The sequence below is a fragment of the Benincasa hispida genome, chromosome 9, assembly GCF_027475165.1.
Source record: "Benincasa hispida cultivar pf3 chromosome 9, pf3_genome.v1.1, whole genome shotgun sequence".
NCBI lineage: Eukaryota > Viridiplantae > Streptophyta > Magnoliopsida > Cucurbitales > Cucurbitaceae > Benincasa > Benincasa hispida.
In genome coordinates this window covers 1,175,301-1,247,389 of record NC_143486.1, presented here as the reverse complement: position 1 = coordinate 1,247,389, position 72,089 = coordinate 1,175,301, and the positions used below count along the sequence as shown (strand labels likewise).

At 35.9% G+C, this 72,089-nt stretch overlaps 3 protein-coding genes and 2 non-coding genes across 16 annotated transcripts; 4 read left to right on the top strand and 1 right to left on the bottom strand.

Moving 5' to 3' along the window:
- Nucleotides 1-18,877: 18,877 nt before the first annotated feature.
- Nucleotides 18,878-18,949, top strand: TRNAE-UUC (transfer RNA glutamic acid (anticodon UUC)). The gene has a single exon. It is a non-coding gene; the product is annotated as a tRNA-Glu (tRNA).
- Nucleotides 18,950-21,467: 2,518 nt separating this feature from the next.
- On the top strand, nt 21,468-27,718 carry LOC120084466 (putative leucine-rich repeat receptor-like serine/threonine-protein kinase At2g19230). 7 transcript variants are annotated; one of them, XM_090317809.1, is made up of 15 exons: nt 21,468-21,623; nt 21,950-21,998; nt 22,196-22,249; nt 22,993-23,506; nt 23,637-24,115; nt 24,403-24,535; nt 24,779-24,850; nt 24,987-25,058; nt 25,136-25,216; nt 25,596-25,747; nt 25,934-26,151; nt 26,235-26,361; nt 26,464-26,526; nt 26,614-26,803; nt 27,106-27,718. In XM_090317809.1, the coding sequence occupies exons 4-15, from the start codon at nt 23,031-23,033 to the stop codon at nt 27,509-27,511; spliced, it is 2,469 nt and encodes an 822-aa protein (XP_090173935.1). In that variant the 5' UTR covers nt 21,468-21,623; nt 21,950-21,998; nt 22,196-22,249; nt 22,993-23,030; the 3' UTR covers nt 27,512-27,718. The 7 variants fall into 7 exon arrangements, with proteins under 7 accessions (XP_090173935.1, XP_090173937.1, XP_090173934.1 ...); XM_090317811.1 differs by having other exon boundaries at nt 21,556-21,623; nt 22,212-22,249; XM_090317813.1 differs by lacking the exon at nt 21,468-21,623 and adding an exon at nt 22,462-22,575 and having other exon boundaries at nt 21,917-21,998; nt 22,212-22,249.
- A 1,348-nt stretch (nt 27,719-29,066) lies between these two features.
- LOC120084467 (putative LRR receptor-like serine/threonine-protein kinase At1g05700) lies at nt 29,067-34,839 on the top strand. The gene is made up of 13 exons (XM_039040252.2): nt 29,067-29,307; nt 29,609-30,155; nt 30,258-30,715; nt 30,793-30,925; nt 31,009-31,080; nt 31,357-31,428; nt 31,518-31,598; nt 31,961-32,112; nt 32,271-32,488; nt 32,808-32,934; nt 33,172-33,234; nt 33,312-33,501; nt 34,228-34,839. The coding sequence occupies exons 1-13, from the start codon at nt 29,202-29,204 to the stop codon at nt 34,631-34,633; spliced, it is 2,625 nt and encodes an 874-aa protein (XP_038896180.1). The 5' UTR covers nt 29,067-29,201; the 3' UTR covers nt 34,634-34,839.
- Nucleotides 34,840-37,818: 2,979 nt separating this feature from the next.
- LOC120087461 (small nucleolar RNA R71) lies at nt 37,819-37,925 on the bottom strand. The gene has a single exon (XR_005484602.2). It is a non-coding gene; the product is annotated as a small nucleolar RNA R71 (small nucleolar RNA).
- Nucleotides 37,926-51,767: 13,842 nt separating this feature from the next.
- LOC120084465 (LRR receptor-like serine/threonine-protein kinase IOS1) lies at nt 51,768-57,404 on the top strand. Of its 6 annotated transcripts, none has more exons than XM_039040247.2 (15): nt 51,800-52,000; nt 52,441-52,625; nt 52,728-53,271; nt 53,430-53,905; nt 53,989-54,121; nt 54,208-54,279; nt 54,396-54,476; nt 54,588-54,656; nt 54,749-54,829; nt 55,010-55,176; nt 55,353-55,570; nt 55,647-55,743; nt 55,876-55,938; nt 56,030-56,219; nt 56,934-57,404. In XM_039040247.2, the coding sequence occupies exons 1-15, from the start codon at nt 51,900-51,902 to the stop codon at nt 57,337-57,339; spliced, it is 2,883 nt and encodes a 960-aa protein (XP_038896175.1). In that variant the 5' UTR covers nt 51,800-51,899; the 3' UTR covers nt 57,340-57,404. The 6 variants fall into 6 exon arrangements, with proteins under 6 accessions (XP_038896176.1, XP_090173420.1, XP_038896175.1 ...); XM_039040246.2 differs by having other exon boundaries at nt 55,647-55,773; XM_039040250.2 differs by having other exon boundaries at nt 51,808-52,026; nt 55,647-55,773.
- The last annotated feature ends 14,685 nt before the right edge of the window (nt 57,405-72,089 follow it).

The following is a 72,089-nucleotide window of genomic DNA, read 5'->3' as shown; positions in this document are numbered from 1 at the left end:
AATATAAGATAATCAAATAGAATAAGGATCCCCAGTTAAGCTAGCTAAGTGCTTCTCAACCCATTCAAAAGATTTAGCTACTCATGCGTAAATAATAGAGAGTAAACAGATATAGAGAAGTAAATTCCATTTCTATAAATGAGTTGATTACAAAACAGTAGTGGAAGACAAAGGTAGAGAGCCTGGTAGCAATTCCTTGCTGACCAAAGCTTTTACATTGTCAATCTCTATTCCGTTCAGAAGATATTCCTGCTTCCACACGAGTTGCCCCTCTCTCTGATCTTGAAGCTTCTGGTGCTCTCCCAAGCTTACCGGAATGATTTGTCGGCACAACCTCTTTCTCTCGCGTCCACCTTAAAGCAAAAGAAAATCTAAGAACAAGGCTAAACTATGAACATAACTTATGAACTCCTGAGATGGTGAACTCATGAAGCCCTTTTCTGAAGGACGCCTTTGGAATTTATAGAACTTCCAAGGTGAAAGGCGGCTTCTCTCTTATGAATGCACAGATGGGACGGCTTTAATTCCTTGATTGATGTACCGAATATTTGTCACCGAAAAGCTGAATGTACTTGTTATCGTTAGCAGTTGTCAACTTATTTCGGATTTGACCGTCATCAGTTTTCTATCCCATCACGATTAATTATGCCTTTCACCTAGATGCGCCCACCAAGTTATGTCGACCAAGTTGCGGCAATCCTTCTTGAGAAAATATTTATGAACACAATCATCACAAAGCCTTGCGGTAATGCTACGCTCGACCAATGATTTCCTATGATCGCAATTTCCGCCTTGCGTCAACGCATATTCTGCACAAAAATACAAAAATCAACTGTTCCTATGTGATGAACATATGCGACCGCAATGTAATAAACTTAATATTTTTTGGACATAATCTAACACATTTTATCAACGCAAGCTAGCATTGTTTAAGAATTTAGCACTATGATAACATGCATTTCTGCCCGTTATCACCCACTAAAAGAGGCGACTTATGCATGTAAATCCTACTACTGGGACGAGCCGAACCTTTACGAGAGGGGGTCAGACCAGATCTTGCGTTTATGTGTACTAGAGACTGCTTATCAGCGCATACTATCCCAATGCCATGACTCACCATATGGTGGACACTTTGGAGGTCAACGCACAGCAGCAAAAGTGTTACAAAGCGGGTATTTTTGGCCGACTTTATTCAAGGATGCGTGAGACTATTCTATGAAATGTCACAAGTGCCAACTGTAACGCAGACTTTATGAATGTTTCTAAATATAAGCATAGGTGGATAGTGATGAATGATGGATCATACAAATTCATGTTGCGATAAACTTGTTGACTTGGAAGATGGAAATGAAATATGGATGATGTGTTATGCTTATTCATACTTTATGCGATACTACTTCTAGATATGCGTTATTAATGAAAATATTGTAGTATGTTATGCATTGTCACAAGTTTCCTTGCACTGAAACCAAGTATAATTCCACCGCAAGTTTCTCAGAGTGATCCGAGGTCGAACACAGGGATTGTTTTAGTTAATTTGTTACGTTCGTGATATATGCGACCGGTTTTTACAATTAATGAAAGATTTGTTTGTACATGAAATTAAAGTGCGGTAAAGTAAAATTGTGCGGTAAAATAAAGTTCTGATAATAAAATAAAGGTGCAATAAAAGTAAATCTAAGCTATTATGATACAAGATATAGGATACATGACACATGATACTGAGTTTGAGACTGACTGTGAAGATTATACAAAGGATTGTGTTATGCAGTGGCAAGTATTTATGTATGAATCAGAAATAGAAAGGATAATTAGTACAAACATCGCAAGTTATTAATTGCATTAAAGATATTACTAAGGTTCCGTTTTCCCTTGGCGTACACCTCTCGGTGATCAGCTGCGTTTCCACATCTCTGTGGTGAAACAGGGATTAACATATGAACGCAAGGTTGCTTCCATCTCTAGAAGTACTTCTCACTTTAGTTAACGCATTCTTCCAACCTTCTCTCGACAGGAGGAATGGCATCTTCACTTCTGCTCTCACAGGTGATGATGTCGTCTAGCATGCTTTAGCTAAACATATTCATTTCCTTAGCACAGATTAATTTACTTGCTTAATTCTTACTAATTACCAAGGGATTAAGAAAACATCATGGAGAAAGCGATTCGTGGATGAACAAAAATAGACAGAAAGATGGAGATGAAAATGATCATGACATTCAATACTAAGATTTAGCGTCTGATACATGGTGTGAATATAGAAATTAAGAAGATGAATACAATTGATGATAAAGAGGTAGAAACAATACAGAAGAGTAACAACGTCTTGACACAGATCTGGACGGTGGATTTGCTTACCAGCATATGGAATGAATGGAAAGAAGAGCTTCCCTCTCAGGCTTGCTCCTCCGGTTGAAGTGACCTTAGTACAGAGCTCCAACGGTGGGGATAGAAAGGATTTGTCCTGAGACTCACCTCTCGGCCTTGTCTCTTAATTCTTCCCAAATCTTCTCCGATCAGCAGTCATACCAGTCTCTCTCTCAATATACAAGTCTCAAAATATGCTCGTATCAAGTATATCTTGCAATGGAATTGTAGAGGCTTTTTATAGGCTCAGCTTTGACTCTTTGCAGTTTAGACCCCATATTATTGTTAAGGCAGCTCCAGAAATGGTAGAGTGAATATTCCTTCTGTTATGCAATCAATTCCGTTAGAAATGCACAACGGTCAGCTGTACACGCTTCAAAATCTTCCGCAATTGCGTTGCTCTTTTGCATCTTCGATCACGTGCCTGCATGTGGTGTTTTTATTTATTACCGCATGCGGTTGAAGTTAAGCTCTGGATCGACTGTCGCATGCACCGTCATTGCATTGATCGTCTCTTCATTATTGATTGACGGGTGCAATGCAACGGAGATGTGTTGTTCAGTTTCTCTTGAGCCATGGACGCAAGCGGTGACTTGATTTCCTGAAAAACTGAATGGAAACATCCTTTTCTACCATCGCATTGGTGTTAGTGGGCGTATTGACGACAATTTATAATTCCTGCATTTCTTAGCCAATTTTCATACATTCGACACAACTTTTCTCTCTTTTAGCCGCAATATCTAAATAAAGCAGCATAAATAACTTGTATTTCTACAAGTTATCACCAACGCACGGGAAACATTTCATGGAAGAATGCGATGCCAATGAATATTATATTAGAATTAGAACTCTTCGACGTGTGGGGCATAGACTTCATGGGACCATTTCACCATCAAATGGTCACAAGTACATTCTGTTGGCCGTCGATTATGTCTCCAAGTGGGTTGAAGTGGTATTATGCGTCGCAAGTGATGCGAAGATAGTCTCCAGATTCTTGCGAAGAAACATCTTTACTCGTTTTGGCACCCCACGTGCCATAATAAGTGATGAAGACTCCCTCTTTGTCAATGGCGTCATCAACAAACTGCTACTCAAATACAATATCCACCATAAGGTCGCCACCGCATACCATCCACATACAAACGGCCAAGCCGAGGTGTCTAATAGGGAAATCAAATTGATCCTAGAGAAGGTGGTGAATCCTTCACGCAAAGATTGGGCCATGAAGCTGGACGATGCCTTGTGGGCATATAGGACTGCCTATAAAACACCTATAAGAATGTCCCCGTATGTGCTGGTTTTGGGAAGGCCTGTCACTTACCACTGGAATTGGAGCACAAAGCACTGTGGGTAGTGAAGAAGCTCATTTTGATTTGGAGACTGCAGGGGAGGCGAGAAAACTTCAGTTGCTTAAGCTAGACGATTGGAGAATTCAAGCATATGAAAATGCCAAGATCTACAAGGAACGCACAAAACGTTGGCATGACAAACTACTATGTGAAAAGAATCTCTAGGTTAGACAGAAGGTCTTGTTATACAATTCTAGGCTACGACTTTTTCCCAGAAAATTAAAGTCACGCTGATCCAGACCATTTATAATCAAAGAAGTATTCCCGCACGGTGCGGTCAAATTAACCAATGAAAAAGGGACCTATGTATTCAAGGTCAACGGGCAAAGAGTCAAGATGTATCACGGAGGAGACTTGCATTGCGAGAAAACCTTCGTGGACCTGAGGAATTCTTGATTGAAGAAGAAATGAGTAGTGCCTATGCTAATATGCGATATAAACTCATCAAGGACGCATTTTTTGAAGTATCCTTTTGATATCTTTATTTCAAGTTTACTTTACCTTTTTGTACAAACACTACTCTTTAAAATTATCAACTTGGTCTTTCATACTTTTTTACCCTCTTAATATTCAGCAACGATCGTAGTAAGCAATTGCGGTGAAGCTACGCGATAAACTAAAAACACGCGCCCAGTTCGTTTAGCCCATCGCAATCGAGGAATCAACCCGCCACAAAGAAGGATGCAATCACAGATGATGCGAGCAACATAGCAAATTTAGGGGTTGTATCTTTCTTTGACTTTTTTTATTCCAAATTTTGCACTTTTGCATCTCATTTTAACATTGCTAATTTTATCATCGCATCCTCTTTAGTTTGGTGCAATCATTGAATGTTGATTACTTTTTTAGTCACTGCATTTTTTTCCGTACCAATTATGATTTCAATGATGAAACTCATGCCTTTATTTCTCATCGCATGTACTAGAATCAACTTAATTTCAGGACGGTCAATTCATGAAACATTTATAGAAGTTAGTGGTCCACCAACTTTCTTTCAAAACGATTTTTACGAAACTTCCTAAGAGCATCGCATGAGTCATTTCAATCTGTCAGCAATGAGGACATTGCTGCGTATAAGTTTGGGGGTGCCAGTATTTATTATCAACCTTGCTACTTTTAGACATTTGAAAAAAAAAAATCATGATAACGTTGAGATCGGATCCTACTCGTAGTTGGATGTTTGCATGACACCCATGGGGGCAAGCCAAAACGAAGGTGGGAATCGTGATCAATGCATAAATCAAGTGATCACAACTCCACTGTCAAATAAAATGGGCATGAATTTAGAATGAGAAAAAGCGCCTTGCTCGTAGTTGGATGCTCGCATGACAGTTGTGAGGGCAACCCAAAACGAAGGCTAGGCACTTGGATCAGCACAAGGTCACAAAAAGAATATCTAAACCACGCAAGGATAGAAATCATTTGGAAACACCCTGGTTGGAAAAAGTTTTGAAATAAATCATGCGATGTCTTGGAAACAAGTAAAGTCTTTTTTAAGGTTAAACTTGCAGTCCCTAAGTATTAGAAATATTTTAAGAAGAGACTGGGATGGAAATTAAGAAAATTTGGGTTCATAAGATTTGAATAAGGCACCTCGAGAAATCTATGTAGGGAAAAGGTGGTTGACTCTTTAAAGAAAATCTTTAGTTTATGCTTGAGGACAAGCATTGTTTTAAATTTGGGGGTGTGATAACGGGTAGAAATGCACGTTATTACAGCTCAAATAAGTAAAACAATGAGGGAATGCGACGGTAAAAATATACAAAATCATGTCCAAAAGCACTAAACTGAGAAAATTGTGATCGCATGCGCCCATCGCATAAAAACAGCTAATTTACTTATTTTATGCAGGAAAAATGCATTGGCGCAAGTAAAATTGCGATCCAAGAAATTAGGCATCCACACGCATTGAAAGATTGCGATCGCAAAGTCATGCGATTGTATGCGATCGCGAGAAGTTGCTCAAGAAGGTGGCCACATGAAGATGGCGTATCAAGGTTACAACATAATAAATCATGATGGGACGGAAAGCTGATGACGATCGAATCTGAATTTAGTTGGCAAGTCGTTAAAGCCACACTATAGCAAGTATACTCAACTTTTGGTGACCTTTAATCGGCGCATCAGAGCAGAAGATTTAATGACATCCCATCATTGCAATCATTAGAGATAAAGGCTACTTTACCTTGAGTTCTATAAATACCAGAGGTCACCATTGTAAAAGGAGTTAACAAGTTAGATCTTATACAAGATAGAGAGTCGTTAGTCTGATCATAGTCATATTTATACTTAGAAGACGGAGACGAGCCAAGAGAAAAAGTTGTCGAGAGATCATTCCTGGACAGTTCGAAAGACTACCAAGAAGCGCTACAAAAGGAGAGAGGGCCAACAGTTGCAAAAGCAAGGATATTCATCTAGGCAGAGTTGGAGTGAAAAGACAGTGTAAAAGGCCACGAAAAGCAAGACATTGCTACCGGGCTTCTTATCTCAACATTTTATTGCTATTCTGTATTTTGCATTTAATTTATAGACAATGGAAATCTCATTTCAACTTATGTTCAATCTCTCCATACTTTGCATGAGTAGCTAAATTTCTGAATGGATTGAAAAGTACTTAGCTAGCATGACCTAAGATTTACACTTTATGCGATCATCTTATCTTATGTATGCGTCATTCACCCTTTAGAGATACTTGAGAGAGTAGTCTAAAGAAATAATCTAGAATTGAGAGAGTCATATTAGAATCTAGGCTTAAGAGAGTCAGATTAGAACCGCATAAATAAGAGATAGAAGCTTAAACATAAGTTCTGTTTGCTATTACGCATCGCATGCACCCTAGAAATATGATATGATAGTATGCGGTCATCTTGTGTATGTGTGCATCATTCATCATCGCATAGACAAGAATAGAGGCTTAGACATAAGTCCTATCGACATCTTTGTATACATCGCACGTGTCCTAGAAATAGGATTTATGGTATTTGCATTGAGAGATGACATGCTATTGTTTGTGTGTAGCATGATCGTATAACTTGAACACAATCTTAGGAAATGTTAGCTAAACCCCTTCTCAACCCGTTCATCGCATACTCATTGTAATTCTTGATTTCATCAACTCTTCACTCGAACTCCGTCGCATAGGAAATATACTTAATCAAAACACCATCCAACTTATTTGTTTTCGCCACCACAAGGGAATCAAAATTACTGTCGCGCATATTAACTCAGTAGTCCCTGTGTTTGACCCTGGACTTACCAGGAAACCTAGTGAGATTTATACTTGGGTCTTATTAGGAAACTTGCATGTGCAACGCATAACCCATCATAATCGCATCACATTTACAACGCATCAAGTGTTTCGGTGGGTTCTCAACCCTCCCACTACGTCGAAGCAGTCTCAACTCTTGAGATGGTTGATTAGATGAATCGACATCAATAACTCTTGTCGATCTATCAGTCTGTTCAACAACTCTTGTTGAACTCTTAGTAATCTCACTAGAAATCTCATGTAAAACAAGCTTGCTTTGTGGTTTATGATCCTTAATGTGGTCTTCTTCCAAGAAGATAGCATTTATCGACATAAACACCTTATTCTCACTTGAATCATAGAAGTATCCACCCCTCGTTTCCTTAGGGTATCCTACAAAGAGGCAAACTTTCGAACGCGGTTCCAACTTTCTAGGGTTAGCCACAAGTATGTGGGTCGGACATCCCCAAAACCCAAAGTGGCATAAACTACCTTTACGGCCTCTCAATAGCTCAAAAAGTGTTTCAGAAATTTTTTTGAGGGAATGTTGTTCAAAATATAACATGCAGTCTCCACTAAAAATCCCAAAATGAGTCTTGAAGACAAGTATAACTCATCATAGATCGAATCATGTCCAACAGGGTTTTGTTTCTCCTTTCTGATACATCGGGGTCGAGAGTTGGGACGTGATTCCATGTTCTATCACATAGTTCTGGAATACTAAGTCCATATACTCTCCAGCACGATCAGATCATAGTGTTTTTATCTTCTTACATAACAAGTTTTCAACTTCAGCCTTATACTCCTTGAACTTTTCAAGAGCATCAGACTTATGTTGCATTAGGTATAGATACCCATATCTTGAATAATCATCTATGAAAGAGATGAAATATTCATACCCACCTCGAGCTCTTACACTCATCGCACTACAGAGGTCTAAATGTATAAGCTCCAAGGTTTCCTTGGCTCTATAAACTTTTTCAGTAAAGGTAAAGATCGTTTGGTCATTTTGCCTTCAAGGCATAATTCACATACCGACAATGAGTTTTCTTCTAAACATTTTAGAAGTCCATATTTCACCAACTTCTCAATTCCAATGAGGTTAATGTGACCTAACCTTAGATGCCAAAGATGGGCATTTTTTTTAGGAGAAACCTTTGTTCTTTTTGTAGTTATCCCTGTTTTGAACATTTCAGTATTAAGCAAGACTTTTATGACTAATGACCTTAGTCCATATAAGTTATTTTCCATTGAACTAAAACCAATCTCTATACCATTCTTGAAAAAAGCACTTTATTCTCAGAAAAGGAGACAGTATAACCTTGTTCAATTAGACAAGAAACTAAAATTAAGTTCCTCTTGATATGAGAAACTACGTAAATATTATCTAGTAACAGATAACATTTCTTGTCCAAAAATAACTTCAGCCTGCCTACAGCAACAGCTGAAATAACCTAACCAGTACTGACTCGAAGAGTCAAATCTCTATCTTCCAATGTTTTCCAGGAACTAAATCCTTGGTAGGAAGAACTTACGTGATTAGTAGCACATGAATCAAGTATCCAGACAGAATCATCATTCTCTACCAAACACGTCTCCAAGATAAATAAATCACATTTACTGTCTTTAGACTTCTTCCTCTTCTGGAGAGTAGTGGGATCAATATCAAAACCTAAATAAGCTCCACGTTCCATTTCAGAGAAAAATTCTTGTCGATGAACTTTTCCAGAGTCAGCAACAATTGCTTTCTCTTTTAGTCCCTTGACATTCAAGAAAGACTGGAGATTATCTTTGGAACTGACACTACTGGTTTCTTTTTCATCCATTCCTTTTTGCTCAAAAAGTGAGAACTGACGTTCAAACAATTCTTGCAACGAGTCCATGATCTGACGTGCAATGACCATGTTCTCCACCCTTTTGGCTAATGTATCAGGTATGCTAGCCAAAATATGAAGTCGAGCCATTGAATTAGCCTTCATCCACACCTTCATATGCATTACGAACATTTCACGATGCATTAAGGGTCGGGACTTGAGGACACTTCTCAACCATGACAAACTCGAGGTCGTTTACTACGAAATATGTGTTAAGAGACTCTTTCCAATGTATGTAATCGGTCAAAATAAAATAGGCAACTAACGAAATATCATATATGTTGCTGAAAAAACAAACACATTGATCTACATTAGATTTTAGCAAATACTCTTGAAAAACAAAATCCAATTTGGTTTAGCAAAATCTAAATGAACCCCATGTGACATCTAGTTTTGCAATGACACTTCAGTGGTTTAGAACAAAAGCCAACGAAGGGTAGTCAATTTATCCCTTCTCTGAATTGAGACACTCTCAACCAGTCATTAATACCATAACAACTTTTATTCTTTTAACGACTAGCCATCATTGATTTGGTCAAGAAATCATTAACTTGCTTAACAATTTTCCGTAAGTGTGACCCTTCATTTTATATCCTAGAGTTCCACCCTAGGCATCCAATCCTAAGGGAAAAAAATCCGATTGGGGCAAAAACTAAAGCGACCCTATCCATTTCTGGAGTTCACCTTGATATTGACCAACCACACAAACCATCCAAAGAAGGACGCTCTCAGGGCGCCAGAGTCCATGCAAGAAGATCTCACGGTTCAAACCAATGAAGGAAACCGCAGGACATGTTGACACACATTCTTCACCCACTTACTATAAGTACTCTCTCCGTCCACTTTGATATTGACTCATGCAAACACCATCCAAATGGGGATGCTCCCAAGGCACCACGAGGCCAAGCATGAATCTCACGGTGTGAACATTTAGGGAGAAACGTGAGTGGAATTGACATATCATATATATCTTTTCCTCCCACTGAGTATTTTATAACCTAGGGTTTAATTTACTTACAAAAAACACGACTAATGATTTTAACTAAGTGACTTTTTAGGTTTGCCCAAAAGTAACGCTTACTTGGGAAAGTTGAATAACTTTTGATCATCATTCATTAAACTCTTTAACGAACTTTTTGATCAACTGTTGCATGCTTGTAGCAAATTTATCTAATTCACCTTTCCAGATAGGTTCCTAGGAAAGGGTGTTCTGTTTCCGTCAGCTTAAATACCTCAGCCTAGACAGAACCAGCCTTAGACAAAAGGTCCCTTATAGATAGATTTAATACAAATTTAATCTTTTATTCAAATCAATTTAATCTTATTAAACCGATTAAAAAGATTAAACTTAGGTATCTAATATCATTAGAACCAGGAACTTAGGTCTATCTCAATCAAATTTTAAAACCCTTTTAAAACATGAATTCACCTAAGTTTGCATGCAACTCTTTCTTATTGATTTTAGTTCTAATTTCCATTATAACGCTTATGAAAGGAAACAACTAAAACCATCCATAATGTGAAGCAACACATATAAGGCATTCATAACTCTTATAAATAAGCCTAAGTGTCATGCTCCATGCATTGTTCATTCATTACTACTTTTATATAACTTATATAACAAAGTAATGAAACAAGCATACATGCTCTCATACACCCTTATACTGAAACACTTATAATGTAAAGATAATGCATGGATATGCTTAATGCATGCATAAACATAACTCTTATATTTTATGATGCATGAGCATGCTTTCTTGTAATTTCATCATGTCATTTACTATATTATAACACTTATGATATATGATGCATGAATAAAATGCATAACCTAAGGTAGGTTTTAAATCTATATATCATACTTTATGGCATATAAAAAAACATACATCTCATGAATATTAAGTAAAGGTTGATGGACTGGGATAATTAGCCTCAAATCCTCAAGAAAAAGCTAACTATTACAAAGAACAATGAGTCCACCGGTTCAAACAGACGAACTGGGTCTTAAACCGTCCGAGCGAAGATCGCGTCTCCTTGATCGTGTAACAACTCCTTGTGATCGTCTAGCAACGCTGTAAGAGCATAAACGTTCGTTTAACAACAATCGGGTACCTTTGACTATACAATGAAGCATGAAGGTCTCACGATCATGCAATGCACATTGTGTAATGCATGCCTTAAATGATCAAGTAGATGACAATGATGCGGTGAAGCATGATCGTTTAAATGATCGCTGAGCAAGCGTAAGGTATCTTATACCGAGTGATCGTGTAGTCAGCGACTATGCGATGAAGCATGCTGAACTACACGATCGTTTAGTGCACATGCCTTCTAAACAATGAGTGTCAAAAAATCTATGTGATCGTTTACCTCAAGCGACCACGCGATTGAGCAACCAACACTACACGATAGAGTAAACTCTTTACTTTATCGTTTAGCATCAGCTGTACGATCGTTTAGTAAATACTTGGGCTACACGATGCGACCAATCTTTGGTCTTCTTCCTCGATGAGAACTGTATCTCCATGCTTTGAAACTTCATCACGAACGACTCAAAAAACTTCAAACACTTTGAATACAGACTCGATTGTAGTTAATTATACCAAAAAACGTAAGGACCCTTACAAATTAACACTTTGTAAACTTAAAGAAAGCTTTAAATAGAGGCAACCATCCCGTAAACATCCATCAACACATCCACAAACACATTTAACTCTTAAATGCATTGTAGAATAAACTTAAAACCCACCACGACTGTAAAAAAAGTTCAATACAGCAATGAAATTTGGAATATTAGAATAACCGGGCTCTGATACCAATTGAAGGAAATCTAAACAGAGATCTCCATGAACACAAAAATGGATCGTTCCAAATCCCATTCAGAATGAACAAAAACATTTTACAGACTTAAACCGAAACAAACAGATTATGCATAAACCGAAATTACAGCATGCTACAAGAAGATACAAGGGATAAAGTATGCATACCTTTGAAGAACTCTTCTTCAAGTATCCCTCGATCAATGTCCAATGCGTCCAACGATGCACTCGAACGCAACGAATGGGACAGCCAACAACACGAACAATTGGATGCTTCTCGAACCCAATCGAGTCCAACTCGATCCACGAATGAATTTAGAATACCACCACAATGGTAACCTTGGTATTATCAGTGTGAGAATCCAGGAGTTGTGGGCTCTGTATGATCTTGGATTGAGGAAGATAGGAGGTATACGATCGAGTAAGTGGGAGATATGAAGACTGTCTATCGTGTAGACGATGTACTCGATCGTCTAGAAGATGAAGCCTATCGTAGACTTTGCTACTTGATCATGTAGCAATGATCAACGAGTAACTATCATATAGTCAACTTGTAGCTCGATCATGTAGACTCTCAATGCTATCGCTTAGTAAAAACTCTTTTTACTTGATAGCTTTTCCTGTGAGTTTTTCCCAAATGAATTAACTACTAATTTTAGAAAATAATTTTCTTTTTCATCTCACGATCACCATAAAACTTCCAATAGCCTTTCATCAATTCGGTTATTAGAGAAAAAAAATTAATTATCATATAATTAATATATTATAAATAAATATAATAACTAATTTATCATATTATATTTATAACCTATAATTTTAATATTTCATCATATGAAACATGTAAACCATAGTTCTTATTCTATTTTATGGTACTTAATATAAATCATATTTATACTAATTCCTCTAATTAATGTATCTAATACATCACATCAATTATATCACATATAATTGAATTTCCTCTTATTAATTTGAACACTTCAAACTAACCCAAAATCTAATTCTCAACTTGAGCCCATTAAGCTACCAAGGGGACCTCATGAACCTATAGCTTGAAGCTTCAACGATATGTGAATAACTAACTAAACTCTTTAGTCACGAGATTCACCATCCGTTAATTGTTGTCACTCCACTAAAGATCGACAGCTTCAACGATATATTTTTGTGTCCATATAACTAATCAACAGTGCAATGACCCTTTATAAATCGCTCATAAGTACAGTTAAGCCAATTTACCGTTTTGCCCCTATAGTTACATTTTACTCCTTAAGTACCACTGATTCCTCTAATGAACAATAAGTCATAGTCCTATTATGACTGAGTCCTCTCTTTCAAAGAGAGGGTGTGGCCACTATGTTCAAGACTCGAAATCAGCTCTTAAGGGAGCAATTTATCTGTTTACCCCTTCTTCAGGTAAGGAGTGAATTTTGTCTTGTGTAGCTAAGTTCCCAGCTCCCTAATCAGACGAATCCCTAAAAAGGTAGGCTTATTGAGTTGGCAATTTGGCCATTCTCATCCATACTAATCAAAGGACTGTCCTTATAGGCAGGAGTTTCCAACTCACTTAGGATTAAGGTCATGTCACCTATGGTCATTTTAGTGAAATGTAAGTCTCAATTATTAACGGCATTATATAAAGAGACTAATCATCTCGTGGTCCGGTCTTATAAAAACTCTTTGTATAGGATACCCTCGCTCGCATGTCTCCACATGAATGGTTAGGATCAGACCATTTGTAGTACTTTACAACACTTGTAACATCTACAAAGCGGGTCGTATTCATAGTGTCACCAGGATAAGGTATCCCTCCTTTATCCTTATACTACAGACCATTTAGGTTATTACTTAAGGCATGATCCACTTGTATGTCTCATATACATGCTTAAGTTACATGAAATAACCACGGATCTTAGTTTATTGGATTTGAGTAAATGTATATAAAATAACATTTATTTTATTAATAGCAATGTGTGTACAAAATGTTTACAAAACTATGAGACCACCGGGAGAATTAGGACACCAATCCTAACACCATGACTATTATATCTATGAGTACTTGGAATTTATGTGGAGACATAAGAGTGAATCAGGTTCAAATAAATAGTCAAAATGATTTATAGAAAACGAATAAGGTTGGGTGGCTTATTGTGGTAACACTATAGGATGCAGCCCACTCTATAGTTGTTACAATTTGTTGTAAAGTGTTACAAACGAGGTGATCCCAAGTCATTTATGTATTGACATGAGGAGTAGGGGCGTCGTATGCAATGAGTTTGTATAAGATTGGATCAAGAATTAAGTCACTCTTACTTTATAACGATGTTTACTGTTTAAGACCAACTATTTCAAAGTAATGACCTAAGTAACTTGACCTTAATCCTAAGCTAACTATGTACTCCTGTTTATTCGGGATTATCCTTAGATTTTCATGGGTGAGAGTTGGCTCAACAGTGCCGGCTCATTAAGCCTCCCATTTCAGAGGTAAGACTGGGTAGATAGCTGGGGACATAGGGTGCAAGATGGAATTTGACCAAGTAAGTGGAAAGATCCAACATTTGTGAGTGGAAATTTCCAATTATTAAATTGCTAAGTGTTGTCTTCATTTGAAGACACTTACCCCACAAAATCCCATTTTGAGTTAGTAGATTTTTAGTGTCAAATTCTTATCAAACTCAAAGTTGCATGTTTTGCATGTAATGGTATTTAAAAGGAAGTATTTATTGAATTTCAAAAACTCTTGGCTATAGTGGAATTGGATGAGATTATGTGGTAATCTCATTGCAATTTTCTCTTAAAGTCTTAACCTTTTCCTCTCCAAATTAGTCACTCACCGGATCCCACCATCTCGTTCTAAGGTCGAAGAATAGTCGGGATCAAGACTCTTGTGGTGGTCTACGAACCATTCTAAGGAGATTGGAGTTAATTTGGAGGAGATTCAAAGTCTATAAAGGATGTATTCTTTTCCCCTTTTACTTGTTATATTAATGCATGTTTATCTTTGTAATTAACCTAATTAGAGTACTTTAGATCCGTTATTCTTCCACTGCGCACGTGTTCGTTCTATCATTAACAAACTCAAGTTGATTCCTACTTTACCATCTTGAATTTGAGGGAGGGTATAATGTATATTTAGTCTAGGTGGTTAGAGAGTCTTTAGGTTGTGGTTGAGCCCTTTTCTGGACTATTTTTAGTTCCTTTATATTGTATATATATACCCTCTACTTCTCTGTAAAATATATCTCAGTAGAATATACTAATATTTCCAACTATATATATATAATTTTAATTATTAAATATTTATTATATATATGCAGGCACAACTTCTTATGATTCTTCATCTTTGTAACTTGGTTTCTCTTCTTGGATACTATGATAAGGTGATCACAAAGCACTTATTTATGAATAATACATGGCTAATGGCAATTTACAACAATATTTATCAAGTAACTTCACATACTCTTCATTATACTAATGTGACCCGATACACACACATATATCAGTAACTTAGGCTTAATTAATAATATATAATATGTTTTCCATACAGACAAAAATACAAACTTAAATACAAATACTCTTATCTGGGTTGGAAGACTTCAAATTGCAGTGGATGCAGCTCAGGGTTAGTACTAAACAAAATAAACAACTACCATTTATTTATATCTTCTAATCTCTCCTCAATTTGTTGAAGCATGAAATTAAAGAGTAATTTACTTGTTTGTTAACTGGGTAGTGAAACCATTATTATTGTTCTTTATTTTTTAAAAATATTTTTACAGTTTTTTTTATATTTTTCGTACGGATGAAGGTCCTAATATATGAATCCAACACAGTTTTTTTTTTTTTTTTTTTTTAAATGTTGTGTTTGATCTTTTGCTTACCTCATGTTAGCATGAAATTACCAAAATAGAACATTATGCATGTGGGTCGGGGACCTTGCTCTCTCACCCCTTACTCCCTCTATTTTCTCTCACTTTTTGTATCAAAAGTAAGGAATTAGGGGTGTTCAAAAAACCCGATGATCAGAAAAAACTGATCAACCCAACCCAACCCGTTCGGTTTGGGTTGGGTTATGAATTCTTTTTGGTTGGGTTGGATTCAAATAAATGAAAATTTTATGGGTTGGGTTGGGTTGGTTCATGGGTCACCTAAAATAACCCGAACCTTTAAAATGTATTTTTTTTTTTTTTTGCTTATGTACAATTAGATATTTTTTTTTTAGTTTTTTTTATTGTATTAGTTTTTTAGATAATTTATTTTTCAACATTAAAAATAGTTTTTTTTTTTTTTTTTGCCATTTGAAAAAAGATTATAAATTATATAAATTGAAATTGAGTTGTTAATCTTAATTTATATATGAAAATAGTTGAATCGAATTTTTACATATTAACATTTTACTTACTTTTATAAAAAAAAAAAAAAAAAAAAATTAATAAATGACCCGAGTAACCCGAATCAACCCAACCCAAATATTTCATGGTTGGGTTGGGTTGGGTTCATTTTTTAATGAGGGTTATTTAGGTTGAAAAAATTTACCACTCGAACAATTGGGTTGGATCTAAAAAGTCATTCAACCCAACCCACGAACACCCCTATAAGGAATATAAAAAATGAGAATGTATAGTAACAAGAGCAAAGCGTTGGACACACATGCACAATGAGGTGGTTTTGATAATTTTACTCATCTGTTGATGCAAGCAAACGTCCAAAAAAAAAAAAGGTTTTAAAAGATAGGACAGGTTTCATATTGGACTGGACCCAAAATTTGAGTCAACCTGTATAATCAATAATTTTTTTTTTCTTTATCTTTGATGTTGTAGTTTGGGCTGCAACAAATGAGTTGTGCAGTCCACAGGTTTCATATTGGACTGGACCCAAAATTTGAGTCTGTAGATGTTGTAGTTTGGGCTGCAACAAATAGTTGTGCAGTACCCCAAACTAGCAGACAATTTACACAATGGTTGCAAGCCCCCAACTATTTATAGAGATTTGAAACCTGCCAACGTATTATTAAACGAGACATTAGATGCGAAAATAGCTGATTTTGGATTATCCAGAATTTTTTCAACTGAAAATCAATTTCAACTTCTAACTTGTCTTGCTGGAACACTTGGATATCTTGATCTAGGTAAATAAGTAAAATTTTATTAATTAATTGAAGTTTTAAATAAATTAATATTTACACTTTGCTAATCAATTAATGATGAATGTTTGCATGACATAATAACTTAAACTAAGGGTGTTCAAAAAACCCGATGATCCGAAAAAACCCATCAACCCAACCTAATCCGTGAGTTTTGGATTGGATTGGATTCAAATAAATGAAAATCTTATGGGTTGGGTTGGTTCATGGATTCACCTAATATAACCCAACCAACTGAAACTCATTATTAACTTTTTTTTTTTTTTTGCTACTTATAACATAATTATTTATACATATATTGATTTTGATTTTATTTAATTTTAATATTTTTTTGAATAATTTATTCTTCAACAACTCTTAAAAATAGTTTCTTTGTGTTTTAGAAAGAAAATTTTCATTATATAAATTGAAATTGAGTTGTTAACCTAAATTTAATATATGAAAATAATTAAATTAGCTTTTTACGTATTTATATTTTACTTCTTTTTAGAATTTTAAACAAATGACCTGACTAACTCGAACCAACCGAACCCAAATGTTTCATGGTTAGGTTGGGTTGGATTCATTTTTTAATAAGGGTTATTTGGGTTGAAGAGATTTATAACCGAACAATTGGATTAGGTCTAAAAAGTCATTCAACCCAATTCAGCCCAACCCATGAATACTCCTAACTCAAACACATGGAAATGTGAATAACTCAAATGCACTCCATAGGCCACACATGAGTCTTGTTTTGGAGGACCTCAAGGATTGTTTGACTATCGGCCTTCATAATAGTTCAAGAAAAACTCGGATCACATCTACAAGAATTCTCTCCATCAGAATTAGCCTCTTCTCCAAGGTAGTTGTTCCCCATAGGGTGAGCATTAGTTAGTCTAAATTGAATTTACATAAGGTTAAACTGACGTCAACAGGAGAGAAACGAGGAATTGACTGACTAACTTCAATTGGGTCGATCGGTTAAGTTTTTCGGTCTGCAATGGTCAGCCCCTTACAAACACCTTACAAAGTAGCCTAGGTGCATGCATTCATCAGTTATATATGTAAGAACCAAAATGTTGAATTTCGTTGTTGTATCTTGTAATCCACTACTTTAAAAGAAAATTTTGGCGCGATCTCAGTGCTAAATCGCATATGCCATTGCTCCCCAAATTTACACAACTCCCTTATTTAAGTGTGTACGCTGGAAGAACACAAAACGAAAATAAATAACTTCAATGTGTTTTGAATTGGCTATGGCACAAACATGTTGGGAAAGACTCTAATTTCCACCCCTTCCACAATCTGGAAGTTCCTAATTTATATTGTCGAAATTTCCAATGTGGGACAAGAGCTTCCAAATCCTTTTACATTTACTATGGGCCGGGCCACTAGTCATTCCCAAACAATATAATGTCACTGTGGTCTGCAGTGGAATAATGTGTGTATTGTTACTGTTTTAGAAGTTATTAATCTGTTGAGTTTGTTGTAAAGCTATTTGAATACCCATTATGAGTTATGTTATTAATTAATGAAAAGAGATGTTTGATACTCTGTATCAGATTCAAATGTTACCACAACCAAAATATAATGCTACATTTTTCTGTACCTTGTTCATAGTACATGTTATTAATGGTTAGAATCACTTAAATTATAATATTAAAGGAAAATATTCTCTTATAACTCAATTAACATAAATATAAATTTTTATCAAAAGATCAGAAGTTCGAATTTATGCCTTGCATACCATAGAATTTTTGTCTTGCATATTAATTTTTATCATTGAACTTTTACAAAATAACAATTTAATCTTTGAATTTTAGTTGGTTACAATTTCGTCCTTGAATATATACATAAGAATTTAGTCCTATACTTTATCAATTTTAACAATTTAATCCTTATTATGAAAAATAATATTAAAAATTTAATATAATTTCTTACACATGGATTGATAAACTGATCAAGAATCAATTTTAACGAAATAAAAATTAAATTTTAAATTATAATATTAAATACTAAATTAAATTTTAAGTAATTAAAGGTATATTTCTAAGTGACTTGGCTATGAGGGTGATTAAATAAGTTAAATTAGCCAACCCTGCCATAAATCCGTTGTCGTCCAGCGGTTAGGATATCTGGCTTTCACCCAGGAGACCCGGGTTCGATTCCCGGCAACGGAATTTTTGTTTATTTTAATCTTTGGTTTATTTAATATGCTTCATCAAGTTATTTTTTCCCTCTCCGGTTAGAAAAGATGAAAGTACGAAAGTGTCCACTAATCGCATCAATATTTTTTAGGGAAATTGCCAAAAATCCAATTTTAGTTTCACGAGTGTAAAGAATTTTGGGATGAGTTTTTTTTTTAAGTTTGAGTCCATTTTTCAAATCAGGAAACTTTTCTAACTCATTTTTAGAACAGCTCAAAAATTGATTATTTGACATTATCTAATCTATGAAAAATTTGTCCGAAACAACCTCTAAATTTTTTTATCTTTTACAACTAGTATCTTTTTTTTGATAATTCATTAAAATAAATTTTCTCGATCTTTCTTGATTGAGATGACGTTGAGATTCGAATAAAAATTTGATTTTCTTTCCCAATCTTTTGAAAATCACAGGCCAATTTTGGATGGTAAAAGACTAAGAAAAACTATTTCAATGAATTACCAAAAATAGTAGTAATTATGAAAGATGAAAAATATTTTATGGTTATTTTGACAATGTCCCAATGTCTTAAATATCATTATGATTATTATGGCTCCATTTGATTTTTTGGTTTTTTTATTTTTTAAAATTAAGCTTATTTTTTCTCAATTTCTTACCATGTAACTATTTTATGTAAAAGAGTTGAATTCTAAGCCGTTTTCTAAAAATAAGTTTTTAAAAACTATTTCTTTTTTCTTTTTTCTTTTTTAATTTTTTAAAACTATTTAAAGGTGAAATTAGTATCTATAGGATTACTTCTCAAACACAAAAAACTAAAAACCAAATACTTATCAAAGGGACCTAAACTTTTAAGTTTGTTATATTTTAGTCTTTACATTTTTTAAACCTATTCAATTCTTAAATATTTAAAGGATCATTGTTTTAAATGGTAAAACTACTGAAAATATTTTCAAGTATAGCAAAATATTACTGTCTAACCATGATAAACCGTGATAAACCTCTATCACTAAGCGATAAAAGTCTATCGTGGTCTATTACGGATTGACAATGACATTTTGCTATATTAATAAATTGTCACATTCTTATTTATTTAAAAACAACCCACATTCAAATTTATTATATTTTAGTCCCTATTCAAAACTTTTATTAACTATCATCATTCTTTGTCTATAATATAATCAAAATTATTATTTAAACCATGAACTTAAAAAACTTAATCATTTATCAATATGCAACTAGATAACTTTTAATCTCCGTGCCCTTGACCATTAACTTCCGAGTTGATTCTAAAATTGCTTAAATTACTTTTTGTCATTTTCAAATTTTTTTTTTTTTTTGAAAAGAATGTTAAAAAGAACTATGAACTATGTTTCTTTTAATCATTTCAAACTATATTTGTTAATATAAAAATTGTATTGAAAAATATAAAATTAACTTAATTAAAAGTATGATTTTAACTTAAATCATCAGAATTAAATTTTGATGAAGTGAAATTGAAATTAAACACAACTAATTATGAGTAATAAATGTTAACCTCTCCGGTCTCTACTAACTCTTCTTCAAGCTCTCTCGACATTGATGTCTAAATATTCGATCAAAACAGCTGTCGCCACGAAGAAATGAAAGGGAAACACAAAGTAGAAGGGAAATCAATGGTAGGCCTATCAGAAATGTTGAATTTTCCAAACCCTAAAAGCAAATTGATGTGGACCTTTACGGCCAATTTTCTCAAGCTGCTAAAATTATTTAGTTAATCGACGAACTCCTAAGACTTTTTGACGCCAAAACTGACCTTTCGATCTTTAATTGAAGTTTTCAACAATGTCGAACAGGTGTGTTTGACCGTGAGTGAGTCTTCTTCTTCGCTGGACCCCATCGTTGCCTTCAATTTATTACGCCATTGCTGCCGGTGACATTTCTTGACCTATTTACTATTATTTATTTATTTTTTTGAATAAATAATAATTATAATTTTCATGCATCAAAATACAATAAATGAATGCATTATCAAAATTTTAAAGCAAAAGGATCAAAATAATATTTTAACCTTAGAATTATTTCTGTGAATTTTTTATGCAAGGTTAAATTATTGGTTTATTTCTTAAAAGTTGAAGTTTGTGTCTATTTTGTTTTTAACTTTTAAAAACGTTAATTTAATATCTAAATCTTGTGTTTAATAGGTCTCTAAAATTTCAGTTTTGTGTGTTATAAGTTCATGACAAATTCATAAGAAATTATAAGGTTAAATTACAAGTTTAGTCCCTAAACTTTGAATTTTGTGTCTATTTTTGGTCCTTAACTTTAAAACATTTTTATTAGGTCCTAAAGTTATTAATTTTGTGTGTAATAGGTCTTTAAAATTTGAAATATGTATCTTATAGGTCCTTAAGAATTAAAAAAAAAATAGAAATGACAACTTTTATTGAGACAATAAATGAAAGAATGCAAAGACATACAGAAAAATAAGCCTACAAAAGAGAGAAGAATCCCTCTTATAAAATAAAACCTATAGAATAGTTACAAAAATTCTTCAAACAAAAACCGAAAAAGAAGCATGATAGGTAACAAATGACCAAACCTTAAAAGAGTCCTTCTCCAATCCCCAAAATCCTATTATTTCATTTTCCCACAAAACCCAAAGAAGAACACACACTCCAACCATTAAAAGTCCCCTTCCTCCCAAATTCTGTATGAACTTCAAATGTTCAATAAGTAAATTTATGATTTTGAAAGTCAACTAACACAAATCAATTGTTTGGACAATAAATTTATAATGAACTTTCTTTTTTTCTTTTTGTGCATGTGTGCACGTGTCAGTTTTTAAGTCGTATCCATCTTTTTGAAAAAATAATGTATGAATTATTCTGCTAGAAGACTATTCTTTTTACTCTAATTGAAAGTAATCATATATCCTTTCATATTTGAGGCGGTCTTCCTCTCTTTTATTATTATTATTATTACTATTATTTGTTTCTGTTTTCTTCTTCTTGACCCTAACGTTGATGGCCACACAGAATTTTTGTAAGCGGAGCAGCTGCTTGGGGACCCAAAAAGAACACAGAAGTATCCTTCTGTTTCCTTTCATTAGGCTAAGTTCATAGTCTTTAGGATTTTTTGGTTGCCCAATGTCCTGCTTTAGTTAGTAAGTATGGATTACGTTGGAAATGGCCCGCAAGTTTCAAGCATCAAATTCTGTCTTTTATTCAAATCTTGGTTCATCTTCTTCTTATTGTTGACTATTCTCTGCAACTCTAAACTAGCTGCTGGATTCAACAGATATGGTGGTCGGAATCTTGCTTCAGATGGCCCCTCAGGTAATTTGGTCGACTGGCTAGCATACCAAGTTCTTTTCACGGATTCTAAAGTTTACTTTCATTGTTTATAAGGATTTGGGTTTTGTTTCTAGAGATTTTTGCACAGATGACCAAATTTCACGATTGAAATGTCATTTGACCCATATTTTGAAAATAATGAAAGAATAACTTTTATTGATGTCACAAACCACTTGCCAACGTTTTATTCTCAGAGCGGCAAGCGCGAGTGAGAGATTGAGAAAGAGCCCTAGCGTGGGAGACATCCATCCAAAACCTTGTGAATGCAAGGAATGGAGGAGGATCTAGAGCGTGAGGAAGTGACACAAGTAAAAAGCTATACATCCGTACTTTCAAATTTTGGGTCAAGTGACATATCGGCCGTGAAGTTTTTGTCATCCATATTCCATACGAAAATCTCTTGTTCTTGCTGTAAAGATTTGACCGGTTCATGCCATATACACGCATTCCACTCGTTTGGAGAGGGGGAAAAAAGTTACATGGAACACTGCACAAGGTGTCATGAGCCCAGGCAGAGTTGTTTATAGATTTTGGATTGCACAAACTGAGCGATGGAATTATTAATATGAAAATTTCCATCTTAACATTATTTATAAGAAAATTTGTACCTTAGACCTAATTAATAATTTAGTTAACTTTGGATCTGATTTTGCCTTTTTGACCTTTGTTTGTGAATTGGAAAATGTATATCTTATTGGTTTCCTTCTCCCAAACACTTGTACTAGGTTTCATTAGCATCGACTGTGGAGCAGATAAAGATTATATGGATAATGGCATCTTGTATCAATCAGATAAAGACTTTGTAGATACAGGGGTCAGCCAGCCAGTTTCCCCTAACATCTCTAGAAATCTTCGGCCGCAGCTAAAAAATGTGAGAAGTTTTCCTGAAGGGAGAAGGAATTGTTATGTCCTAAAACCTGAAAATGGAAAGGAAAACACTTACTTGATTCGAGCTTCGTTTCTGTATGGGAATTATGATAGAAAGAACACTACCCCTACTTTTGATTTATACCTTGGGGCTAATCTGTGGTGGACAGTGGACTGGGATAATGGATATGTAGAGACCCTCTATACCCCTTCCACAGATTACATTAGTGTCTGTCTTTTCAACACTAGCAAAGGGGTGCCTTACATTTCAACGTTGGAGTTGCGACATCTAGATAATACCATTTATCGAACCCCGGCCAAGGCACTCGTAACGATGCAACGTTATGACATTGGCGGCAGATCGAATTTAAGGTAACTTGAATTGTTGATTTAGTTCAGCTATCCTTGTTCTATGTAATACACTGAGTACTAGTCGATTAATGTTACAGGACCAATGTAATTGATATTGAAGTTGTTGACATTTTGCAATTTTGTAAACTAGATACCCGGCTGATGTTTATGATCGAATTTGGAACCCCTTGAACATTGACACACTGAATTCCAGTGCTACAAACTCTAGCATAAGCCAGGGAAACAATGATGCATACAAAATACCGGATATATTGCTGAGAACTGCTGCAAAGGAACAAAATGCCACTTGCTCCTTGAGCTATTTCTGGGAAACCCAATCTTCGAATACACAGTTTTATGTTTACTTCCACTTTGCTGAGATTGAGAAGCTTGTAGGGAAACAGAGGAGATTGAAGGTTGATTTGACTGGCCAACAAAATGCAACAAAAAATGCTACGCTTGATTACTTGAAGCCTCTATCTCTCAATCTAAGTGGCATGCCAGATAGCGCAGGCCAGCTGCAGTTTTCAATTTCTGCTGCCGAGGGATCAGACCTCCCTCCGCTACTGAATGGTTTTGAGATATATGCTGCTAAAGATATGCAAAATGCATCAACTGTTCCTGTACAGGGTACATATCTTCTTTTCTTGTCTGTGTTTCCTAAATTCCTAATATTATTTTGTGTGGAGTATTTGTTGTTATTTAGAATGCTGGAATCACATTGACTGCTTGTTTCTAATAAAGGATAGTACCAGATTAGCTGTTAGATTAGAATCACCTTTCTTGACCTGTGATAATTTCACAGGACTAAACTTAGGAAGAGTCATCTCAAAATTATGAATATGGCATCATCTTGTTTTTCTTCTTGCTCTCGACTTATTGTCATTTGATCTTCTGTTTGCCACCGTAAACAATAGCTGATGCTATGATGGGTGTCAAGCAAGCATTCAAATTGATCAGAAACTGGGAAGGTGATCCATGTTTTCCAATTGAATTATCATGGTCTGGTTTAACCTGCACCAACAGCAGCGCATCACAAATCCTCTCAATGTGAGTGCACTCTTAGACCATCAAAACCTGCTACAGAGCGTGAATTTGAACTGTACATGACTTGTTGCATTGTAATTAAAAAATGCTCAAACTTAGAGCTCATTTCACAGTCCTGGACTCTTGGGGCACATTTCATTTTTTTTTTTTTTTGGTAGTTTACGAGAATGTTCAAGTTGGTCAACTCTTGCTCATGTGATTGCATCTAAATAAATGCTTCGTTTCCCTCTTTTTTCTTGCAAGCAGAAGCCTGAGCTCAAGCAACTTGACAGGAGAAATTCCTGCTTCAATTGCGAATCTCCAAGAAATAACATCACTGTAAGCATCCATCTAGAGTTATTCTTTTATGTAATAGTATTATCAAATGGAATTTAGGACCAAGAAGGGCTTTAAATAACTAGAGAAGTTAATGGATTCCCAATTTATGCCAACTTAATATTCTGTTCTCTATCAGGGATTTGTCCAACAATGAGTTGACAGGAGACGTGCCAGAATTTTTAGTAAATTTGCCAAATTTAAGAAACCTGTAAGTTTCTTAGCTTTAATCCGGACATCCAGAAAATGAAATTCTGAGAGGAAATTAAAGATTGTCTATGTTTGCAGTAATTTAACCAGGAACAAATTCACAGGCACAGTTCCCAAAGTTCTACTGCAAAGGGCTGAAGCTGGATCGCTTACATTAAGGTTGGCTACCAAATTAAGTTTATTTCCCCTTGCTTTATTCTAGGATATCTCTCACTTTCTCGGTTTTCTTTAGTCCAATTTGGGCTTGTTTGATAACGATTTCATTTTTCATGTTCTGTTTCTCATTTCCGTGGCTCCCCCAAATTTATTTACTATCATTTTCACATTTCTTATGGTAGTCAAAAAGAAAAGGGAAGAAAGTAGTTAAAGTTGGCGAAACAAAGAAACTTATAGTTTATAAGTTTAGTTTTCAAAGAAAAAAACATTAAAAGAAAGAAGGTTATCAAACAAGCTTAATGTTTTGACACTAAATGATTAATAGAAAAGACAAATGAAAATTAATTTGCTTAAGCCTGACATTTTCTTCTGCTTATACTAGTGTGGGTGAAAATCCACATCTTTGTGCATCACTTAAATGCTACAACAAGTGGAAGAAGTACTTGGCCCTTATAGTAACCGCCTGTGTGATTGCTGTGCTCCTACCTATCGTAGTGGTTGCTTTGGTAATATACAAAAGGAGACAACAAAGAGGTAATTCTCTCATTTCTTCAGCTTGTATAATTTATATATGCTTTTAACACAAATCTTTAGATTACTAATTGCGTCATATTTTAAGTAAATACAATGTAATGAGGCAAACAGGGAAAAGAGTTCCTAAGTGATGATTGACATCGAAGATGTAAATGTACCAAAATCTGTTTATTTTCCTTGGTGCAGAGAATCTCAAGAGAGAAATCGAAGAGAGGTTACTTAAATCAAAGAACCGCCAAGTTAGGTACTCAGAGATACTTGTTATCTCAGATAACTTGAAGACAACTATTGGGGAAGGAGGATTTGGAAAAGTGTACTACGGTGCTCTGAGTGATAAAACCCAAGTTGCAATCAAGCTTCTGTCTGCATCTTCACGACAAGGCTCCAATGAATTCAAAGCAGAGGTTCGGTTTTTTAATACTTCAAATTTTTGCTTGTAACGTTTTACTAAGTGAACTAGTGTCTCTGATATATTATACAAATGCAGGCTCAAATATTAACCATTGTTCATCATAGAAATTTAGTTTCACTCATTGGTTACTGTGATGATGCCGAGAATAAAGCACTAATTTACGAATTCATGCCTAATGGAAATCTACGCAAGCATCTATCCGGTAATTGTCTTACAAAGGATATTGCTCTAAGATATATGTATGTATGTATCCTGATGGTTGGTTTACTATATAAGACGATTTCTCCCCCTTTTCCTGAGACAGATCCAAACACAAAGGCCTTGAGTTGGATGGAAAGGCTCCAAATTGCAGTTGATGCAGCACAAGGTATATGTTTTAGTTAACACAGGAGCTTATTAGTCCATACTTTTTCTTTACCCTTCTAGTTTGTGACATCTAGTAAACAAATTGCAGGGTTAGAATATTTACACAATGGTTGCAAGCCACCTATAATTCATAGAGATATGAAAACTTCAAATATCTTGTTGAATGAAAGAATGCAAGCAAAAATATCAGATTTTGGACTGTCCAGGGTATTTGCAAATGAAAGTGATACTCATTTGTCCACATGTCCTGCTGGCACTTTTGGATATGTCGACCCTACGTAAGTATCAACAATCATTGCATTGCTTCATGTTCCTTCACTAACATGCATTATTAAATAGACACTACCAGGACCTTACTTGAATAGCATATGTTCTATAAGGTATACAAATATGTCCTTGAGTTCAAAATCGACCCAACCATGAAATGTTAATGTTACATTTACACGTTAACCTGCTATTTCTTACTATTCAAACAAATTTCAATGTCGAAGCTGTCAGGTTCTCTATTGCCTGTTTGAGAATAAGAAAAACGTCTTGTTTACGCAAACTAAAGAATTTGAAACATATAAATCTACTGCAGGATTCATTTATCTGGGAACTTCACCAAGAAAAGTGACGTTTATAGCTTTGGTATTGTGTTGTTTGAGCTTGTAACTGGGCAACCTGCCATAATCAAGGGGTCTGAGTACAACATACACATTGTGGAGTGGGCTAAGCCTTTCATTGAAGAAGGCAATATCCAAGACATTGTTGATCCAAGGTTAGAAGGTATTACAGAAAGTTGTTCTGTTGGTAAATTTGTGGAGTTGGCTGTGTCTTGTACATTGCATAGTACAGCTGAAAGGCCTGACATGAGTGATGTGGTGTCACAACTCATTGAATGTTTGAAGATGGTTCAGGACAAAATGCCACAGATGCCATCAGACAAAACTGAGGACTTTTCTTATAATTCAATTGGTTCCGAATCACTGTTCAGTCCTAGATAAAAATTATAAACAATTCATTTTTTTTAGATTTATCTATTTGCTCCTTAAACTTTCACCTCTTTCTAATAGGTTCTTGAGCTTTCAATTTTATGTCTAGTAGGTTTTTGACAAATTTGAAATTTGTAAAAATTAATTGATCTATTTGATGTAATTTGTAACTTCAATTTCATGTGTGAATTTTAAAAGAGATCAAGTTCATTGACCAAATTTGTAATTTTTAAAATTTGAAGATGAAATAGACAAAAAAATTCAAAATTCATGGATTAAATTTATAATTTAACCATTCATTAATCATTCTCTAATAGTAGTATATAGTAACGAAGATGAGGGTATTTTTAAAGAGTTTGAACTTAAATTATATTTAGATTTGAAAGCTTAGACCCCATTTAATAATAATTTTATTTTTAAAAAAATTATGTTTGTTTCCTTCCATTTTTTCTATTATGATTTTTACCTTTCTTAAATAAACACTTATAAATTTTTAAAACAAAAATAAGTTTTTGAAGATTCTATTTTTAAGTATTTATAACTTGACTTAATTTTTGAAAGCATTAACTAAAATATAGAAGTTCTCGACTATAAAAAAAGTTGTAGAAATAGTATTTAAAGTTTAGTTTTTTTAAAAAAAGAAAAAATAAATGGTTATCAAACTTCCTTTTATTTTCCCATCTATCTGTTTACCTTTTTGTTTTTCATTTTCTAAAAATTGGTAAAATAAACACTATTTTTTTTCAAACAAGTTTTCAACAAGAGGATAGTAAAACTCCAACATGGAGAAGAAATGTTATTCCCGACGTGTTAGTTCAAAACATTGATGATATTTTGACAACTGAAAATCTAATATAAAATCAACATAAACTAGCTGATAAATTTACAATTTATATTAAATGAATCAATAAATAAAACATATCAAAGTATCATTATTTTACAACTAATATGAGAATCATACGTAATCATAACATAATCTCATATATGTACTCTTCTTTCTCTCTCTTTTCCCCAAAAAAAAAAAAAAAATTCATAGATGTAATCTAAATGGGAAAGAAAAAGAAAAACTCTCGATTAGAGTAAAATTTTAAAATTATAAATTTAGTTCATGGACTTTTAAATTTTTTAAAATTCACACACTTGCTAGATACAAAAATTGAAAGTTTATGAATTTGTTAGATATAAAATTTAAATTTATATCTAATAAATCAATTGATTTTTTCTAAAAAGAAATTGATGTTACCAAGGATTTATTGGAAATACAAAATTGAAAGTTTAAGAATTTATTTGATACTTTTAAAAAAAATTCTTAAACACTTTTAAAAATGGAGACGCAAACTTCAATGTTGGCCTGTAGTATTTTAACCGGAAAAAAAAACATTTAAAAAGTTAGCACCAGATGATTTTAAGTTGAACTAAGACTTGTGGTCATACATTGATAGCTGTCACAAAATCATTAAGGACTTAAAAACTCTACTAATCCAATTAAACTTGTTGAATATAAAGTCAAAGGTATCCCATGTGCCCAAAGTACTTAATTTAACTTCTCCAATCTTCCGTTCTGTGAAGGGAATTCCTCTTATGTTGACTTTCCATTATCATCAAAAGCTTGCCATTTATGTCTCAAGCTGCAAAAATGGCTGTTTTCTGATCAGTTCTCACCAATCAATGCAGGGAAAGGTATATACTCAACATAAAGAGGATGATGATAATGGGAGCATCAAGCCATTTCTTGTCTGCTTTTTTCCCAAGTGCTTTGGCATTGACATTGACTCTTCTACTTCCTGTTCGAGCTTTGGATCAATCAGGTAACAACATTCTCCAACTTCTTTCACATTATATATATAAAGAGAGACTGAGAAGGTTAAACTTTATTTATTAAAAGTATTGATATATTTAAATTTATTAGTAATCCATCAACTTAAACTTTTGGGTTTATTGGTGACTTAACATCATATCAAAGTAGGAAGTTGTGATATAGGGAATAACTTTCAAATCCATGAGAGAAGGAGAGTGTTAAAAGTATCGATATATTTGAATTTACTATAATCCATCAACTTAAGCTTTTGGATTGATGAGTGATTTAATGATATGTTATTTGTCTCTTAGGCTTCATTAGTTTAGACTGTGGATCACCAGAAGGTACAAGATATACTGAAACATCAAACAATATTAGCTATGTTTCTGATGCACCCTATGTAAAAAGTGGAGTAAGTGAAAGCATAGGTTCTAGATTTGGATCTAATAATGATCCATTTCCAAGGCAATTGAAGACTCTTAGAAGCTTCCCTCAAGGAATCAGGAACTGTTACAATGTAAGCATTGTAAATGGTACTAAATATTTGATTCGAGCGAGTTTCTTGTACGAGAATTACGACGGCCTGAATTTGCTGCCAGAATTTGATATCTATATTGGGAATAGCTTCTGGGAGAGAGTAAACTTCATTGACATACACACGGAACCTTTCATTGAGCTCATACATATTACCTCCTCAAATGAAGTTCATATGTGTTTCATCAATATAGGGAATGGAGTGCCAATTATTTCATCCTTAGAATTTAGACCCTTACTTAACATCACTTATCAAGCAGTTTCCGGATCCTTATCACTTCAGTCTCGATTCGACTTCGGTCCATCAGTTAACCAAAAATACAGGTATTTAAGCTCTATTTTTGCAGAAACAAAATTTTACTACTAAAAGTGAGATACTGACTTATATTGTTTTGTTTATTATGTGGCTGCTCTCGCTTTTTAAAGATTCCCTATCGATGCTTACGATCGAATTTGGTCGACGATTAACTACAACGACCAAGAACCAGTTAGAGCCAGTGCCACAACAGGTGTTGTTGAGCAGAACAATTATCAAGTTCCATCCATTGTGATGAAAACTGCTTCCACTGTAAACGAGATCAGGTGGAATACAAAAAACTCGTCTAAATATTATGTGTTTATGCACTTTGCTGAAGTTGTTGAGCTTCAACCCAACCAAAGCAGAGTGTTCAATATCACCTACAATGGGAATTTTTTTTATGGACCTCTAATTCCAAGTTACTTGTCCACACTAACTGTTTCCAATGGAGATCCATTGGATGCAGCAAATTTACATTTATTTTCTTTCGTTTCAACCGACAACGCAACGCTGCCTCCCATCATCAATGCGCTCGAGGTATATTATGTGAAAGACATAATAGAATTGGAAACAAATCAAGGAGATGGTATGCTTCTTTAAATGCACTCTTTGAGTTTATTGAGAGTTGATGAATAGTAATGTGATTTTTCTTTGGATCATTAGTGAATGCAATTACCAATATAAGGTCAACTTATGGGATAAAGAGGGATTGGCAAGGAGATCCATGTGTGCCAACGGGATACCCTTGGAGTGGATTGACTTGTAGCAATGCAACTGCTCCAAGAATCATTTACTTGTAAGTCCAAGTCTTTTATGAAGCTCAGATTTTACAGAATGGATCACATTAATTCATGAGAAAATGCAAAATCTTGTGTACAGGAATCTATCAGCAAGTGGATTGACAGGTGAAATATCCTCTTACATATCAAATCTAACAATGTTGCAAACTCTGTAAGTGTCTCTCTGTTAGGATTCTTAGTATGGATTTACATTAGAGATATTATTAGGATATTAGGAGAGCATAAATGTCATTAGTAAAACAGTTTGTCAAAGTGCTTTGGGTTTGGGTAGTTTTTAGGAGAATCCATGCTTCTGGAAGTTATTTGATTTTTGCAATTTTACTTTCTTATTTCAATACTATTTTCTATCCATTTCTGTTTAAATGTTTGGTCCTGTCATATCCATATAGAAGATTTCTGCAAACTTAATAAGCTTGTTCTCTATCAGGGACTTGTCCTACAATGAGTTGACTGGAGAGCTGCCAGAATTCTTAACAAATTCGCCAAATTTAAGAGTTCTGTAAGTTTTTTAGTTTTAGTGCTGGCATCTAGAACATGAAACTCAAGACGAAAATTGAAGGCCATCAATCCCTCTACTGTTTTTTGCAGCATTTTAACCAGCAACAAGCTCACAGGCTCAGTTCCTGAAGTTCTCTTGCAAAGGGCTGAAGCTAAATCACTCACTTTAAGGTTATTTCCCCTACACTTCATTCCAAGGGCGGGTTTGGAATGGCTTTCCAAGTGTTTAATTACAAAGTATTTTCATAAAAAATATGGTTTTAACCATTTGAAAAGTCGATCCAAATAGGCTCCAAGTTACTTCTCATATTTTCTGTTTAGTTTTCTTTATTGTCATGTTGTTTGTTTGAAATGATTTTTCAAGTGCATAAAAATATGTTTGCAAGTGCAAAAAAAAAAGTGTTAGCAAGTACTAAGAAAATCATTCCAAATTGGCCTAAATATAATGTTCTCATATTAAATTACCACACTAACAGAAAATGCAAATGAAAATTCATTTGGTTAAAACTGATATTGTCTTCTGCTTGTGCAAGTGTTGGTGAAAATCCAGATCTTTGTACATCACTTAGATGTGATAACAAGAAGAACAAGTACTTGGTTCTTATAATTCTCTCCACTATTGTAGCTGTGCTCTTACCTATCCTAATGGTTACTCTTGTACTCTACAAAAGAAGAAAACAAAGAGGTAAATCTCTCATTTCACTTGCTTCTGTTTCTGTACTTCGTTAATTCCAGCACATTTCAAGTAAAAAAAAAACTTTTAACTCGGGTAAAAAGGATAAAAATTTCCTGAATGATGAGTGACTAGAATGAACCAAAATGTGTTGATTTTCCTTGTTGCAGAACATCTCAAAAGATCAATACAAGAAAGATTGCTTAAATCAAAGAACCAACAGGTTCACTACTCTGAGATATTGGTTATAACAGAGAACTTGAAAACAACTATAGGAGAAGGAGGATTTGGAAAAGTATATTTGGGTGTACTGAGTGACAAAATTCAAGTTGCTATCAAGTTGCTGTCTGCATCGTCACGGCAAGGCGCCAAAGAATTCAAAGCAGAGGTTTCAGTTCTTTTTCTGTCATTTGGTAACAATTTTCGTTTTTAGTTTTCTATTTTTGAAATTTCTTCTTTGTTTACTCCTATTTTTTCAATTATAGTTTTCAACAAAAACACTTGAATAGGTTCTAAAAACAAAAACTACTTTTCATAGTTTTCAAAACTTGACTTAGTTTTTTAAAATATTGGTACAGAGTGGATAGCAAAACAAAGAAACTTATAGATAGAAGTAATGTTTATAAACTTAATTTTCAAAAGTCAAATGATTACCAAATGCGACCTAAATAACTAGAACCTGACATATATTATGTTCTAAAATGCAGGCTCAAATATTAACCATTGTTCATCATAGAAATCTGGTTTCTCTCATTGGTTACTGTGATGAGGCCGAGAACAAGGCTCTCATTTATGAATTTATGGCTAATGGAAATCTACGCAAACATCTATCTGGTAATTAGTATACAATCTTTATAGAAGAGATTTTTTTAGCTAAGAGCTTTTACAACTTTTTTTTTTTTTTTTAATTCATGTTTTGAGTTGCATGTCGGAGAAGTTTTTCTTTGTCAAGAGCTATGATCACAAACAAAATCCATATATAACTCAATCCCTAGGGTCGAAATCAAATATTGATTTCGGGTTTTATTGTTTGTGACTACATAAGATGATTTTCTTTACAATTTTTTGCAGATTCAAGCACAACAGTTTTGAGTTGGATGCAAAGACTCCAAATTGCAGTTGATGCAGCAAAAGGTGTATTTACACAAAACTTGTATTTTTTTGTTTCTACTTACCCTTCTAGTTTGTGACATATAATAAACAAACTGCAGGGCTGGAATATTTGCACAATTGTTGCAAACCACCTATACTTCATAGAGACTTGAAGACTTCAAATATCTTATTGAATGAAAATTTGGAAGCTAAAATATCAGATTTTGGACTCTCCAGGATATTTGCAAATGAAAATGATACTCATTTGGCCACACGCCCTGCTGGCACCTTTGGATATCTTGACCCTACGTAAGTATCAATTATCAATTATTTCTTTTTATCTTCCTAGTCTTAAATGACTTGTTTTTTTAGTTCCTAACTTTAAAATTTTTAAATATTACTTTGGTTCTTGTAATTTTGATTTTCTTTCAACTTTTATTTATTTTGATCCCTATACTTTTAAAATGTTTATTCTGGTTCATCTACTTACTAAAAGGGATCCTTTTAGTCCCCTAAAAAATGAAGTGAAGGAACCAAAATGGTCACTTTTTAAAAGTATATGGGCCAAAATGAACTAAAGTTGAAAGTACAAGGACCAATATGAATATTTCGAAACTATAAGGACCAAAATGAACCAAAGTCAAAACTTCATGGACCAAAGTAGTATTTAAACCTTGATTTTGTAAGGTAGTTTCCTTTTTAACACTATGAACTAAATTTTGACATGACATGTCTATTGAACAAACATTGGTTTGATTTGGCAAGACAACAAATAACAAAAAGTCCAACATACCTTCTCTTTGAAGCAACATATCAAATCCCTTTCATAGAACATGTAACTTTTTTTTTCTCTTTAACTATATATCCAATTCTTTCTATCGACAATCCATCACGTTATGTCAAATCAACCAACATTTGTTCAATACGTATGACTTGTCATTAGTCGGTTAACGATATTAAAGGAAGCATTTTGTGGACATACACACAAAAAAAGGGGGGGAAAGAAGAAAACTAAGACATAAAAAGCTGTTGCAGGATTCATTTATGTGGAAACTTCAGCAAGAAAAGTGATATATACAGTTTTGGGATTGTGTTATTTGAGCTGATAAGTGGAAAGGCAGTGATAATGAAGAGTTCAGAAAATGAGATACACATAGTGGATTGGGCAAAGGCTTTGATTTTAGAAGGTAACAGCCAAAGCATTGTGGATCAAAGGTTAGAAGGCTGCATTGAAAGCTGTTCAGCTACAAAATTTATGGAGCTAGCTTTGTGTTGCACACTCCCAACTTCATCACAAAGGCCTGAAATGAGTGATGTGGTGAAACAACTCATTGAATGTCAAGAAATGGCTCACAATAGAACCACCTCACATAGGCCACCTAATAATCTCAACTTTTCTTACACTTCAATTGGTTCTGATTCAATTTTAAGTCCTAGATAGAAACTCATAAACAAATTATATCATTCTTTTCTTTTGATTGCTGTCTTCAAGTTTCTATCCATTATTTTATACCCCATTAGAAATAATGTTTAAATGCTTCATTTATAGCAAGTAATGAATGGATGTAGTCTTTTTCCATCCACATGGGAAACATTCTAGTACTACGCTAGTACATACTAATTTTACTCCACATTTAACACATTTAACACATCATTTGATTATATTTCATTTTAATTTAAGGATTCAACATTTCTTTTATGGTAAGTAATGAATGGAGTCAACAATGGACTATTACGTCACATTTTTGTTTAGTAAATTATCTATCAAATCAATTTAGGAACTTTTTAAAACTATGTTTTAAACTCATTTGGAAACTTAAGGTTCTAGTCCAAATTTTCTAAACCAAAATTTTAATTTTCACAAATTATTGGTATAAAAATGATTATGGACTTGTTCTACTCTTGCATTAGAAATTTAAGTTAAAGATCATTTTATACTCTAAACAAACTAAAAGAGTCAGAAGTTCAAAATTTCCACTCTATTGTGAACTAAAATAAATTAGACACTTGGTTAGAATTTCGTTTTAAAATAGTTCATACATAATTTTTCCATGTCAATAAGACTTCTTTAAATGCAAAGTTTATCGAAAAATTTGGGCTAATGACCTAATATTTCGGTCCATAATGCCAAATGACCCCTTTTTTTAAAGATCTGTCAATTGACCCTCTGCTTACGTCATCACGGTATGAGATTACAAAAATGCCCCTCTAATCTAAACGATACTCTTACGCTCAAACTCAACGGTTATCCCACGCTCAAAATTCTCGTGCAAGTGTCATTCAATCTCGCTCTGCAAAACCATCGTCCATCTACTGCCGTAATCGAAGTTCTTTACTAGGTTAGTGATAACGAATGCACGTTATTACAGCACAAAGTTATAAAACAATGCAGGATTGCGATGGTAAAAATATACAATATTGCGTCCAAAAGCATTAAGTTCACAACATTGTGATCACATGCGTCCATCGCATTAAAACAACTAACTTATGTATTTTGTGCAGAAAATGCATTGGCACAAGGCAGAAATGCGATCCGAAGAAATTAACGTCCGAGCGCATTAAGAGATTGCGACCGCAAGGCTATGCGATCATATGCGCTCGCGAAAATCTGCTCAAGAAGGTGGCCACATAAAGCCCACACATCAAGGTGAAAGCTTAATAAATCACGATGGGACAGAAAGTTGATGACGGTCGACTCTGAATTAAGTTGACAAGCCGTTAACGACACTGTAGCAAATACACTCAACTTTTTGGTGACAAATATTCGGCTCATCAGACAGAGAATTAATGTGATCCCATCAGTGCAATCATATGAGAGAAAAAGCTCTTCACCCTGAAGCTCTATAAATACCGAAGGCCACCTTCATTGAAGAAGTTCGTTGAGTTTAGAGAGTTCACCATATAGACGATAGTTAGCATTATTCTTAGTTTTCTTATACTTAGAAGGCGGAAGCGAGAAAAGGGAAAAGATGCCGGAAGATCGTCCTGGTTAGCTCGAGAGAGTGCCAGGGAGGGTGAAAAACAGAGAGCGGGCCGACTCTTGCGAAAGCAAGAATATCTTTTGAGCAGAGTAGAGAAGAATAGTGTAAAAAGCCTTGGGAAGCAAGAAATTGTTACCAGGCTCTTTATCTTTCTTTCACATTGTCATTCTGTATTTTGATTTAATATATAGAATGGAACTTGCATTTCTACATCTGTTCACTCTCTTTAAAATACACATGAGTAGCTAAAACTGTCGAATGGTTTGAGAAATACTTAGCTAACATGACCTAGGATCTTCATTGCATGCGATCATCTAGTCTTATGTTGCGTCCATCACCTCTTTAGAGCTACTCGAGAGAGAGTTTAAAGAAAGAACCTAAGACTTGAGAGAGCTAGGTTAGAATCTAGACTTGAGAGAGCAAGATTAGATCTGCATAAGCAAGAGATAGAGACTTAGAGATAAGCTCTATTTTCCAACATGCATCGCATGCACCCTAGAGATAGGTTATGGTAGTATGCGGTCGCTTTGTGTATGTGTATGTCATTCGTCATCGCATAGACAAAAATAGAGGCTTAAACGTAGGTCCTATAGACACCATCGCATACATCGCATGCGTTCTAAAATTAGAAACCATAGCATTTACATTGAGAGATGATTTGCTGTTGTATGTATGTAGCATGATCGCATAACATGAACACAATCTTAGGAAGTGTTAGTTAAATCCCTTCTCAACCCGTTCCCTCGCATACTCATCGCATCTTTCGTATTATTAACTCTTTTCTCAAATCCGCCGCATAGCTTTTATACTTCAAATAGCAAACCAACCAACATTATGATTTATTTGTTACCGCAACGTAATCGAAATTTACCATCGCATACTGTATCCCTAGGCCCTGTGTTCAACCCTGGGCTTATCAGGCAACTCAGTAGGATTTATACTTGGATCTTGTTGAGAAAACTTGCTTGCACAACGCATATTCTACCATCGCATTCTATACCATTATTTCATCGCATAACAACACACATCAAGTCTTTGGCACCGTTACCAGGGACTACAGAAATACATTGTGCTAACGGTAATTTTTTTATTTTCTTTGCAGCTTTCAATCTTTGGTGAATTACAACCCAGAGCTTGAAAGAGCGTTCTAACGAAGATTGAGAAACAACCGCCAACAACAACAAGACAGAATTCCAAGAATGGCGGAACAACCGGAAGAAAGTGTCGCAAATGCAAACAATATAATGGCCAACCCCATCCTCCCGACGAATGACCACAATAGACCCATCCGAGACTATGCGTCACACAACCTATATGATTTCTCCTCAGGAATCATGAGGCCAGCTCTGGACGAATCAAGGTTTGAAATGAATCCGGTTATGTTGCAAATGATTCAAATGGCCGGACAGTTTGGTGGCAGGCGTGGCGAGGATCCCACGCCCATCTCTGGAGTTTCATTGAAATCTGCAACACTTTTGTGTTCCCAAATATCTCTGCTGAGGAGGTTCGACTAACGTTGTTCCCATTTTCCTTATGCGATCAAGCAAGGAAATGGGCTTATTCTCTCGACCCAGGGGAAATAACATCATGGGAACAAGTAGTGGAAAAGTTCATGAAGAAATACTTCCCTCCAACAGAGAACGCAAGAAGGAGGAAGTTAATTACGAATTTTGAACAGGAAATTGACGAATCACTCAGTGATGCTTGGGTGAGGTTTAAGAGGCTGGTAAGAGATTGCCCGCATAACGGCTTACCAGATTGTATACAGATGGAGATTTTCTACCACGAACTGAACCCTGCATCGCAGACGGTTGCCAATGCGGCAGTAGCTAAAGGTCTGCTGGATAAAACATATGACGAGGCAAAAAATATACTTGATAATATTTCCAAAAATCACGAGGACTGGAGAGAAAGCGATCAAAGATTAAGAATTAAAGATAGTGACGCGAATAATGGGGCCATCGCATCCCTACAAACCTAAATGAACGCGATGATGAGTTTGATACAAGGCATCGCAATCAATAGCACGGAAACACAAAAAGGGTAGGTCAACGCAATTGCTCAAACAACCACAAGTTGTGTCATCTGTGGAGAAGCATATTCGATTGAAAAATGCCCAAGGAATCCGCAGTCAGTATGCTTCATAAAGAATAATCCTTTCTCTAATACGTACAACCCCGGGTGGAGAAACCACCCTAACTTCGCGTGAAAAAATCAAGAACACAATTTTCAACCAGTGGCACAAAAGAAAGGGCCACCAGGATTTTTCCCGCGAACAAACGGTCAACCGCAAAATCAAGCCAGCAGTTCGCAGGCATCGCAATTTTCATCTATAAAGAGCTTACTAAAGCAGTATATTGAGAAGAATGAATCAGTGCTTCAAAATCAAGCGACGTCCATCCGAAATCTTGAGATTCAAATAGGACAGATTTCAGGCGAACTAAAAAATAGACCGCAAGGAGCATTGCCAAGCTCAACTGAGCTCCCTTGCAACTCTAGGGGTACAGGAAAGGAACAATGCCTAGCAATCTCCTTGCTAAGTGAAAAAACGACAGCAGAAAAAGGGGAAGAGCCCACCCGGACCAACTCAAATGCGGTGATAATCAAGAGCCCGTTGACATATGATTTAGAAGAGCCCAAGAAGATAAACCCAGAAGTTGCGCCCACCATCAAGCTTTTAGAGCACGAAATAGAAGTACAGCTACCACCATGCCTGCAAGGATTGAAAAAGAAACAAAATGATGAAGGTAAGATCGCTATAGTGGCAGTCACGCAAAATACTATGATCCCACAAAAAATGAGCGACCCAGGAAGCTTCACGATACCATGCTCAATTGGATGGGTCTACATTGGTCAAGCACTATGTGATCTTGGGGCAAGTATAAACTTAATGCCGCTATCAATCTTCAAACGATTGAATATGGGCAAACTAACGCCCACGACGAAGACTCTCCTGCTTGCGGACAGATCCCGAATACATCCCAAGGGAAAGTTGAAAGATTTCGCAGTCTTAATTGACAAATTCACCTTACCGGTAGACTCCATCATTCTGGACTATAAAGCGGACGAAGATGCGTCCATCATATTGGGACGACCATTCCTCTCGATCGGTCGCGCTCAAATTGATGTGCATAAGGGGGAGATTATAATGAACGTCAATGGGGAAAAGCTCTAGATTAAGGCAATCAAGATCCGAGAAGACCAAGAAAAGAAGAGGAAGTCGCCTTGGACGTAAAAAGCCCAGATTGAAATAAGAAGTCCCTACGTTACTATGCATCTCAAACTCATCAGGGACGCAATTCTTTGGGATATCCTTTTCCTATCAACGATTTATGGACTTTCGTACCTTTCTTTTATCTGCATTGTATATTTGTCCTTTTTCATTTCTAAACAAAAAAAAAAAAGAAAAAAAAGGGAGAATGCGATCGTCTTGAATGATCGTGGTAAACGATTTTGCTAACTCTATCTTTTATTTAACCCTCTCAATGTTTTCCTTGCAACGATCGTGGTGAACAATTGTGAAGGAGCTACGCGAAAGATGCAACTACCTTATTCTACCACCGCAATCAAAGAGAGTAGTTCGTCGTAGAAAAGGATGCGATCACAAGTAATGCGGGTGACAGAGCAAATTCGGGGGCTGTATCTTTCCTTGACTTTGTTTATTCCAACTTTCGCTCTATCACATATCATTTTTAACTTTGATAATTTTTTCATCGCATCCTCTTTAGTCGGCGCAATCATTTAACATTGATTAATTTAGTAAGCCACCGCATTATTTCACTTTGCCAATTATGATTTCAATGATGAAACACATGCCTCTATTTTTTCGTATATACTAGAGTCAACTTAATTTTAGGACAGTCATCTCATGAAATATATCTAGAAGTTAGTGGTCTGCCAACTTTCTTTCAAACTAACTTTTTACAAAACTTTCTAAGAGCATCGCATGACTTCTTTCAATCTTTCAGCAATGGGGACATTGCTGCGTTTAAATTTGGCGGTGCGGTATTCATTTTCAATCTTGCTATTTTTATATTCTAAAAAAAAATCATAAAGTTGTGATCGGATCCTACTCGTAATTGGATGTCTGCATGATACACGTGGGGGCAAGCCAAAATGAAGGTAAGAATCGTGATTAACGCATAAACAAATGATCGCAACTCTGCAGCCAAATGGGTATGAGTTTAAATTGAGAAAGAGTGCCTTGCTCGTAATTGGATGTCTGTACGACACACGTAGAGGTAAGCCAAAACGAAGGCTAGGCATTTGAATCAGTGCAGGGTCATAGAAAAAATATATATCTAAAATATGCAAGGATAAAAAAAATCATTTGAAAATACCCCAGTTGGAAAAAAAAGTTTTTTATATGAAATAAATCATGCGATGTCCTAGAAACAAGTGAAGTCTTTTTTTAAGGTTAAACTTGCGATTCCTAAATTTTAGAAATATTTTAAGAAGAGACTTGGATAAGAATTAAGGAGATTTTGGTACATAGGATTTAAATAAGGCAACCTTGAGAAATCTAGGAAAGAAGAAGGTTGCCGACTTTCTAGAGAAAATCTTTAACTTATGCTTGAGAACAAGCATTGTTTTAAATTTAGAGGTGTGATAACGAGCAGAAATGCATGTTATTACAGTGCAAAGTTATAAAACAATGCAAGATTGTGATGGTAAAAATATACAATATTACGTCCAAAAGCATTAAATTCACAACATTGCGATCACATGCATCCATCACATTAAAACAACTAACTTATGTATTTTGTGCAGAAAATGCGTTGGCGCAAGGCGGAAATGCAATCCAAAGAAATTAACGTCCGAGTGCATTAAGAGATTGCGACCGCAAGGCTATGCGATCATATGTGCTCGCGAAAATCTGCTCAAGAAGGTGGCCGCATAAAGCCCGCGCATCAAGGTGAAAGCTTAATAAATCACGATTGGACAGAAAGTTGATGATGGTCGACTCCGAATTAAGTTGACAAGCCGTTAACGACAATGTAGCAAGTACACTCAATTTTTCGGTGACAAATATTCGGTGCATCAGATAGAGAATTAATGTCATCCCATCAGTGTAATCATATGAGAGAAAAAGCTTTTCACCCTGAAGCTCTATAAATACCAAAGGTCACCTTCATTGAAAGAGTTTGCTGAGTTTAGAGAGTTCACCATATAAATGATAGTTAGCCTTGTTCTTAGTTTTCATATACTTAGAAGACAGAAGCGAGAAAAGGAAAAAGATGCCGGAAGATCGTCCTGGTCAGCTCGAGAGAGTGCTAGGGAGCATGAAAAATAGAGAGTGGGCCGATTCTTACGAGATCAAGAATATCTTTTGAGTAAAGTAGAGAAAAACAGTGTAAAAAGCCTTGGGAAGCAAGAAATTGCTACCAGGCTCTTTATCTTTCTTTCACATTGTCATTCTGTATTTTGATTTCATATATAGAATGGAACTTGCATTTCTACATTTGTTCACTCTCTTTAAAATACGCATGAGTAGCTAAAACTGTCGAATAGGTTGAGAAGTACTTAGCTAATATGATCTAAGATCTTCATTGCATGCGATCATCTTGTCTTATGTTGCATCCATCACCCCTTTAGATCTACTCGAGAGAGAGTCTAAAGAAAGAACCTAAGACTTGAGAGAGCTAGGTTAGAATCTAGACTTGAGAGAGTAAGATTAGATCTGCATAAGCAAGATATAGAGACTTAGAGATAAACTCTGTTTGCCAACATGCATCGCATGCACCCTAGAGATGGGTTATGGTAGTCTGCGATCGCCTTGTGTATGTGTATGTCATTCGTCATCACATAGACAAGAATAGAGGCTTAAACATAGGTCCTATAGACACCATCGCATACATCGCATGCGTTCTAAAACTAGAAGCCATAGCATTTACATTGAGAGATGATTTTCTGTTGTATGTATGTAGCATGATCGCATAACATGAATGAAATCCTAGGAAGTGTTAGCTAAATCCCTTCTCAACCCGTTCCCCCACATACTCATCGCATCTTTCATATTATTAACTCTTTCTCAAATTCGCCGCATAACTTTTATACTTCAAACAGCAAACCAACCAACATGTGATTTATTTGTTACTGCAACATAATCGAAATTTACCATCGCATACTGTATTCGACCTTGGGCTTACCAGGCAACTCAGTAGGATTTATACTTAGATCTTGCTGAGAAAGCTTGCTTGCACAACGCATATTCCACCATTGCATTTTATACCATTATTTCATCGCCTAACAACATGCATCAATTAGTAAATTTAACTTTTGTCTTGCATGTTGTCTTGCGTCTGTTTAGGTTGGTTTCATTTGATCGGTCGTCACGTTCATAACTGGTTTTGGGGTTTAATCGGTCGTGTTTGTTTTTTATTTTGGGTTTTGATGTGTTCTGCATTGGTTGAGGACGAAGAAAATATAGTTAGAGTCAGACAAGGTAGTGGATGAGTTTTGCGAGAGCAAGGTGGGCTAGAGCGAGACGGCCGAAAGCGAGATGGGCTAGAGCGAGATAAGAGAGAGTGAGATTAGAGAAAGTGAGATTGGAGAGAATGAGATTAGCGAGACGAGACTTTAACAGTATGTTTTGTTAGTGATTTTTTAGTACGAACCTGTTAACTGATAAGTTGAGTGTTCATACAATGCAAGAGTAATTTAAGATGTCAAAATCTTTGAAAATTCGTGAAGTTGATAGGTTTCCCAAGCAAGTAACTTGTCTGGCCCACGTTGCCAATGGCAACAAGATTGTAAAGGAGAAGCTTACCGAAAGACAGCTAGAGATGTTCAAGAAAACAATTTTTGGTCACTTTGTAGACACTAAACTTGTATTTACAGCCCACTAATCCACCATATGTTATTGAGGGAAGTGAAGAAGTCAGAAGTGGACTCGATTAGTTTCTTTGTCAGAGGAAAGGTCGTCACATTTTTGAAGGACGACTTTTTATTGATCACTGGTTTGTGGCGGTCTCCTACGCGAGTTGTATGGAGTGAAAAGTCCTCACAAGAACTTTTGACGAGGTACTTTGGTAATCAGTCGACCTCAGACGCATTCCACTTGAATTTACTTGAAGAAGAATACAAAAATTTGGTATTTGAAAATGACGATGATGCTATTAAAATTACTCTATGATATTACATAAAGGTTGCAATGATGGGTAAAAATAAGCAAAAGAATGTTGTTGATCGTACTCTATTTGACGATATTGAAGACATAGATTACTACAACCATCTTGATTGGGGTACAATTATTTGGCAAAGGACACTCGACACCCTGAAGACTGCACTGAACGACAAGGTTGGTTTATACAAAGAGAAGGTGAGGGGAAATAAAAATTATGTTGTGAAGTACTCGCTCCGTGGATTTCCCCAAGCATTCCAGGTAGATGTTCCTTAACTTAACTTTATCTTTGGTTTAATATTTACATAGTTATAAATTTGAGTTGTTTGGATTTAGATGTGGACGTACGAGATCCTATCATCAATAGCAGGGAACGTTGCCACTCGAAAGAGCAAGGTAGTTATGCCTCGTATATTACGGTGGTCATGCTCCCACTCGTATCATTCAAAGCACTCGAGAGAGACATTTTTAGTCTCAAAATGTAAGTGTAATCTATCTAGCCACATTATATTTATTCGATTGTTAAATGTACACTAACCATCTTATTGGGTTCCTTAATGCAGACAAAAGTCAAAGAGAGTCTTGTCATGTACGATGCTGAGAAGGAGTTTCGGGACACCCCAATTGATAAACGGGCCATAAGACAAGCACACTTTGACATCGAGAGTTCAGAGAGCTCTAGTAGTTCAAAGAGTGGCAGTAGTTCAAAGAATAGTTCAGAAGGTGGGGAAGGTGAACAACAGTATAATTCAAAAGGTGGAGTGAGGGACGATGAATCTAATGGAGACCAAAACATCCATCAGCCTACTTACACCCCTGGCGAGGATATGTTTCATGATGTGCTGCTGGGTGACGTACGACCTGAGCCTGAGGAGGAGCGTTCTGTCTCGGAGGTTTCAGTACACAGGGAGGGAGGCAATGTTGATTCTAATGTATATTTGTACATGCAGAGCATTGACATCTCAATATCGAGCTTGGATGCCCTGTATCGAACCTCTACGGACACGAGAGACATCAAAGCACAATTGTCAACTATTTTGTCTCTATTATAGTCTATGAAGGGTTCCACAGTGTTTGAGGTGACGAGGTCCCCCACTCCACAGACAGGTCATGATGCCACCATGTCCTCCATCCCGACTCTATCTCGGTCACCCATTCAACCTGTACGTAGGTCACCTACCCCACCTCCACCTAAGTCACCTACCCCACCTCCACCTAAGTCACCTACCCCATCTCCACCTAAGTCACGTACCCCACCTCCACCCATGTCACCTAACCCACCTCTACCTCTCAATTCATCTGTACAACTTGATATCACGACCTCCTCTAACACCCTACATCTTGATTCACAGGTATGATCATTATGTGATTCGAAAATTTTTTTCTTCATATTTATTATTCGACATGTTCACCATTTTGTTATATTTTTGTAGATTATGGTTGAGAGTAGAAAAACAACACGTAAGAGAAAGGTCGTTGATAAATACACACCTCTCGTCGAACCGAAAAAGAAAATAACAAAAAAGAAGGAAATTGAGGTTCAACTTCATTTAGATCGTCCAAATATAAGTACTCTCTCCTTTGGGTACCTACAATAGAATACGGATTCGAGAAAACTATCCTTAAAGTTGGAAAGAATATTATTTTCTAAGTGGTATGTGCATAATCCATGAAATGTCGTGGGAAAAACTGCACGAATGACATTCCCCTACGTCCTAGCTATGTCATCCTCACTTGCCTTGAATGCTTATAGAAGTGAAAGTTGTCCCCACAAACCAACACAATGCTTTGTCCTCACTCACATGCATCCTAGGAAGATTCTCAGGAGGTCACCCAACATAGGATTACTCCAAGCTAAGCACGCTTAACTTTGGAGTTCTTATGATTGAGCCACTAAAAAAGAAGGTGCACCTTGTTGGTATAGGTAGTAACTTTCAATTATTTTAAGCCTTTCTTAACCATACTTTCATGTCCTTAAGATTACTTTCATTCAGATGTGATATCAATTCATTCATGTACCCTTCCTGAACTCGGGTCATTACACCTTGTACCTAGATTCTCCATTTTTAACACTTCACCATATGCATGTAAAACATCATACGACTCTTCTAGAGTACTCTTAGCGAAAGTATAAGCGGTTTCCCTTGCACGCCACGCCTTATCATAACTTATATTTACGCCGTACTCTTTCATCATATCCTCAACGATGTACGAGGTTTATAAACACGTCCTATGCCTATAAACTTATCTTTAATTAGTTCACCAACTATCGCAGTCGTTGCTTGTCTATGGTCATGATTTAAAATTCCAATAGAACATGTGTACGACCACATATACTTCGTGATCTTAAATATGTCACACCTTGGAATTTTCACTGCACGAAGGCTCCATTTACAACTATCCTCTATACATTTGACAGTAAACAAAGACTTAGCTGACTTCTTTACCTTATATTCAAAATTATTGTTTATGAACAGAATAGACAAACTCATTTTTAAATCACTTTTACTCAAAAAAATTTGATCAACTTCAACATCTATCTTAGATGAAGAGGTACAGGCATAATCAATTCCCCTTTACAACATAAAGACATGGAATTCAATCCGGCTGATCTCTCAATAATAGCCACTACAGGTCTATGCACCTCTGAAGGACCACAGTCCATAGAATTCAATCCTACTGATCTTTCATTATCAACCACGAAAGGATCACGCTCTTCTAAAGGACCACAATCCATAAAATTCAAGCATGTTGATCTCTCATTATCAAGCACAGGTCCGTTACATTGAGTTTCTCTTTCCAAGTCCACTGCATGAATGTTGTCATTGTTTATTGATAATGTTGATGGTTGAGTGTTCATAGACAATGGAATATCACCCTCTTCTCGATTAAGCTCATATGATACCTCGTATTGTCTGTCTACACCTATACCATTATGACTCATATTCACATTTTCGTCATGGTATAATTTTAGCGTTATATATAGCTTAACTCTAGAAAGATCGTACTGGAAAAGAAGGAAGCGAACATCACCGTCATTCCGTATGTATTGTGGAGGGGCTTCAAAGTCAAGCTTATATTTAACTCTCATAACAACATCAAACTTTGAGTAACTTACATTTACAACCCTGTAAATGTGAGCTTTAAGTTCTTCATACTTCAAGGTAATAGGCACAATGATTCCTGTTAGCTCACCTCCAACATACAAATTTTGGTTCTCATCCTAATGACATCTGTATCAAATTAGTACACACTTTTCTGTCATTCTACAAAGCAAGAGAACATTTTTTATTAAGCAAATAGTAATACACATGGATCTCTATCGTTGTCGCTCCTAATTCCTCTCTCTCTCGTTGTATCTCGCTCTCACACTATCGCTCAATCTCACTCTCTCATTGTCACTCAATCTCGCTCCCTCCACCTTTCTGACTGTCGCTCTCTCTATCCACCTTTCTCGTTGTCGCTCTTAAAGGAACTCTTAAACAAGAGTATCTACGAGCGGAAGCGGATCTTTCCGAATTCATTGTGATAGAATTACCACACATACATTCTAACAAATAGATATGCATCGTAACACTAATTACAGGCATGCTTTAACAAATAAAATACAAAAGACTGAAAGAAACGTACCAGTTGAAGACTTCCTTCAATCAAACTCAATCCAGCAGAAGCGAACTCCTTTACGCTCCTTATCGTCCAGCAAACAGTCGCCTACCAGCCTACGGTCATCTAAACGATCGACAACGCACGAACCAACAGTAACCGGGTACGACACCACCATTCGAAGCCTTCGGTATTCTCGAAGTGAAAATCCAAAGGGTGGATTTTGATGGAATTGGTAAAAGGAAAGAGGAAAAGACGATCGTGTAGTACGAACAAACAAGTGGGAGATAGTAGAAGACTATCGTATAGTCGAGTGCTTGTCGTTTAGAAAAAGGTACATGATGTGTAGGTTTAGCTAAACGATCATCTATCAAAAGGTAAACGATCGTTTAGGTCTGCTCGGCGCGCTAAGCGATCGTGTAGTAAACGTAACCAATCGTTTAAAAATCGTGGGCGATCGTTTAGTGTGCGGGTGTGCGATCGTTTAGGAAGACGGGCACTATCGTATAGGCTCTCAACGCTAAGTGATGACATGCAGAAATGCACGTCATCTTAGGTCTTTTATTTAGAATTATGAGGGCTGTTAAGCAGAATATGCGGCAATTATGTTAGGAATTCATGAGAAAATGAGTGTGTGTCATTCAGCATTAAGAATCTCGGCTAACCCACTATTATGCGTTATTATGCGTTGAATTGTCTATCTTTGTAGCTAATGCAGGAATTGAACGCAGACGCGGAAGCCAGGCTATCGCATAAACGACCACATTCAGAGAACTTCTCCATCACAAACGCGAACACATACGATCAACACATGGGTGTTGTGGTAATCAACCGCATGCGTCCATCGCATAGAAGTTGTGATAGTCAAGTGATTGCGGTCATCGCGTAGAAGTTGCAGTAACCAAGCAATTGCGGTCATTTCAAGATTACGGCTACACGATGATAACCATAATGGCAGGATTACCACAAGGTTGGTGGAATGGAAGCATCAACGCATATCTCGAAAAAATCAAAAGATGATGTTTACATTTCACCTACCACACCATTAGCAGCCGAAATTCAGAAAAGGACCAACGTGCCGCTAATGTCAAAATCAGAGCAGGTCCATTAATGCTATCGATGATCAAGCTCTATAAATAGAAGCTGCTGAGCAGAATTTCAATTCATCCAAGGTTTTCATCCAAGGTTTCCTACCTTTGGGTGGATCCTTGTGATCTAGACGAACGCGTTAGAAGAAAGCTTGAGAGTTCTTCATCTTCTTCATCCATTCTGAGTGATGACCGGAGCCTTCAACGGAGTTAGATCTCGAGAGAGTCAACTCCACCACCCTTCCATGGCACCACCGGTAGCCTTGACACACATCCGCTGGAAGCAAGACATTGCTTCCAGCTGGTCATTTCATTTTCTCTTCTTTTCTTATATTGTATTGTATTACATTTTAGATTAAGAAATTAATACATTGTGTGTTCAATGAATTTCTACGTTTCCTTCGATTCCATCTCTATCTCTCTTTGCTTAGCATCTTTAACATTCATTGCATCACTTAGTGAGACTGTTAGAGTATCACATACTTAATCATGCGGCATAGGAATATGAAGCATGTAGCAAACCACCAGGAGGTGTGCGTTGCGTGAGTATTGTGAGAAAACCTTATTTGCTTAGTGTGAAGTTGTAGCAACGCCTATCTATAGGCGGATGCCATGCTTGTCTATAAGTAAAGTCAGCAACAACTAACTGCCCGGGAGGGTAAGTGGTTGGTTGTATTAAGCAATGTAAGCAAGTATTCACTAGAGATAGGAATAATCTTACATCAGCTAGGTTTATGCGATTACCTTGTCTCATGAGCGCATCATTCATTATTTAGGCGTACTTGAGAGAGTAGTCTAAAAACCAAATCTAAGACTCGAGAGAGCAGATTGGAACGCATAAGCAAGAATGGGGAACTTAGAGATAAGCTCCATTTGCTATTACACAACGTATGCACCCTACGGATAGGATATTGCATGCGTCCAAAAGTAGGATACCGTGGTATGCGGCCATCACGCTCATGCGGCGAGAGCACGTGAGCGGGTTATGGAAGCTTAGGCATAGGCTTCTCGGCGCTATCGCAGATAGACCGCATACGTCCTAGAATTAGGCTCAAGTGTGTGTAGCATGGTCGCAAAGCTTGTTACAGTCAACCTTAAAGGTTGCAATGAAGACATCCTCACATTTTATCTATTTTCATCCATTTACTATGCATCAACAGTTGTCGTGTCTCTACCTCTCATTCATACTTCTCATTGTATTGTCTGTTAGATAGGAGTAGGAGTAGTTTGTAGCTTAATACCCTCCATCATTCTTTTATTCATACGCCGCATACACATCACCGAATAGCATTTAGTTACAAGTCCCTGAGTTCGACCTCAGATCACCCGAGAAACTTGCGTTCGCGTTATACTTGGCGTGAGCGTAAGAAAACTTGTGACGGGAATGCATGGTCATCGCATACATTTGTTAACACATAGTTTCATTCCAACGCATGACCATCGATGCATGAGTATCAATGCATAACCTAAGACATGCATCGCATATTGCGTCCCTCCAATTTTAGTCATCAAGTCTTTGATGGCTAATTTTCATCACCACTAAGCAATCGTGTAGATTCACACCGTGAGTGATTTTTCTTGCGTTCTTTTTCGTCTCTCACAAAAAATGAAAACAATTTTCATTTTATTCTTCAGTTACAAGAACTGAATTCGAACTTCTCACTTTCGAACGATTCCGAAGAAATACTCAGCCAATTATCTCATAACCGCCTAATTAATTAATTAATTAATACAATCATATTATATTCTAAAACTATAGTTTGATATCATATATCTACTATAGTATTTTCTCCTCTATGTGATATAAATAATATTTATATCCAATTTCCTCCAAAATATTTGTATCTCATACATTTAGTCAATTATATCATATATAATCGAACTCCCTCTTGTCAATTTGAACATTTCAAACTGACCCAAAAACTGATTCTCAACTTTATCTAAGCTACTAAGGGGACCTCATGGACCTATGGCTCAAAGCTCCAATGGTACATGAATAGCTAACTAAACTCTTTAGTCACGAGATCCATCATCCGTTAACTGCCAGACATTCCACTAAATACCAACAGTTGAACTCTTCTTACCACAGGTATATTTATATGTCCATCGGATATAACCAATCATGAGTACGATGACCCTTCACAGATGCTTGTAAGTACAGTTGAGCTAATTTACCATTTTGGCCTTGTAGTTACATCTCACTCCTTAAGTACTAGTGATCCCTCTAATGAACAATACAACATAATACAATTATGTGTGAACACCTCTCGGGCCAAGAGAAGGTGTGTGGCGCCACATCGTTCAAGCCCTGGAATCAGCCCTTAAGAAAGCTATCTATCTACTTACCCCTGCTTCGGGGAAGGAGTGAATTCCATCTTGTGTAGCTGAGTTCCCAGCTCCCAAATCAGACGAATCCCCAAAGTGGTAGGTTTGAGTCAGCAACCTGGCCACTCACACCCATGCAAATCAAAGCACCGCCCTTAATGGCAGGAGTTCCTAACTCACTCAGGATTGAGGTCATGTTACCTATGGTCATCTTAGTGAAGTGAAGTCTCTGTCATGAACGGTGTTTTCGAGACGTTAACACTTCATGGTCAAGTCTTATACAAACTCTTTGTATAGGACGCCCCCGCTCGCATGTCCTCTACACATATGATCAAGATCGAACCATCTATGACAAGTCACAACACTTGTGACCATTCTACAAAATGGGTTGCATCCTTAGCGTTGCTAGGATAAGGTTTCCCTCCTATATCCATATACTACAGACCATTTTGGTTATTACTTAAGACATGATCCACTTGTTATGTCACCACATACATGCTTAAGTTACATAAAGATAGCTAGGGATTTTAGGTTTATTGGTTTGTGGTAAAGCAAATAAAACAATTAACTGAGCAAAATCAAGATGTGAAGTAAATATCATATATCATACATCACAAGCATTCGTACAAACTATTTACAAACTACAGGACATGAGACTTTAGGGCATCAACCCCAACAATTCTTTCTCACACCCCTTTCGTTATGCTATTTACATTGTCTATTTACATATTTTTTTTGAGACCACGTTTCTACAAACACCAATGAAACCAAGTTCAAAAAAAGTCTATTCCGTTCTTAAAAACCCATTCTGAAAACTCCATTTGGTTTCGAAAAACTCCGCTCTGAAAAACCTCGTTCAATAAATCTCCATTCAACAAAATGACAATTCAAATGAAGTTTAGATTTTAAAGAATTCACCATTACATATTTTGCTGTGTTAACGATTTTAAGTTGTAGACAGATTTCGTGAAAATTGTCAAATCAATCGTACAGTGACAAACAATCACATCACGATGGAAGATAGACAGACAGTGAGAGCGAGACAGTTTTCAGAGGCAATTCTTGTAATCTCATACCATGATAACGTCAGTAGAAGGTCAATTGACAGTTTTTTAAAAAAAAAAAAATGGATCATTTGTCATTATGGGTCTAGATATTAGGTCATTGGCCCAAATTTTCCAAGTTTATCGTAATACTACAAAAAAAAAATGGAGTTTTTATTACTATGAATGATTTTTTTTCTTTTTGTGGGTTGATTTTAGGTGGAATCAAAGTTAAATAATTATCAACATGAACTATGCATAAGACATGAGCTTCAAACCTCCATTTCCAAATTGTTGTAGTCGAAGGGATAAAAAAAAGTGAAATTGTTATAAATCTAAGTTTGTGCTAAAAAAAGAAAGAAAAAAAAATCTAAGTTTAGATTTGAAATTGATTCGATCATTAATTTATTTCAAAACATTAGGATATAAATTGATTTTTTTACAAATTTATTATACGGAGTCAACGGCTTCCCCATGTGCCCAAATTAGTGGAATTTCAAAGTCCGAACATGGCAAGCTAAGCTCAGACGAAGATTTCTTCAACATGGATGGCGATGGCGTAGCATTCTTCTGCAATCATATTGCCTCAAATGTCATTCATCCAACACACTCCCTGATATTCTTCCGTCAATTATTCAGCATTTGGTTTGTCTTTTTCCTTCAGTTTCGTGGTAAATGAGTTCGAAATCCCTAGAAATGGAGCACTTATCCACTTCAATCATTAAATTTAGCTACTACAGTGCTATATGATCGTCAATATTTAGATTAAGTGAAAGTTCAATTTATGAGAAAAGAATTGTAAATTTTCCAGTTTAGAGTTAATCAACTTGCCTATGTAAACCATGGTCGATTTGGGCTAGTGGTAGGATTGAGTTGAATCTATGTGACCACCCACCCATTTAGAATTTAATATCCTACGAGTTGTTTTTCCTGAAAAGATCAAGCCGGTTGCCTCAAAAATTAGTTGAGGTGTTTACAAGTTGACTTAGACACTAAAAAACTAAAAAAACCTATGTAACATGTTCTCTAACCTCCAATGTTGCAAAGGGAATGCCTCTTGTGTTGACATTCTATTATGATCACAGGCTTGTCATATATGCCTCACGGAGGAGATATGGCTGCTTTCTCAATTCTCATCAATCAGTGCAGCTAAAGATAGACCCAAGAGGTAGAGGACGATTAATGGGAACATCAGGGCATTGCCTCTTTGGTATCTTGCTAAGTGGTTTAGCACTGGCTCTTCTACATGTTCAAGCTCAGGATCAGTCAGGTAACTAGTTTATTTCCATTGGTGATTAATCTATTCAACTTCTTTCAATCGGCTGTATAGAAACTTGGAGTTTAAGTTGTTTATTATTTGTTTGTTTCTCAGGCTTCATTAGTTTAGACTGTGGATTACCAGAGGGTACGAGCTACACCGAAACAACAACTAAAATTAACTATGTTTCTGATGCATCCTTCATAAACAGTGGAGTAAGTCAAGATGTAGCTTCGGTGTATGGAGATGGAGATACCTATCCCAAGCAATTGAGGAAGCTGAGAAGCTTCCCTCAAGGAATCAGAAACTGTTATAGTGTAAGCACTGTAAAGGGTACTGAATACTTGATTCGAGCAAGTTTCTTGTACGGGAATTATGATGGCTTGGATACGCTACCAATGTTTGATCTCTATATTGAGAATAGCTTGTGGCAGACCTTAAATTTCTCTGACAATGGCATGGATGCTTACATAGATCTCATACATGTCACCTCCTCAAACGCAGTTCGCATCTGTCTGATCAATACAGGGAATGGAGTGCCATTTATTTCAGCATTAGAATTTAGACCTTCACTCAACATCACTTATCTAACTATCTCATCATCCTTGTCACTTTATACTCGAATGGATATTGGTTCAACAGAAGATCAAAAGTACAGGTATTTTTTAGCATTGGTTCTGTAAAGAAATTTACTGTTAATGAAGGGAAGATTTTTTTATTTTTTTATTTTTTTTTTTTGAGACAAGGACAAGATATGATTTAACTAGTGACAGATGCTAACATAATATTTTGTTTATCCTGTTACTCTTTCTTAAGATTCCCTTTTGATGTTTATGATCGTATCTGGTCACCATTTAACTCCAACGAGTGGACACAAGTAAGCACCAACCTTAGTGTAGAACCTATAGGGAATAACGGTCTCCAACTGCCATCAATTGTCATGCAAACTGCTTCCACTCCAAAAAACAAGAGCAAGCCTCTGGAAATTTGGTGGGATGCGATAGATTCATCTCAATATTATATACTTATGCACGTTGCTGAAGTTTTAAGGCCTGAAGTCAATAAAAGTAGAGAGTTCATTATCACTTACAATGGCGATTTTGTTCTTGGACCAATTATTCCAAATTATTTGTCCACGATGTCTATTTTTCCTAAAGAACCATTGGAGGGAGCAAATAGACATGTAATTTCCTTCATTTCAACCGAGGATGCAACACTTCCTCCTATCATCAATGCTTTTGAGTTATATATAGGGAAAAACATATCAAAGTTAGAAGCAGACCAAGGAGATGGTATCTTTCTTTCGATGCACTTTGTGAATTTACTTTATTGAAAGTTAATGAATACTAATTTGATTTCTTCTTTCGATAACTAGTGGATGCAATTACCAATATCAAGTCAACTTATGGAATAAAGAAGGATTGGCAAGGAGATCCATGTGTGCCAATGGGATTTCCTTGGAGTGGATTAAATTGTAGCAATGGAACTGTTCCAAGAATTATATCCTTGTAAGTGCAAGCTCTGTCTGGTATTATCGTTTTGTATTTGAAGGATAGATCATATAAATCGTGAGTTAATTTAATTTTATGAACAGGAACCTATCTACAAGTGGACTGACAGGTGAAATATCTCCTTACATATCAAATCTAACAATGTTGCAAATTTTGTAAGTCTCTCTGCTAGAAATCTTAATACAAAAATATTACGAATATTATTAGAATATTAAGAAAGCATAATTTCCATTAGATAAAGAGCTTGTTATAAAAGTGGTTATACATACAGTAGGCTAGAGGGGCTTGTGATCTGCGGAATTTGGAGAACAGTTTTTAGGGAAGTTCAAGCCTCTCGGAGTGCTTTAATATTGTAATTTTCCTTTCTTGTTTCAGTACTGGTTATCGCTTTATATTGCAATTTTTGAGTCATATCATATCTATAAATGATTTTATACTGACTCAATATCCTGTTATATATTAGGGATTTGTCCGATAATGAGTTGACTGGAGAGCTGCCAGAATTAGTAAAATTGCCAAATTTAAGGATCCTGTAAGTTCCTTTCTTAGTTGTATTTATGACATCGAAAACATGAAATTTTAGTTGAAATTTGAATAGTATCTATCTTTTTATTGTGTTTCTAGTTATTTAACCAGAAACAGGTTCACGGGCTTAATTCCCAAGGATCTCTTGCTAAGGGCTGAAGCTGGATTACTTACATTGAGGTAAGCTATCAAATTAATTAAGTTATATCTCATGTCCTCTATTTTCTTTACTGTTATATTGTCACCGTCTAATTCTATTTTTTTTTTTCATATTAAATAACTAACACTAACAGAAAAAAAGTTGAACAACAGATGAAAATTCATTTGTTTAAACCTGACATTTTCTTCTGCTTGTGTAAGTGTGGGTGAAAATCCAGATCTTTGTACATCACTTGAATGTGTTAACAAGAGGAAGAATAACAAGAGGAAGAAGTACTTGGTTGCTATAATTCTCTCCAGTATTATAGCTGTGCTCCTACCTATCTTTATGGTCACTCTGGTAATCTACAAAAGGAGAAAACAAAGAGGTAATTCTCTCATTTCTTCTGCTTCTGTTTCTTTACACGGCTAATTCCAGCATATTTCAAGTAAAGACGATGAATGTAACTGAGGTAAATAAAGAAAATGGAAAAGAATTCCTGGATGTTGAATGACTTCAAAAGTGTTGAATGAACCAAAAATGTGCCGATATTCCTTGATGCAGGGAATCTCAAAAGATCAATTCAAGAAAGGTTACTTAAGTCGAAAACCCATCTGGTTCATTTCTCCGAGATATTGGTCATCACAGATAACTTGAAGACAACTATTGGGGAAGGAGGTTTTGGAAAAGTATACTTGGGTGTACTGAGCGATAAAACCCAAGTTGCTGTCAAGTTGATGTCTTCAATGTCACAGCAAGGCTACAATGAATTTAGAGCTGAGGTTTAGTTTTTTCTTAGGTTCATTTTTGCTTGTATTTGGTTAACTAGTATCTAATAAACTGTATTTGCAAATGCAGGCTCAAATATTAACAGTTGTTCATCATATAAATCTGGTTTCTCTTATTGGTTACTGTGATGAGGCTGAGAATAAGGCACTTATTTACGAATTCATGGGTAATGGAAGTTTACGCGATTTTCTATCTGGTAATTATGATATTGTCGTATAAGGAAGAGGTTTCTCTGAAATGATTGTATCCGGATGGTTAGTTGACTATATAAGAAAATTTTTCCCATATGCTGATATAGATTCGAGCACAAAGGTCTTGAATTGGATGGAAAGACTCCAAATTGCAGTTGATGCAGCTCAAGGTGTGTACAAATAACAAACAAAAGAAATTAATGGCTCTTGCTTTTTTTACTTATCTTTCTGGTTTGTGACATTTGGTTAAACAAATTGCAGGGTTGGAATATTTACACAATGGTTGCGTGCCACCTATAATTCACAGAGATATGAAGTCTTCCAATATCCTACTGAATAAACAAATGCAAGCTAAAATATCAGATTTTGGACTATCCAGGGTATTTGTAAATGAAAGTGATACTCATTTCTCCACATGTCCTGCTGGTACCTTCGGATATCTCGACCCGACGTAAGTAACAATGATTGATGTGCTTTGTGTTCTCTTAATGAAATGAGTAATCTAATAGCATATTCGATGTTCCAAACTTTTATGTTACATTTTTCTCCCTCGACTTTTTTTGTTATATATATTTAGTCTCCAAACTTCAAAACTTCTAGTCGGATTTGATTTTCCATAATAAGGTGAAAGAAAGTGTGTTAAGTGTTAACTTGGTCAAAATAGAATGAAAAGTACAATATATCCTCTTTCCTGAAGTAACATACTGAATCCCTATTATAGTCCATGACAATCTATTTCTTCCGGTTATCAACTTCCTTTTAACCAAGTTTATATATTAAATATACACACGAGTTTATAATTGGTTAGATTACAAATTTGGTCCTCATAGTTTGGAAAAGGTTGGGATTCAATCCCTAGTTTATTAAAACTTTCATAAATAGGTCCATACCATAGGAATTTAGTCCCTACCATAGGGACTATTTATGAGGATTTTATCAAACCATAGGAACTATTTACGAAGGTTTTATCAAACCATAGGGACTAAATTCTAGTTTCGCCTACTATTTTCTTAGTATTCAACCAGAATTCAACATCTGAAGTGTCCCAATATAGCAATTTTTCTGTTGCAATGTGTCAATTTTTCTGTTGCAGTGTCCCAATATAGCAAAAAGAAGCATGTTGTGTACAAATACAAAAGAGCTAAGACACATAAATTTGTTGCAGGGTTCATTTATCAAGAAACTTCATCAAGAAAAGTGATGTTTACAGCTTTGGGATTGTCTTGTTTGAGCTGATCACTGGACATCCAGCCATAATCAAGAGCTCTGAAAACAACATCCACATAGTTGATTGGGTTAAGCCTCACATTGCAGAAGGTAACATCCAAAACATTGTTGATCCAAGGCTAGAAGGCTCTATAGAAAGTGGTTCTGCAAGTAAATTTGTGGAGCTTGCTCTGTCTTGCACATTGCCAACTTCAGCAGGAAGGCCTGACATGAGTGACATGGTGTTACAACTCATAGAATGTTTGAAGATGGTTCAAGAGAGAACCCCACAAATGTCACATAACAATGCTGAGAACTTTTCAAACAATTCCATTGACTCTGGATCCCTTCCTAGTCCTAGATAGAGATGAAAACCAATCATTCCTTTTTTCTTGGATTCTAAAACATTCTTGCTTGTGCTTGCACATTATTCTTCTGCCTTTTGTTTCATTGATCTTTCTCTCATGAATGGAAGATGAGACTGTTAAAAGAATAGAAAATAGAGAACACTAAGTTTACGTGAAAAAATCCTAAAACAAGGAGAAAAAACCATGATAGAGTCCATTTTTATTACTTTTACATAAAATGAAAGTTACAAGAGAAACCATACTTATAGACTCTAACAAAACCTAATACAAAAAAGGAGATAAACCTGAGGTAAAATAAAATACTAAAATAGCGTTGGGGCTATAAACTATCAACAAAGCCCCTTATTTCTAACACTCTCCCTCAAGTTGGGGCATAAATATCAATTAGACCCAACTTGCTAACACATGAGTCAAAACTTTACGTGAGTAACCCTTTGGTGAGAACATCGACAACTTGTTGACTAGATGGAATATTTGGAATATAGAAACTGTCATTGTCCAGTTTCTCTTTTATAAAGTGTCTATCATTCTCCACATGTTTCGTTTTATCATGTTGTACAGGATTATTGACTATGTTTATAGTCGCTTTATTATCACAATAGAGCTTCATAGGCAAAACATTGTCTTAGTGAAGATCAAACAGAACTTTCTTCAACCAGTTTTCTTCACAGATCCCCAAACTCATAGCTCTGTATTCAGCTTCAGCATTGCTTCTAACAACAAGACTTTGCTTCTTACTTCTCTAAGTAACTAGGTCACCCCACACAAAAGTACAGTATTCAAAAGTAGACTTTCTGTCAATAACTGATCCTGCCCAAGCAGAGTCAGTATAAGTCTCAATGCATTTCCTGTCAGTTTTCCTAAACATCTAACCTTTACCCGAAGAGCTTTTCAAATATCTCAGAACCCGATTCACCGTTTCCATATGTTCTTCGTAGGGTGCCTGCATAAATTGACTAACAACACTGACAGCATAGGAAATATTTGGTCTAGTGTGAGATAAGTAAATCAGCTTTCCCACTAGACGTTGATACCTTTCATTATCAACAGTAACTTTGCCAACAAAATCTCCCAGTTTCGTATTGAATTCAATAGGAGTGTCAGCAGATCTATATCCAGTTATACCTGTTTCTTTTAATAGGTCAAGAGTGTATTTCCGTTGTGAGACAGAGATCCCTTCCCTTGATCTTGGCACCTCCATTCTAAGGAAATACTTTAGATTCCCAAGATCTTTGATCTCAAATTCTTGAGCTATTTTTTTAGCCTGGTGATCTCAGCAGTATCATCTACTAACAAGACAATATCATCTACATACACAATTAGTATTGGAATTGGTGGCCTAAATCTCTACTGTATTCCCGTAATTTGTAAACTTTGTATAGACAAATTGTTATTTTATGAGCATATTCAATTCAATAAACTAAGATCCTAGGTTATTTTATGTAATTTAAACATGTATGTAAAGACATACAAGTAGATCATGTTTAAATGATAACCTAGACAGTCTATAGTAGATGGATAAGCCCGGGACCTTATCCTGGTGACACTACGGATACGACCCGCTTTATAGATGTTACAAGTGTTGTAAATTGCTACAAATGATCTGATCCTAATCATTCATGTGGAGACATGTGAGCGGGGGTATTCTATACAAAGAGTTTGTATAAGACCGGACCACGAAATGATTGGCCTCATTATATAACACCGTTGATGATAGAGACTTACATTTCACCAGGATGACCATAAGTGACATGACCTGAATCCTGAGAGTTGTGAACTATCTATGAAGGCGATCTTTTGATTTGTATGGGTGAGAGTGGCCAGATTTTCAACTCAATATACTTACTATTTTGGGGATTCGTTTGATTGGGGGATTGGGAAATAGCTACACAAGACAGAATTCACTTCTTCCATAATTTCGGGGTAGTTAGACAAATTGCTCACTTAAGAGCTGATTCTGGGGCTTGCACAATATGGCCACACCCTCTCTTGGCCCGAAAGGGACTTGGTCATAGTTGGACTATAACTTATTATTCATTAGAGGAATCAACGGTACTTAAGGAGTTAGATGTAACTACAAGGGGAAAACGGTAATTTTTGGCCTAGTTGTACTTACGAGCAATTTGTGAAGGGTCATCACACTGTTAACTGGTTATATTCAATGGACACAGAAATATATCTATAATGCGAAGAGTGCAGTTGTCGGTCTTTAATGAAGTAACCAGCAGTTAATGGATGTTGGGTAATTTAATTAAAGAGTTTAATTAATTATCCAAGTACCATTGGAGCTTCAATCTACAGGTTCATAAGGTCCCCTCTGTAGCTCAACAGAGATTATTGAGAATTAATTTTGGATTAATTTGAGTTGTTCAAATTAACTAAGGGCATTAATTATATATGATATAATTGATGAATTTAATTATATGCAATATAATTAATATAATGTATTTGATATATTTTAATATAAAGTTTATTTGAGAGGAATTAAATATTTGAATATGATTCAAATATTAGTTATATGGATGAGATTCATATAATTGATTTTAGTCTAGATGTAATTTATATTAAATGTCATGCATTGTTGGGAGAAATATAAACTATAAGTTATATTGTATTTGATACAATATAAAAACTATAGATTATATGTTATATTCGATATAACATATAATTTAATATATTTTGTAAGATAAGTTGGTTATCATAATATAATTTATAAAAAAAAATTAAATTTTGAATTTAATAAAAGGAGGGAGTTATAACCCCCTTCCCTTTTTTCTCTCAACAAAAAAACGTATAAAGAGTTCTACAGTTGGATGTTTTGTTTAGTTTTGATGTGTGTTGAATTGTGTTCTACACACTGAAAAAAAAAATCTCTGAATTCCTCCCTTAAAAACTTTATTCCCCTTCCAAAATCCATAGCAGAGTCCACACCTCCTGCTAATTCTCAATCTCTAAGGAGAATACATGAGGTTCATTTGTGGTGGTGTTCTTTTTCAGTTTTCAATTTTTGAATATCAAGACCCAGATCGAAGAGTTCATGATCCGGATCGAGGGAATTTGCAAAGAAGATTGGCTTCAAAGGTAAATGTTCTTCTTCCCTAATTATTCTGTTTTAGCATACTATAATTTAACTCTTATAATGCATAATTTTGTTATGTTATGTAAAATTCTTGTGATTCTATGAAAATTAAAAATTGGGAATGATCCCTACACTTCCGCATAAGGACTTTCACCGATTTCCTTTCAATAACAATAATTTTCCTGGATACTAACCTTTTTTTAAACAACCTATGATTAAAGTATCTCGAATGGAGCCTTGAGACTTAACGAAGGTAGTAAACCTGTTGAACCATGCTGTCGGAGACTATTTCAAATCATACAAAGACTTCCTATGTTTACAAACCTGATAATCAAACTGAGCTTCAAAACTTGGGGGAGGCTCATATAAACCTCTTCTTCTAATTCACCATTCATAAATGTATTTTTTACATCAAGTTGATGGAGAGGTCAATCTTTATTAATTGCAACAGAAAGAAAGATCCGGACCGTGTTTAACTTCACTACAGGGGAGAAAGTCTTAGAATAATCTATTCCTTAAGTTTGAGTAAACCTTTTTGCTACAAGTTTGGCCTTGTACCTGTCTAGAGTTCCATCTAATTTATACTTTAAGTGAACACCCACTTGCACCAAACTGTTTTATGCCCTTTAGGAAGAGCTATAAGGTCTCACGTGTTATTCTTTTCAAGAGCTCTCATTCCATGACGGTAGTCTTCCACTTAGGAATTTTCATAACCATATGTATGTTTTTCGGTATTGTTTCTGTATCAAGGTTGGCAGTGAACGCCTTGAATTCAGAAGACAGATCACTGTAAGATAGAAAGCTATGCATAGGATACTTCGTGCAGGACATGGTGCCCTTTCTCAATACAATGGGCATGTCAAAAGAGATATCATAATTCCTTAGTTTGTTTGAATCCTTATCTGTAATGGGATTTTGATTTCATTTTTCAACCTGAGGAAGAGGCTCACCCTCTTGTATTTCTATTGAAGTCTCATCACTGCTTGCTAGGGGTGTACATAGTTCAGGTTGGAAGATTTTTGTGGACCAACCCAAAAATTCGAGTTGGCTAATAATGAACTCTAGTAGTTCATTTTTGGAGGGTCAACCCAACCCAACCCAACCCAAAATTCCGGGTTGGGCCGGGTTGGGTCACCGGTTCTTTTCTTCTTCTTTTTTTTTTTTAATTTGACTATTTTTTTAACTTATATTATATATATATATATATAAGGAGTCTTTCTTAGTGCAATACCTTCAACTGCCCTTAAAGCGTGCGAGCGCCTAGCTACTAAAGTTCTTTCCTTGCCTCCCCAGAGTAGCCTTAGTCTTAATCCGCCTTTAGGGAGTGAAGTGAACCGGGGGTGATAGAATAGTGAAAGAATCGGTTAGTCCTTGTTGGAGAGTCATAGCTTATCTCAATTGAGAGTCCTGCGCTGCGTCTTATCTAGACCGCTGCCTTAGCTAGAGCCACTGTAACGATTCCCTCTTCAAAATCCAGATTGGAAAATAGCGTATATATATATTTATATATATATATATATATATAATAATTTAAATTATATATATATATATATATATATATATATATTTATATATATATATATATTCGGGTCGGGTCGGGTTGACCCGATCCTGAAATGGGGTAACCCGAGACCCAACTCGAATTTAATATTTTTTAACATTTTTAATCCAACCCAATCCAAAATAAAATCTAACCCAACCCAACCCTTGCGGTTTGGGTTGGGTAGTTTGAGTTGGTCGGGTTACTGGGTTTTTTGAACACCCCTACTGCTTGCAACCCTATTATTCTCTAGAACTAACATATCAGTCCTATCATTCTTAACCAAATCGACAATATCATCCTCAACACACAAGTTAGTATTATCAGGGCCAGTAGTACCTTGAGCTTGTGTTGGTTCAGATTCATGGACTAGAGCCGGGGAAGCAGTAGGGGACACCATTTCCTTTCTGAGATTCTTCCTATAGTAAGTTATCCAAGGGACTTGTTTAGTAGGTAAAATAGTGTCATGGGCACTCAAGATGGGTTCAAGAAGGAGTTTAGGAAGGTTAGTAGGGACTAAATATGGGATTGAAGATGTGGATCAGTTTGTCTTTTCACTAGTACTCTCCCCCTAAAGATGACTAATGGGGAAGAAAGATTGATCCTCAAGAAATGTTACATCAATGGAGATGAAGTATTTTCGGGAAGAAGGGTGGAAGCATTTATAACCTTGATGGTGAGGAGCATACCCAACGAAGACACATTTCTGAGCATGAGTGGTAAACTTAGTTCGGTTAGGGTCATGACTATGGACAAAGGCAGTGCACCCAAAAACTCGGAGAGAGACATCAGAAATAAGCCGCGTGGTAGGCTATGACTCCTTGAGGCATTCAAGAAAGGTTTGAAGTTGAAAGACACGGGAAGACATTCGATTAATAAGATGAGCTGCAATCAGAACTACATCCCCCCATAAGTAAGATGGAAGTGAAGTAGACAATATGAGAAACCGTGCAACCTCGAGGAGGTGACGATTTTTCCTTTCAGCCACCTCATTCTGTTGAAGGGTATAGACACACAAGCTTTAGTGGACAGAAAATCACGAAGGGTATGATTAAGGAACTTACTACCATTATCACTACAAAGAATAGCAATTTTGGTGTTGAACTGAGTCTCAACAGTAGTGTAAAATTGTTGAAATATCGATGAAACCTCAGATTTATCAATGAGAAGAAAAACACATGTAAGACGGGTATGATCATCAATAAAGGTCACAAACCAACGTTTCTCCAACGAGGTGGTAATACTTGAGGGACCTCAAACATCACTATGAAGAATAGTGAAAGGTTGAGAAGGCTTGTAAGTTTAAAATGGAAAGGTGACCCTATGCTGTTTTGCATGAATGCACACATCACAAGATAGAGAAGAGACATCAACTTTATTGAATAAATGAGGAAATAAATATTTCATATATTGGAAATTTGGTGACCAAGGTGAAAATGCCACAACATACAATCTTTGTCTGAAGTTGAAAAATAAGAAGAGAATAAACTAGTCCTATAACAGTTCCTAGAGGAAGCATCATCATTAAGGAAATAGAGTCCTCTATTGTGCCGGGCAGTGCCAATCGTCTTTTCCGAGCTCAAGTCCTGAAAGAAAACATTATCTAGTGAGAAAGAAACTTGACAATTCATATCTCTAGTTATCTTACTAATAGATAGTAAATTGTAAGATATTTTGGGTACATGCAGCACATTCTGTAAAGTTAAACCATCAAAAGGAGAAATATGACCCTTGCCCGCAATAGGAGAAAGGACACATCTGCAATTCGAATTTTTTCATTACCAGCACTCGGAAGATATGATAGAAAATTATCAGAAGATCCAGTCAAATGATTTATAGCTAGAGATGTCCAATTTCCCCATGGGGACGAGGATAGGGAAGGCATTCCCCGTCCCCGTCCCCACCCCGATTAACTTCTACATATTTATTTAATATAGTTACCTAATGTTATGTTATTATTATTATTATATAAATATTACATTTTTAAATTTCAAATTTGATCATTTATTGGGAAAGATAGTGAATATGTTTAAATTGAATATTTAAATTTAGATTATATATGTGAATAATTTGATTTATATTTATTTCTTCTACTTAAAAAACTTAAAAAATTTAATTAGCTTTTTTTATGTCAAAATTTGAGTAATTTATCTTTAAATTCAAATTGTCATGTAAAACCAACCATAATAAACAATTTAGTGATAAAGTTAATTATTTAATTACAATTTGCTCATATTAGTGATTTAAATTAATTGGTTTTCTACAAAAAAAAAAAGTAACAGGAAAAAATTCCTCGCGGGGAACCCGAATCCCCACCCCAATCCCCATGGAGAATTTCACGGAGATGTGGAATGAAATGGGGAGCGGGGATGGGGATGGGGAATGGCATCCCCGGCCTCGCCCCCGTGGACATCCCTATTTGTAGCCTCTGAATCAAGTATTCATGGTTTCTTATCATTTATGCTGAGGAGACTTAAGGATTGAAAGGTACCTGATTGAGCAACGACCCTAAGAAAAGAGATACCAGGGTCACTTTAGCAATTCACCTAAGGTTGTGACTAGGAGGCACTCGCAGATTCACTCATAAGAGCCCCACCAAGATTGGGCTTGTCCTTTAGAGGAAGTCATTTACCATTCGATGGTCTACCATGTAACTTCCAGCACTAATCTTTCGTATGTCGGGGTTTCTTGCAATGTTCACACACTTGGGTCTGTTTCCCATTTTTCTTGTCACTACAGAATCAGATAATTTCGCATTGAAAGCAACAAAATCACCAGCAAATACAGTTATGATGTTCATAGCACTGACTCTGTCTTCCTCTAGATAAACCTCAGAGCACACTTCCATAATAAAGGGCATAAGCCTCTGTCCCAGTATACAACATCGCACTACATCGAACTTGGAGTTCAAACCAATTAGGAAATCATAAACACGATCGACTTTCTCAATCTTGGAATACTGGACACTTCACAAGAACAACCCCAAATAATTTCACGACACAAGTCCATCTCTTGCCAGATTAGGGACAATTTGTTAAAGTATGAAGTAACATCCATCGTCCCTTATTTGCACTCGTGAGCCTGTTTACGCAAAGTGTAAAAATGAGATGCATTCTACCTCTTAGAATATAATTTTTGAACTACATCCCAAATATCTCAAGCAGGCGCAGCATACAAAAACGGTTTCTTTATCTGAGGTTCTATATTATTAATCAACAGTGATCGAAGCAGGGAGTCTTCTCCTTTCCAAATACGCTCTCGAGGATCCCCTTGAAGGAAATCAGACATAAGGATTTCCATGAGCAGTGGAAGGATCTTTCCAAATTTCAATCAAATATGAACAACAACAATTACAGTCACAAATGAAAACATACGGTTATGCATAAAACAAAAATTACAGCATGCTTTACTACATGATCAAGGGATAGGACTAACAAACCTTTGAATACTCATCTTTAAGTTCCTTGATCACGAACGCTCGATCACAGAAACACAGCAACACACAAACGTTCGTCCAACACGACCGCTACACTGCACGATCACAATGAACTCGAACAAAGCGATCACCAAGGTCACGAACACCACGAATGGCCTCCATAGAACATCGACTATGTTGAGTTGAGTATGAAACCACCAAAAATATTACCTCGATATTCTCGATTTGAGAATCCAAAGGGTGGGCTCGTGTGGACTTGGTTAGAGGCAGAAATCGGAGGAAGAATAATCGTGTAAATGATTGAGCAAGTGGGAGATGATGCATGAATATGCTCACTGCATGCATAATATGATGCATGAATATGCTCACTGCATGCATAATATGATGCATGAATATGCTCACTGCATGCATAATATACCCTATAGTTTGATATCACATAAAAGAATGATGCACCAAACAACGCATCTCCACTCATCATGCACCAAACACCTCGCGATCATCTAGACGAAAGAACAAACGCTTTGCTCTATCGTTTACCAATGCTCCCAGAGCTAAATGATCGTTTAGCAATGATCGTGTACCTTTTACTAAGCAATGAAGCACGAGGTACGCTATCGTCTAGCGCGCTCTGCAAAATGCAAGCCTTACACGATCGTCTAAACAACTACGATGCGACAAAGTACCATCGTCTAAACGATCGTTGAGCGAGCGCCTTCATAACGTATACCGCATGATCGTATAGGTAGTAACTATGCGATGAGACATGCTAACTACACAATCGCTTAGCGCACGCCCTGTTTTAAACGATGAGCATCAAATTCTCCCACTACGATCGTCTACCTCTAGCTTCTACGCGATCGGGCAACCAACGCTACGTGATAGAGTAAACGATTTACCCCATAAATAAACGATCGTTTAGTAAATACTATACGATCGTATAGAAAAATCTACACGATCGTTTAGTTAAATCCCAACGATCATTTACCTGAGGCTACAGAACACGACCAACACTCGGTCTTCCTCTTTATTGAGAACCACATTTTTATGCTTCGAAATTTCATCACAAACAACTCGACTAACTCAAACTCTTTGAATTACAGACTCGATAGCATGTTAAATATGCTAAAAAAGACAGGGGCCCTTACAAGTTAACAATTTGTAATTTAAAAAAAGCTTTAAACAAAGGCAATTCAACCTGTAAACATCCATTAACGTCATCCACAAAAGCATTTAACAAGTAAACACAAATGTAGAAAACCCACCACGACTATAAAAGAAGTTCAAAACATAATTGAAATTTGGAATATCAGAACAATCTGGCTCTGATACCAGCAACACACGAACGTTCGTCCAACACGACCGCTACACTACACAATCATAGCGAACTTGAACAAAGCGATCACCAAGGTCACGAACACCACGAACACTGCAAATGGCCACCACAGAACCTCGACTGTGTGAAGTTAAGTATGACACCACCAAAAAGATTACTTCGTTATTCTCGGTGTGAGAATCCAGAGGGTAGGCTCTGTGGGGACTTGGTTAGAGGCAGAAACTGGAGGAAGAACAATCATGTAAACGATTGAGCAAGTGGGAGATGAAACTGTTGGGATTGGTGTTCTAATTCTCTCGAAGTCTTGTTGTTTTGTAACAATACACATTGTTTGATGAATAAAATAATTGTTATTTAATTCTGGCATTTACTCATATTCAATAAACAAAGCTCATTGGTTATCTTATGTGAACTTAATCATGTATATGTGATATACAAGTGGATCATGCCTTCTAAATAGGTCTGTAGTATAAGGATTAAGGTGGGATACCTAATCCTGGTAACACTACGGATACAGCCCGCTTTGTAGAGGTTTGTAAGTGTTGTAAACTACTACAGATGGTAGATCCTGACATTCATGTGGAGACGTGCGAGCGGGGATGTCCTATACAAAGAGTTTAAGACCTAGACCATAAGATGACTAGACTCTGAATATAACGTCGTTGATACCAGAAACTTACATCTCACCTAAACAACCATAGGTGATATGACCTCAATCCTGAGTGTTTTGGGAACTCCTGCCTTTGAGGGCGGTTCTTTGATTAGTATGGGTGAGAGTGACCAGATTGCCAACTCAACATGCCTACCTTTTTGGAGACTTATCTTATCTGGGAGCTAGGAACTCAATCCACAAGATGGAATTCACACTTTCCCGAAGTAGAGATAAGTAGAGAGATTGCTCCCTTAATGGCTGATTCTGGTGCTTGAACATAGTGGTCACAGCTTCTCTTTGGAAGAGAGGACTCAGTCATAATAAGATTATGATTTATGTTCATTAGAAGGATCAGTGGTACTTAAGGAGTTAGATGTAACTACAAGGGCATAATGGTTATTGGCCTAACTGTACTTACGAGAGATCTGTGAAGGGTTATCGCACTGCTGATTGGTTAAGATGGACACATGATGTTGGATTTTATGTCCTAAAACTCGTAGTTTGTTATATCATATTCGTGTTCAATAAAACTGTTATTGAAAATCTTTAGTAAATTTAAATTCTATATTCATGAATCCAATAAACTAAGGATTCGAGGCTATTAAGTTTAAGTTTGAACTTTATATAGTGACATAAATGTGGATCAAGTTCAAATATATAGTCAAAATGCTCTATAGTATATGAATAAGGTTGGACGCCTTATTCTGAGGAAACTATGAATGCGGCCAATCCAAACTTTTGTTGGATAATTCCATTAACAAAATAGTGGGCTAGGTGTTGACTTATAGTGGAGACATTAAGCTCACTTAGATAGTGGATTCTAGGGGTTTTTATGAAGTTATTTCATGCAATTTTGCATGGCCCTTTTCTATAAATATGGGCTTGTCATTTTGGATTAAAGACTTTTGGACATTTTGCAAAAATTAGTTTTTAAAAATTGGGCTGAAAAAATCCAAACCCTATCCAAATTTCACTCTACTATTTCCATCTCTTTCTCTCTCTCGGGTTCTTCATCCATCGGGTCCCACAACCTAGTTCTGAGTCCAGAGGATAGTAGATCAGCTCTAGTAGTTGTCCAGATCGTGTTCGAGTGGAGATAGATGAGTTTCGGGAGCTTCAAAGGTAATGTTTCTAAAAAACCTTAATTAACTAATTTAGGGTTATATGTTTAATTTATGCAATTAGAGTAAAATTGATCCTCAATTCCGCTGCGTATGCCTATTTTTCCATCATGTGGTATCAGAGCATGTTTTAATTTTACTTAATTGCATGTGGTGGGTATCAATTTATTAGATAAAATTGAGATTGGAAACTAAAATAGTTTTTAGGTTTTGGCAATTAAATTAAGTTTTTTTTGTATTATTAATTTGTAATTGCTCACATGTTTATGAGCATTAATGTGTGAAAAAGGGTCTGTAAATTTGCTATAGTTGAAATTAAGATGTAATTGCTCGGTTCCGGGAAACAGGACAGCTTCAAAATGAAGGAAAAAAAGCTCACAGACCTGAATTTACTCCCAGACCCGAGAAGGTTGCCCCCAAGCCTGACCCGATTTCTTCGTAACCCGCGCGCGCCAGCTTTCAACGACGTTGCTCTGGCTCGTTTCGTAACCCGCGCACCCGTGCACCGACCCGAATCGCCGCCCGCATTTCTGTCGACCCGTCCCACACTTCTGTTGACTGCACTAGCACACATTGACCAGCCGGTCCAGACGGTCTGGACCAATCAGTTTGACCTGGTTGAGCCGGTTTGACCGGTTCAACTTGGTTTTTTTTGGAGTTTTGAGCCGGTTCGGGAGTTTTTGGGCCAGTTCGAGAGTTTTTTGGCCGGTTCGAGTTGGTTCAAAAGTGTTTGAAGCTGGATCGAGAGCGGTTTTTTGTACTACACCAAATTATTATTGTAATAATTTAGTTGTTAGCTTCATTTAAGAGCCAAAACCAATCCATTTTAGGGTGTTTAATTAATTATGCATGTTGATGTATGTTTTAATTAAACTTTGAATCTTGTTGTGCATATAGTATGCCATATAGATTTAAAATCCTACCATAGGTTAACATGTACATGCATTTGATATATGTTATAATTGTTATAATGTATATAGTATGCATGTTAAGTTTTTTTTAATATAAAGTGTTATATTAAAGCATGATCATCAAGTATGTATGTATGTTATAGAAGTTTGATTCTAGGATTATAATGGTTATAATTTTATTTTATAATTGTTATAAAATAACCTAGACTTTAAAATCTATAACAAAAGAAAAAGTTACATGCTTACCTAAGATTAAATTGGTGCAATTTCAGTGGGCTTTTCTAAAGAGTTAGAATAGGTCAATTGCTTGTTAAACAAAGAGTTATTTACTTACCCGGGGAGATCTTGTCTAAGGTTGGGGTTCTTAAGATGACGGTTTACGGAACACCTCCTACTTGGAGATCAAACTGACGTCTAAGTCAAATAATCCTAGTTTTAATGAGCATGCTTGAGAGATGTGAGGTAATAAAATTTGTTTATCACCTAGACATCATAGGTTAAAATCCAGTATAAGAGTTTTACATGGATCTATCACCTAGACTTAGTATATGTTTAATTTACCCGAAATATATCTCTAAGTATTTTTTTATACCCTAAACCGTTATAGAACACTTTAGCTAGAGAGAAGTAGCGTACTTTTAGCTCTAGCATCCTTAAGAGTTCACATCGTGAGGTCTATGCAGGGATTTGGGTCGTGCTTAAGAGCGGACTCCCTTCGGAAAGTGTTTGAATGGATCAATATCAAGGTGAATAGGGGAAGTAGTTCATAGTAAGTGGGTGAGGGGTATGTAACAACATATTCCACGGTCTCTTCCATTAGGTCGCATCGTGAGATTCTTATAATGCACCTGCATGTCTGCCCTAGAGCGACCTTTCCCTTCAGATGGTTGTATTATAGGATTCGGAACACAGCAAACTCCAAATCTTAATAGGCTCTCTTAGAACAGTTTTCATATTGACTTTCCACTTTCGGGAGCATGTTGATTCTAGTTTCTGAAATTCAAAAATGGAAGGTTACACTTACAAGAATTACTAAGATGTTAGTACATTCTCGACCAAAGTAGCGATAACTAAAGTGTTATAAGAATAAAGAGTTATTCTGGGGGTTAGCATCTAGTCAAGATTGTCTTGGTTCAAAAGAGGAATAATCGACTGCCCTTCGGTGGAGGTTACTCTGAACTTTTGAAATATCGTTGAAAAATATAATAATGAAGGGTACATTATTAGTTTTTGCTAAACTTGATTGGATTTAAAAGATGATTGGATTTAAAAGATTAATGTTTTTTTTACTAAAAATGACATGTTTATCTTTTCAGCATGAATAGCTTGATAATTCAACTCTTAGCTTCCAAGAAACTAAACGGCGATAATTATTCGGCATGGAAATCAAATCTAAATACAATACTGGTAGTTGATGATCTAAGATTTGTTTTAACTGAGGAATGTCCTCAATCCCCAGCCTCAAATGCTAACCGAACTGTTCGGGAAGCATAGGTCAAAGCCAATGAAAAGGCCCTTGTTTACATTCTTTCTAGCATGTTTGATGTTTTGGCAAAGAAACAAGAATCCTTAGCTACGACTAAAAAGATAATAGATTAATTAAGAGAAATGTTTGGGCAATTATCATGGTCTTTTAGACACGAGGAAATTAAGCACATTTACACGAAGCGGATGGAGGGGACCTCTGTTAAAGAACATGTCCTGGACATGATGATGTACTTCAATATCGCTGAAGTAAATGGCAGACCCATTGATGAGGCTAACCAGGTTAGCTTTATCTTACAATCTCTTCTGAAGAGTTTTACACCTTTCAAGACAAATGCGTCTTTAAATAAGATAGAATTTAACCTCACTACCTTTCTTACAAGCTCCAGCAATTCCAAAACCTTACTTTAGGTAAGGGGAAGGAAGTGGAAGAAAATGTTGCTACCACTAAGAAATAAATTTATAAGAGGATTGTCATCTAAAAATAAAGTTGGACCCTCTAAAGCTCAAATGAAAAAGAAGGGAAAAGGGCAGGCTCCTAAGATAAAAGAGGGAAAGAAGGATACAGATAAAGGAAAATGTTTCCACTATAACCAAAATAGGCATTGGAAGAGAAATTGCCCGAAGTACCTTGCAGAGAAGAAAGATGAGAAAACAACAAAAGGTAAATATGATTTACTGGTCGTTAAAACATGTTTAGTGGAATATTATACTTCAACTTGGATACTAGATTCATGAGCCACTAATCATATTTATTTCTCGTTTCAGGAAACTAGGTCTTGGAAAAAGCTTGAAGAAGGTGAGATACCTTCAAAGTTAGAACAGAAGAGGTTGTCTCAGTTGAAGCAATGGGAGATCTGAAGTTGTTTTTTGAAGATAGATATCTAGTACTTAAAAATGTTTTGTATGACCTCTTATGAAGAGGAATTTGATATTTATCACTTGTATTATAGAACAATTATATACAATATCTTTTAATATAAATGAAGCGTTCATTTTTTTGTAAAGGTATTCAAATTTGTTCTGCTACACTTGAACACAACTTATATAAGTTAAGACCAACTAGAGCAAATTTTGTTTTAAATACTGAAATGTTTAGAACATTAGAAACTCGGAATAAAAAACAAAAGGTTTCTTCCAACGCCTATCTATGGCACCTAAGACTTGGTCACATAAATCTCAATAGGATT

Coding starts and splice junctions, on each gene's coding strand:
- LOC120084466 (XM_039040251.2), top strand. CDS start 22,084: ATGGATTACGTTGGAAATGGCCCGCAAGTTTCAAGCATCAAATTCTGT. Junction 22,250..22,992: donor TGCTTCAGATGGCCCCTCAG/GTAATTTGGTCG, acceptor CACTTGTACTAG/GTTTCATTAGCATCGACTGT. Junction 25,217..25,595: donor GCTGGATCGCTTACATTAAG/GTTGGCTACCAA, acceptor TGCTTATACTAG/TGTGGGTGAAAATCCACATC.
- LOC120084467 (XM_039040252.2), top strand. CDS start 29,202: ATGATGATAATGGGAGCATCAAGCCATTTCTTGTCTGCTTTTTTCCCA. Junction 32,113..32,270: donor CAAAAGAAGAAAACAAAGAG/GTAAATCTCTCA, acceptor TCCTTGTTGCAG/AACATCTCAAAAGATCAATA. Junction 32,489..32,807: donor CCAAAGAATTCAAAGCAGAG/GTTTCAGTTCTT, acceptor TCTAAAATGCAG/GCTCAAATATTAACCATTGT.
- LOC120084465 (XM_039040246.2), top strand. CDS start 51,900: ATGGATGGCGATGGCGTAGCATTCTTCTGCAATCATATTGCCTCAAAT. Junction 55,177..55,352: donor CAAAAGGAGAAAACAAAGAG/GTAATTCTCTCA, acceptor TCCTTGATGCAG/GGAATCTCAAAAGATCAATT. Junction 55,774..55,875: donor TTTACGCGATTTTCTATCTG/GTAATTATGATA, acceptor ATGCTGATATAG/ATTCGAGCACAAAGGTCTTG.